The following is a 72089-nucleotide window of genomic DNA, read 5'->3' on the forward strand; positions in this document are numbered from 1 at the left end:
AAAAACTAATACCAAGGCAAATTCAGGTGCTTATGCTAGCTGTGTTAAAAATATGTTCTAGATAAATGTACGTGTCCATCTCCTCATGGAATGCTAATTTACTAACTGACATAGTGTGGATGTTGCACAACTTCCTCAAACTTCATCTTTAAAAAACTGAGCTTGTTATATTCCCCCCAATTCCCCCCAGTCTCCCAACTTTATCATTGAGATCAAAATGCCAGGGCACTAGATATAATCCTAGTCTCTGACCTTTACTTTTGGTAGAGAACCAGCGAAGAGTACAGTCACGGAGACCAAAGGTGTGGAGTTTTTTGAGGAGGAGTGGGTGGTCAACCATATCGAAGGCTGCAGAGAGGTCCAGGAGTAGGAGCACAGAATAGTGTCCCTTTACATGCCCAAATACACCAATTCATGATGCATATTTAGGGCCAGATTCACGTAGAAATGGGCTACGCTGCGGCGGCGTAACGTATCCCATTTACGTTACACCACCGCAAGTTTACAGCGTAAGTGCCTGATTCACAAAGCACTTACCTGTAAACTTGCGGCGGCATAGGGTAAATCTGCTCGGCGCAAGCCCGCCTAATTCAAATGGGGCGGGGACCATTTAAATTAGGCGCGTTCCCGCGCCGAACGTACTGCGCATGCTCCGTCCCTAAAATTTGCCGACGTGCATTGCGCTAAATGACGTCGCAAGGACGTCATTGGTTTCGACGTAAATGGCGTCCAGCGCCATTCACGGACGACTTACGCAAACGACGTGAAATTAAAAAATTTGACGCGGGAACGACGGCCGTACTTAACATTGGTTAGACCACCTAGAGGGCATGCTTAGTTTTACGCAACGTAACTCTACGGAAACAGCGTAAATTTAGAGCGGCGGGCAAAGCGGACATTCGTGAATCGGCGTAACTAGTCATTTGCATATTCTACGCCGACCGCAATGGAATCGCCACCTAGCGGCCAGCCTAGAATTGCAGCCTAAGATCCGACGGTGTAAGTCACTTACGCCTGTCGGATCTTAGGGCTATCTATGCGTAACCTGATTCTATGAACCAGGCGCATAGATACGACAATCGTATCTCAGAGATATGACGGCGTATCAGGAGATATGCCATTGTATCTCTTTTGTGAATCTGGCCCTTAGTACTTAAAATATATGTCAATCTAAATTTTTTATTTTTTTTCGTTTTAGATAGCATAGGGGAGAATTAGAACTACTGCTGGGTTTTTACTGCTATTTGGAGCTTTGTTAGGGAGACTTACCTTCATTTTGTGTCCTACTGAAAACAGTTTTGCCAGCCAGGAAGTTAGAGACAATCTGCAGTAGAGACACAGACAGAACTAAAATTCTGACATGGCTTCTAGCCTTTTCCTATGACACACAAAAAAAAAATTGGTTGTGTTGCTGTTGGAGATTTCTCCTCATTTTCTGTCTGGTTAATTGGACCACAGTAAAAATGAAATAAAAATAAATTAAGTATAAAAAAACATATTTTCACGTAATGCCTAATGCCTACCTATTCAGCTATTCCTTGATTATTAGCATAATGAATGCCATATGGATACTTATGTCTGAGGAGTTAAAACTGCAGGGTATATTTATAAAGCAGGTGAAAGATACATGTACCAAAAATGTACTGTACTGTAAGTAAATCTTCCTGGTGCATGTATGTGTTTAAAATTGAAGTGAATGTGACATTTGCTACTTTAGAAAAACATGCCCCAAATCTTTAGAGTTTCACTGCTATGAAACTACTTCACACAGAAAGAGATTGCAGCCTAGAATTGATATTATTTATATATGATATAAATAAGTGTGCAATTATGTTGATATAAAAAGTATAAAAATGTAAAGTTTTAACAGTTTAAAAATAAACATAACATCTTTTCGCTAAATATAGAAGCAAATTGTGTTATTTTGTGTTTTCCTGCAGATCCTTCCTTAAGGAGGACTTCTTTGTTTTGGAGGACTGTGAACTAAGTGATTTTCATTAGGATCCTGGGTGAGCTTTCCTTTCAAAATTCTTCCGGCAGGAAACAATCTAATGCTGCATTACCAGACAGGAAACAGTAATCCAAAAGGGATTTTAGGACACCGACATCATGGAACTCTTTACTGCTCCTTAGCACCCATACACTGATGACAACAACCAATTTCTGACTTTGTCATACTAGAAGTGATATTTTTGGTGTATTTGGGAATCATAACATATCCCAGACTTTACTAGGACTTGAAAATAACACATGTGTGAATACAGTATACTAACTACAGAATAATAAAGCAAATTATTACATTGCGTTCCTGAACAATTCTAATAAGTTTCCGTATAAAATGCATACAACTGTATCTTATTGTAAAAAAAAAAAAAGTCATCAATCCCATCAATCAAAGATTTGTAAGGTTATTATTAAAATAAAGAAAATTGCTCATTCAATTATGTCTAAATCTGACCATAAACATGAGATCAACATGTATGCCTGATATGGCCATTTTCATCCAGGGAGGGACATGTTTTCCTATCTACCTGCTCCAGACAAGTTTAGGATAAGTTTCACAATAATTATAATGTAATAATGTTGGGAAAAAAACAATATAATGAGGATGGTTTACTAAAGAAGTATGTACACACACACACACACACACACACACACACACACAAACACAATCATGTACAGATGAAATACATGATAATTTTCTTTTAACATGATTGCATAACTGAAGTGAATTCTAACTTTTTTGCGTGAATATTCTCAACTCTTTTAGTAAATCAGCTGCATAGTGTTCAAACAACTTCACTGTCTTATTAGGTCTAATGAAAAATGTCCTATTTATTAGGGTTTTGATACATTATTACCCAGCTTTTATGATAACACTGGATCCTATGTAAACCAACACTTCTTTTGTATAATGTATACATTTTTTTTTGCAACTTGTATTACCAGGTTTACTGACAGCTTCATCCCTCACACAGCCCCTAAACGATAGAGCTTTCTTTTAGTGGTATTTGATCATCTCTGTGGTTTTTATTTTTTGCGCTATAAACAAAAAAAGAGACAGTTTATTTTGAATGTGCTCAAATCCCACGGCAAAGTTATCGGTTTGAGCATTGGAGCATTTGCACGAGTACAAGTGCTTGTACAATTAATTAGTATCGGCACCAATACCAGTATCGGTAAAACCCTAGTAAGAACCATTCAGTGCATTGGCATTAGCACTGGAATCCCAGGCCAGCGTGATGACACTACCCCCCATAAAAAGTGAGTTGAATGATGGTGGCCATCATTCAATGTTAAAGTCTGTGTCTGTGGGGGACAGCACTGCAGAGAATATGTCCCAGAAGAAGTCCATTTGTGACGAAATTGGTTGGGCGATTGTTTTTATCGATACCTAATGCTGCTATTTCAACTGTTGTCTGTACACTTTGGATATGGATATTTATGCCCTTTATTCTTCGCAGATCTACACCAGATGATTATTCATATACTCTTGTGACCTTCCATAATCAGAGGGTCCACACTCTGGGATAAGAGTACGACCTGATCTTTATGTTTGATATCACAAGATGGAGGATTACGGTCTGGATCTACTTCTCTCAACCACTTTTATGGATGTTTTCTGTTTGTCATAGTCCTATCCAGAGCCATCTTTAACACATAGGGCAGCTTCCCAAGGCCCTGTCACTGTTTTGGGGCTCAAAGCTGTTGCCCCATAAGCCCACGCTGCCCGCAAATCGTGAGCCCCATTGGAGCTGCAAAATCCAATCATTCAGTGATAGTCCATCCACTGTGCACACAGGGACATCCGGTATTGGCACGCTGTGATGCAGAATTCTCAAGCAAGGAAGGAGGATCAGGCGGGGCCATCAGCTCCTCTGAAGCTCTGAGCCTGCCCCTTGCCATGCATGCTGCCAGACTGTACATTGGAGGCCTCAGGGTAGGACGGTGCAGTGGAGCTGATGTCAGAATGCTAGTGGCAGCAACAGCACAGATGTGAGCCCGGAAGCCCATAGATGGTGATCGAAGCTCAGCTGGCCAGGACCACATAGGTCTTTCTCCTCCCCTGACTCCCCACATTATGCAGCAAGTTTTAAAACTCTGACATGGCTGTGGCTGTATTTATTAGAAAGCAGAGCATGCAGCATGAGTCACCAGACCAGTGGCACTGCACTGTGCTGATATCTTACACACTCAGACAGTGCTGTGTTTCACTGCTGCTTGATAGGCTTATTTTAGGCCTAGTTCACATATATGTGGGTTGGCGCTGGGCTGCCATGCCAGCGTTTTCCGGCATAAAAAGGTGCATGCAACATTTTAAAACTGCAGTGGCCTTGAAATCACATCCTGAACATTTTGAAAAATAAATGTGTTTTTTTTGTTTCTGTTATAACATTTTGCAAATAAATAATCTTTCTTCATAATTTTATGCCAAAATGTGTTCTCCAAAACTATGGTATATACCAGGGATCACTAAATGATGGACAGAGTGACAATTCTGTCCGAACCACGGTTGTGCCACTTAGCAGTTATGTGTCCACTCCGCTACACAACCAGGCTAATAAGGGCCCTGGTAGGACAAATAATAAAAGGAGGCAGTGATATATAGGGTGAAAGTGAGGGGGAGGGAATGACTGCAAGGGGCACTGTAAAGTTCAATAGGGCATTTCGATAAGGGGTACTGTAATGTGTAAAGGGGCTTTAATACAAGGTGTACTGTGATTCTGCCCGTGCCCCCCATACACCGCAAATTGAAGGATGCCCTTCCAGCGGCACCCCAACTGTGGCACGATTTTGCCGTGATTGTCGTCTGACAAATCCCAGGAAAATTGCGCAAACAGAATCACGATGCTTCTGTCACCCAAAAGAAAATCTGCCCAAAACAGTGCTGCAATCAGGGTGCCATTGGAAGTGATGGGGATTGCAAGGAAGTCCCACAATTTGCAGAGATCCAGTATCACAGGCAGAATTGCAGCAATTCTGCCCACAATCCAGGGATGTCTAGATGCCAACAGAGCCTAAAGAAACAGTGTGATGTGTAATTGAGCACTGATAAGGGGCACCATGATGTGATAAAGGTGCACTGGCGACAAAGAGGATTTTGGGGTGGAAAGCAAAATTGCATGGGGGGCTCGGGGGCAGGAAAATGCTTGTCCAGGGTTCAATCCATATTAAAGCGGAGGTTCACCCAAATAACATTCATATCAGACCAACTTCTTCATACTTCTAACATGTACAGTCCGCAATTTTTTTTTTTAGGCTGTACATACCTTCTAATCTATATTTGCAATCCTGCTTCCGGGTACTTCTCCCCGCGGGAGTAGGTGTTTCTATGCTGAGGAGGCATGTCATCTGGGAGGTATGAAAAGAAAAAGGACACACGGGGGTAAGGAAAGTGCTGCTCACCCCTAAAAATTGTGTATATGGAATAGCTCCCCAGTGGGGTTTTTAGGCAGCAGGGAAAAAAAAAAGAATATAACAGATTGCAAATATGTAAAAAAGTAGAAACATATTTAATTGGTAGGAAAATATAAAACAATGAGCTCTGGTATAGTTTACACTAAAAACATTTACACAAGAGGTGTTGCACCAAAATACATGACATCAATTAACATGAGTGGCTAATATGTAAGTCAAGTGATTCCTGACGCGTTTCAACCCGTATTGGGGTCTTCTTCGGAGGAAAATAAGGTGCAAACTGTAACAGAAAATAAATATATAACAGTAAAACAGTCTAAACACATAATGGTAAGTGCTGTTAAACACAGTATACTTTGAATATATAGTTACCCACTCACAGCGTGTAGTTTTCATCTGGGAGGTCGCCCAGATAATTGATGTCCTTTCAGAAAAAGTTCTCCCCGGCGGATAAGGCCCTGCCCCCCGTATTGCGTAGGCGCGTCACGAGTCACGGCGTTTCAGAAAGAAGCCGAACATGCAGAGCTGTGAGTCGGCTCTATACGGCGCCTGCGCACCGACTAGGAGCCGTGTAGAGCTGACTGCGCAGGCGCCGTATAGAGCTTCTTCATGTTCGGCTTCTTTCGGAAACGCCGTGACTTGTGACACGCCTACGCAATACGGGGGGAGGGGCCTTATCCGCCGGGGAGAACTTTTTCTGAAAGGATAGAATAGAAACGCCTACTCCGGCGGGGAGAAGTACCCGGAAGCCGGATTGCAAATATAGATTAGAAGGTATGTACAGCCTAAAAAAAAAAAAAATTGCGGACTGTACATGTTAGGCCGAGTACTCACGAGCAGACATGTTCGATGAAACCGGTCCGCGGACCGTTTTCATCGGACATGTCTGCCCGGGGACTGCCCGGGGACTTCTGTTCGATGGCCGTACACACCATCGAACAGAGGTCCGCGGGTAAACAATACGCGGGGCGTGTCCGCAGTGTCGCCGCGTCGATGACACGGTGTTGCCGCGACAATGACGCGGCGACGTGGGCGGCCTGCCTTTAAAATGCTTCCACGCATGCGTCGAAGTCATTCGACGCATGCGAGGGATGGCTGGCGGCAGGACATGTACGGTAGGTCTGTACAGACGACCGTACATGTCCGGGCGGACAGGTTTCCAGCGGACTGTTTTAAAGCAAGTCCAGGAAACAGTTGTCCGCTGGAAACCTGTCCGATCCGCCCGAAAATGGTCCGCTCGGGCCTACACACGTCCAAACATGTCTGCTGAAACTGGTCCGCGGACCAGTTTCAGCAGACATGTTTGGTCGTGAGTACGGGGCCTTAGAAGTATAAAGAAATTGGTCTGCTATAAATGTTATTTGGGTGAACCTCCGCTTTAAAGACAGCCCTGGTTCTATCTGGCTTTAATTCAGCGAATTTGCTGGTTGGATTTATATTATTTTGAACTGTTTTTGTTTTACTAAGTTTTTGGGAGCGCAACTTATTTTACTTTCTGTCTTTTATTGTTTATATCTCACAGTGTTTGTTGCAGTTATGTAACTATATTTTTTTATTTACATAAGCGCAATGTTGTTCTTGTTGTTTTCTACTGCAGAGAATATGAGTATTGAAATAGGAGCTATGTTTTATTTTTATTTGTGCCAGGGATTTTTTTTTATCTAAGTAGAAACTGAAGCTCCGCTTTAACAAAAAAAAAATCACATAAATGCTCATCAAAAAGATGTATAAACACATAATAAAATATACATATTTCTGCTTGAACATAAAGTGAAAGAGCCCTAAAGCATCTCTTCAAAACATAGTATATAATACAGAATTGTGTGATCTAATAAAAAGTGTCAGGCTGCTCTCTTTAATTATTTATAACAAAAACTTTATCTATTCAAATGGGAATATCTATCCTCTACTGGTTTATTCTTTGTAAATAGCTGATAACTGACTTCCAAGAAAATGTAAAAATACCTATCAGGGGGTCCTGCTTTTTACATAGGTATCATGAAACCTTGACTCACATTTCCAAGTGATTTACACATATGTATCATACAAGAAGCGTGGGAAGAGTAATGATAGTGTATAAGGAAAAAACATTATGGTACATTCCACTATATTATACAGCTCCCATATATCACCTCAATTTCAGCAAGTCCAGGGAAAGTGTCTGAAAACATTTGATTGTAGATGGACAAATGGGAATTTCTATGTCATCAGCATAAGTAGGTAACCAATGCATCACTCCCTACAGTGCAACACTAGATAAAAATACTTGTGACATCTATAATAAATCAAGGCTGTCCCTTGGATCTGCTGTATTGCTTCATACTTGGAATTTTAAAGGTCACTGAGGCTTCTCAGGCTGTGCTGACATAGGTCAGTGGGGCAAGAATAAGTCAATATGAAGTTACTTAATGTATTTCTAAACAACAATAGGACATCTTGAAGAGATGATGTAAAGCAAAAGATGATTAGATGCATAACATTTCCATTTGATATACATACAACTATTTAAAATGCAAAGGAAATATTAAATATATATATTAATGACGACAGACGTCTTCTGTTACACAATTTTTTATCTTTCCCACTAATCATAGATGATGTTTAAAATAAAAGGGTTTCTGACACATAAACAACATTATAGTTAAAGAGATAAAATAAATCAATATAATCTGCAATAGAAAAAAAATCCAAGACATTTATTTCTGGAATTATTTATAGCACCAAGCAATGTTCACATTTGATTTGAACATTAATTAAGCTATAAAACTTCAAAAATAATTACAAGGGATAACATAACTCTTGGTTTCTTAACATTTTTTTTATTTATATAGCCATCTACCTAAAGTTATTAAAACATTATACAGATTTATTGATTACTCATACAAAATAACCAAGGTCTGAGAGAAAACATATATTAATAGATTAAAAGGAGTATGGTAAATGTATCTCAATCAACTAAGTAAAGTCACAGGATACAATGCTAAAAACCATTCATTGTAATCAAATTTCAACAATATATCCAAATAACCTTCATATAAAAGGATTATGTATTATGTGCAAATTGTGTCTGTGAATATGTTATGAGATATTGTTATAATGTCTTAAAAGCTTTAATATCTCCGCATAATCCAATTGTAACATTGGAAATTGATTATTGTAGTTCCCTAATAATAAAGTAAATCCCTTAATTTTAAAGTGCCAATCCAGCCACTGATTCAATATAATAATAATGTGATGCTAGTTGCTCCTTGACGTTCGTGACTCTTTCATACCTTTTATCTGTAAACTTTACCCATCGCCACCTCAGCAGCCAGTTTAATATCCGAGGTTACTGTTTGTTTCATTATTTTAGTTCCTTATTGCATTTCTAATGCTCCAAATGTTGCTTCCGCTCCTCCAAGCACTAGGTTTCGTACTGTCACATCCTCCTGCTACTGTAACATTGTTATACAGGTACTCACTGTACTATTGGTTTAATTGTGCTTTTATTTCTATTTTATATTCGTATTCTTATTTTTGTTTTTGTTGTTGTTTTTATTTTTTCTTGTACATGACTGTATATGAATCGAAATAATTTACCTTACTCCAATATACTGTAAAAATTCCAATAAAAATGTATTTAAAAAAAAATAATGTGTACAATACAGGATAAGACAAATAAATGATAAAATGCAAATGGGTGCTGTTGGAACGCTTAAAGGTTTATAGCCTGAAATGTTATAAACTGATAATGGTATGTTTGAAACAAAGTCCCTGGATTGCATGGGAACAAATATTGTATCCCATAGGTTTGGTGGTTAAATGACTACTCATGTGCAAACGTTGTATTTTGAAACTACAGAAAACAACTGTTTCTGAAACAAATCGGTGATAATAAATACAATGGTGTGCAACTGAATGAAGCAAACCTAATTTGTAGCCAGAAAAGTGTAAGAAAAGTTCCAACAAATGGTTTCAGTACCAGGGATATAAATAGGCAGATCCAATATATGTAATACACTACCAACAGCTTAATTGCAGCAGGCAAAAATATAGTCAAACGAGAGTGTCATGCATTCTAGCCACATAATTCAACTAAATGCAATTCAGGTAGACATATGTACCATGAGACCCAGCAAGATAACTAATACAATTATATGGCGTGTATTAAAAAGGTGATTAACTCCAGAGATAAAATGATAATTCTCCCACTCTACAAGACACTGGTCCGGTCTCACCTGGGTATGCTGTCCAGTTCTGGGCATCAGTCCTCAGGAAGGATGTGCTAGAACTGGAGAGAGTTCAGAGAAGGGCAATAAAATGAATAAAGGGACTGGAGGACCTTAGTTATGAGGAAAGGTTACGAGCACTGAACTTATTCTCTCTAGAGAAGAGATGCTTCAGAGGGGATATGATTTCAATGTACAAATACCATACTGGTGACCCCACAATAGGAATAAAACTTTGCAGTGAAATGGAATTTAATAAGACACACGGCCATTTGCTAAAAAAGTTATGAAGGTCCAATAATGCATCACCCTACTCACAGAAATAAGGCATCTGATAAAGGTATTATATATCCTAGTTTCTTGGTCCTAGCTCAAATATTTATAATTTTGTTGTATGTAGTTTCTGCCCATTGCTTACGGTAATTGATAAGCTTGCTAATGAGCTTTCACATGACTTGTATTTTCTATGCACAGTATTTCGATGTTTTCTAGCCAGTTCCATTGTGCTGCATTAACCAACCTAAGTGTACACAGCAGGTGCAATGTGCAAAATTGTAAAGAAGAAATACTATAAATACATCTGTCCATAAAAAATGATTGCACATGTATTACTAGCAGACTGAGATTGATTTACTAAAAGAATTAGGTGTCTCCACTCAATAAATGTAGTGAATATTCACTTAATTTATCCAATCATGTAACAAACTAATTGATGGCCCAATAATGTGCAGATTAAATAAATAATATATAATATTTTAGGGCAATTTATTTATTTATTACAAGTACTTATATAGAGCTGTCAATTTACGCAACACTTATAATATATATATATATTATACATTCACATCAGTCCCTGCCCTTTAGGAGCTTACTATCTAAGGTCCCTACTTCACCTTGTACTTGAATACTGTATATCCCACAAAAATGTGGAGATTTAGCGCAAAACCAATTTAAACATCTAAGGGTTTAAAGCCTCCGTATAAATTCATTAATTCAGGACAGGCAGCTAAGAAGCAATATGTTTTGCTAGTTTAACTTGAAAAGGTGTGAAACACAAATGAGATAAAAGTGCTTGCTCATGTAGCAATGTGTAGGAATCTAATTGGTGTCATAAATTGTAAATGGGAAGTGTGAGACATATGCAATCAATGCAGTTATGTTTTTTTTTTCTTATAAGTCATTTTTCTATTCAAGATGACACAGTACTTCCCTATCCAAAACATACCTTTAAAGGTAAGTGAATCTGTAGAGTAGTAAACAAAATCATCCCATGCATTACTTGTATTTCTTTTCAGTCTGTGTGCAACTAATAACTCATCTCTGGACTCTAAAAGGAATGAATGATTTTAGAGACATGATGGTATAATTCAAACCTTGTCAAGCTCAATATGAAATAATGTTACAGTGCCTGGAAGACTAATGGCTCATTGCATATTTTCACAAATGTGCATTTATACAGCAATGTTCTGTTTGAAAGTGCCTGTGATCCCAGGTTTTGTCTAGAGGTATCTCATTAAGTATTTGCATATTAGACTTGTGTTTTTCTATGTGTCTTATTTCACATATGTATTTGCAACTTTATATCCTTCCGTACATCTTCTCTAGATTGTACGTTTTTATGTTTGTTTTTTTGCCACAGGCTTTGTCCCTTGTACCTGAGCTGTACTACCTCTTGTTGAGCTTTAAGGGATAAGTTCCCCCTTTTTTTTTAGGCAGAATTTCACTTTTCATAATAAATAGAAGTGTTTTCCAATGCCATTTCAGACCCAGCCATCCCATTTTGTAATCTCTTAATTACCTTATCCACGGGAGGTTTAAAATCGTGTCAGTGTATTCAATTTTTTTATTGATTTTCAGATTCCATCAATTCCTGTATATTGTCTCTCAGCATTCACTTGATGTAGGCCAGAAGCCTTTACTTATTTTTTATATCACACAAGAGGATGTAATAGGGTGTGTTCACCACTCTGGACCACACTAACCTCATTACAATACTACCTTCCACCCACTGCCTATACAATCTGATTATACAATCTCCTTTAGATATCCCATCAGCTATGTAGTACAAAGGCCTATCTGATTTGATACCAATTGAATAGATTATTCAGGTGTATACTTTTATTTCATAGTTCTGGTAAATGTCATGGAAATTGTACAGAGATTGTACTATCAGATTGCATAGTGTATGGTCATATTAATACAAGTACATAGGAGGGAGTGGATGGAGACACTCAGTTGTCATTCCTCATTCACATTCCTGCATGCATTTGTTTTGGGTGTTTTGGAGAGTTTTTACTCGTCACGCATAGGGCAGCCGATTCACTTGTATGGGGTTCCCTATATGAAACAAACACCCCAGAGAAGCTCCAGAACTGTTTTTGGGGTGGAGCATGGTGTGTTACTGCTGTTTTTGGTGAATTTGCAGCACTTGGGGTGACTTTAAAAGGTAATGACAACTCAAGCACCATGTACATTCATCTCTGAAACACATGGCAAGGCACGCATTTTCTGTGCACTTTGCCATGCATTGGAAACACACAGTGAATGGAGCCTCATTATTATTAAGTGTAAATGCACCAATTTCACTCTCAGGCCCCATTTACACCTAGAGTAGTGGAAGCGCCAGTTTTTTGGCAAGTTTTTCCATTGACACATATAAGGCAACCTGTTGATTTCAATGGGCTGCGCTACACATGGTAAAGTAGCTCATGGGACATTTTGGAGTGGTGCAAGTTTTTCACGTGGCATAATATGTATTTGCTTCTGTGTTTGGTGTGCCATTACCAATTGATGACATTGAAAGCGCAATTAGGTATTTTTAGGTGTATATATATATATATATATATATATATATATATATATATATATAGCCATACACAACACAATCTGATTGTACAATCTCTGTGCAATCTCCTTTATATTTATCAAAACTATATAATAGGAGTACACCCCATCTATCCAATCACTCTGTATCTAATTAGACAAGCCCTTGCACTACATCAGCAGTGTCCCAGCCCCAGGGAGTTTAGCATGCAGCCTGAAGGTACGCTGGGGAAGCCAGGCAAATGCACACATAGAGAGATTCCGGGATGCTGTGAAAACTTAGTTGATGGGTGAAGGGTGTGTGCTAATGGGGTCAGCTTGGCTTGCTGGGTGTTACTGTTTTCTCTGTATCAAATCTATACCAGGGAATCTCTGAGGTTTTCTAAGAAATACAGCAAGGCTAAGATAAGGCCCTGTTCTCAAAATAATTGTTTTAAATGTATTTGTTTGCAACCCAGATACATTAATGGCACATTGGTACATTTAGGGAGCTGGATTTTAGAAACAAAGTGAACTTAGCCTTTAAGTTATTTAGGTCTACTGTAACTGCCCAGGCTCTTAGCCATTTAGATCTAAAAAAAATGAATGCAACTTGCACCTAGTCTGCTTTGAAGTGTCAGTGCACATGTCTGCTTTGGATATGTGATTAGCCAATATTAGTGGTATTGCATTAGGTCCAATGGCTCAAAACAGACCTATGGCTGAGTTTTAGTGTACTCACTTGAAAATCAGTAATATTTTGGAGTTCCTACAGTGAAAATGCAAGGCACAATACATATTGACAATCACCAGTCCTCTGCAGACTAAAGACTGAGTGCTAAGCTGCAGCAATCTAGGTAAGTATGATTGTTTATTTTTTTCTAATCCCATACTTCTCTCTAAAATATTGAAGAGAGATATTAATGAATATGAGTCACCCAACCAAAGAGTATGTCCGGGATTCAGAGAGATCGGCGCATCTTTAAAAAGGCGTAGCGCATCTCATATGCGCTACGCCGTCGTAACATTGAGAGGCAAGTACTGTATTCACAAAGCACATGCTCCCATATGTACGCCGGCGTAACATAAATGGGCTGGCGTAAGCCCGCCTAATTCAAAGTAGCTAGGCAGTGGGCGTGTTGTATTATAATTAACCGTGACCCCATGTAAATGCACGGCCGAACAAACGGCGCATGCGCACGCATGCTCAGAATCACGTCGCTAATACTCCCTAAGATACGTCGGCTCAATGCTTTCGACGTGAACGTAACCTATGCCCAGCCCCATTCACGTACGACTTACGCAAATGACGTAAAATACGACGCTGTTCCCGCGCCTATACCTTAACATGACTTACCCCTGCTTTATGAGGGGTAAAGTTACACCGGACGTACGCCTTACGTAAACGGCGTAGCTTAATGCGACGGGCGCAAGTACGTTTGTGAATCGGCGTATCTAGCTCATTTACATATTTGACACGTAATTCCACTGAAGCGCCCCTAGCGGCCAGCGTAAATATGAACCCAAGATACGACGGCATAGGAGATTTATGTCGGTCATATCTTGCCAAAATTCTGGCGTATCTGCTTTCCTGAATACGGCGCATAGATACGACGGCACACATTTGGACTTACGACGGCGTATCTGGACATACGTCGTCGTAAGTCCTTTCTGAATCCAGGCCTATGTGTTTAGTTGAAACAGTCAAATGAGGAAGTACAAATTATACCCATTGATTTTACATGTAATTAAAATCTTGCCAACTTTGTGATTGGGAATGTCACTGTTCTCAGTAATTATTATACAGGATTTATATAGTGCCATCAGTTTGCGCAGCGTTTTACATCAGGAATGCATCTAACCAATTTTATCTTAATGTTGCATACATAATCTTGTTGAATAAAAAAATAATACAAGGAGTTAATAGTTACTCACATACTGTTCTGTGGTAAAACACGGGAATAAAAATGCTGTGATGTAATAGTAACTGGTCTACAGTGGCTAAATTATACTAATTTGGTTCCTAAACAGCAGTGACCTGGCAAAAGGTTGGCAAAAAATGGCAATCCTGACAATACATGGGAAATAAATAGAAGATTGTATACTGTACAATATACAGGCAGTGAATGGACACACACTACATTCTGCAAGCAGCAAATGGGCAATTGCATGCCTATGGGGGGAACAAAAGTGCAATTGTGACAATTTGGGGGCAACAAATAATCAATTGTGACAATATGCAAGAAAAAAAAAGTAACTGTGACAATAAGAGAGCAATCAAAGGTCAATTGAGAAAGTATGGGAGCAACAAATTAGCAACTGTGAAAATATATGAGTAACAAATGGACAATAAAAAATTGTGAGAGCAACTAATTAGAAATAATGACAAAATGGGGGCCACAAATGGCCAATATAACCTTATGCAGACAGCACACAGCAATTCCGATGTGGTGCAACAAATGGACAATTGTGAAAATACACGGACAACTAACTGGTAATTGTGACTATTTGCAGGCAAAAAAGTGGTGATTGTATCAACATAAGGTGAACAAACAGACAATTGTGACAATACTGGATCAACAAATGGACAACCATGACAATACATGGGCAACAAAATGGCAATTGTGACTAAGGAAGAGCCAAACTCCCCTGGGTTTAGTTTGAACAGGGTTTAATTTGAATGTTGAACCCAAACCCTGTATAAATTATTGAGAGTATCAAAATATAGCATTGGGGGGGGGGGATGTGTATCAATGCAAACAAATCTACATTTCCATGTTGGCCAGGAGCAGTGACTTTTTAACCACTTGACCACTGGGCACGAAAACCCCCTTAATCACCAGACCAATTTTCAGCTTTCGGTGCTCTCACAATTTGAATGACAATTACTCAGTCATACAACATTGTACCCATCTGAAATTTTTGTCCTTTTTTTCCCACAAATAGAGCTTTCTTTTGGTGGTATTTGATCACCTCTGCGGTTTTTATTTTTTGCGCTATAAAAGAAAAAAGACTGAAAATTCTGTAAAAAAAAAAAAAAAAATCTAGTTTCTGTCATATTAGCAGGTTATTTCTCACACACAGCATATGCATACTACAAATTACACCCCAAAACACATTCTGCTATTCCTCCCGAGTATAGCGATACCACATGTGTGCGACTTTTACACAGCGTGGCCACATAGAGAGGCCCAACATGCAGGGAGCACCATCAGGCTTTCCTGGAGCACTCAGGCCAATTCTGACATTTCTCTCCTACATGTAAAAATCATCATTTATTTGCTAAAAAAATTACATAGAAACCCAAAACATTATATATGCTTTTTTTTCAAAGACCCTAGAGAATACAATGGCGGTTGTTGCAACTTTTTATCTTGCACGGTATTTTCGCAGCAATTTTTTGAACGCGTGTTTTTAAAAAAAAAACAGTTTTGTGCTTAAAAAAAAAAAAAAAACAGTAAAGTTAGCCCAATGTTTTTGCATAATATGAAAGATGAAGTTACGCCGAGTAAATAGATACCCAACATGTCACCCTTCAAAATTGCACACGCTCGTGAAATTGCGCCAAACGTTGCTACTTAAAAATCCCCATAGGCGACGTATTGCAAGGTATTGGAGTATTGAGGGTATTGCGGAGTATTGGGGGGGTATTGCAGAGTATGGGGGGGTATTGCAGAGTATGGGGGGGGGTATTGCAGAGTATGGGGGGGGGTATTGCAGAGTATGGGGGGGTATTGCAGAGTATGGGGGGGGTATTGCAGAGTATGGGGGGGGTATTGCAGAGTATGGGGGGGGGTATTGCAGAGTATGGGGGGGGTATTGCAGAGTATGGGGGGGTATTGCAGAGTATGGGTGGGTATTGCAGAGTATGGGGGGGTGGGTATTGCAGAGTATGGGTGGGTGGGTATTGCAGAGTATGGGGGGGTGGGTATTGCAGAGTAAAATAAAAAAAATGATGAGTGCAATACTCTGCAATACCCCACCCCATACTCTGCAATACCCCACCCCATACTCTGCAATACCCCACCCCATACTCTGCAATACCCACCCCCCCAGGGTGGGTATTGCAGAGTATGGGGTGGGGTATTGCAGAGTATGGGGTGGGGTATTGCAGAGTATGGGGTGGGGTATTGCAGAGTATTGCACTCATCATTATTTTTATTTTGCAGAGTATTGCGCAGGGATGGCTGGATCTGTGACTGCAATTGTCACAGATCCAGCCCACAGTGCGGCGGCTGCTGCTGCCGCCCGATCCCCCCCCCCCCTCCCTCTCCTCTCACACTGTACCGAACGGTACAGAGAGGAGAGGGAGGAACCGGCGTCATTACATGACGCCGGTTTGTTTACAAGTGATCGCGCCGTCATTGGACGGCGCGATCACGTGGTAAGGAGCCGCTTCCATTGGCTCCTTACCGCGAGTGCTGTTGCTGCGGGTCCCGTAGACCCGGCGAGCACCGGCGATCGCGTGTGCGCGCCCGCTCGGGCGCGCACAATGCAGTCTCTGGGAGGACGTACATTGACGCCCTCCTAGAGTACAGGAACCGCTCTGTAGCCGTATTTTGGCTATAGGGCGGTTACCAACTGGTTAAATGCTTAAAATTAAATATAAATAATTCCCAATTCCTTTAAATAACACTCCTGGGGGGTGCCCTAACCCTGCCTGTAAATGGAGGCATCTCTGTGATACACAGAAAATGTTGCAGCAGCACAGACATGTACAAAGGAAAACGTGTTTAAAGTTTCCTACGAATAAAATGCCATTGACAGCGTCTTTCAAAAAAGTATGCTATTTTTGGGGGGTGATTTGTGCTGTTTGCTATGAATGTCATTTGCCAGCAATTTAAACTGTGTTGGCCAGATTCACGTACGGCGGCTTAAAGATGTGCGGTCATAGCGTATGTAATTTACGTTACGCCGCCGCAAGTTAGAGAGGCACTTGCGTCCTAAGTTACGGTCGGCGTAGCGTAAATGTGACGGCGTAAGCGTAAATGTGAAGAGGTGGGCATGTTTTATGTAAATAAAGCATGACCCATGTAAATGACGTTTTAAGCGAACGGCGCAAATAGTCAATGCTTTCGACGTGAACGTAACCTGCGCCCAGCCCTATTCTGAATCAACTTACGCAAACAACGTGAAATTTGACGGCGGTTCTGACGTCCAAACTTAACATTGGCTGCGCCATCTTTTTGGTGGTTTATCTTTACGCCTGAAAACGCCTTAGGTAAACAGCGTATCTTTACTGCGACGGGCGAGCGTACGTTCGTGAATAGGCGTATCTCGCTGATTTACATATTCTAGGAGTAAATCAGAGTACACGCCCCTAGCGGCCAGTGTAAATAGACAGCTAAGATACGACGGCGTAGGAAGACTTACGCCGCTCGTATCTTAGCAACATTTAAGCGTATCTCAGTTTGAGCATACGCTTAAATGTAGGACGGCGCGGATTCAGAGTTACGACGGCGTATCTACTGATACGCCGGCGTAACTATACCTGAATCTGGCTATGTATTTTTTTTTTGTAAATATAGCTTTTTCTGTAGCACATCCTACAACAAGAATGAAAAAAAATTCTATACCAGAACCTACAGTTTTGGTGCAAATTTTAATGAAAATTATACGCAACAAAAGCAAACAAAGAAAATGTCCCCTACAAATCTATACCAGACCCTTAATCTGAGCATGCAACCAGACTGGCCATGTAAAAGGGGAAGTGACAAGCGGTTTTGCCCCCTCCTCCTGAACTATTCCAGGGCACATGCAAGTCTACAACTATACTATTTAGTGCATTTCAGGCAATTTTAGAATTATTCCCAATAGGAAATACAATGCCACCCTGTTTCATTGCTAACCACCACAGTTCGGAAATTCCGACAAGAAAACAGTTTTTTTTCAGACGGAATGTTGGCTCAAACTTGTCACACGGTCACACAAATCTTGTTGGAAATTCCGACCATCAATAACGCGTGACGTACAAGACGTACCATGAGCCGAGATCAATGAAGTTCAATAAGCAGTTCAGCTCTTCTGCTTGATTCTGAGCATGCATGTTTTTTTGCGCTTCGGAATTGCATACAGACAAGCGGATTTTCTGATAGGAACTTTTTTCGCCGGAGAAATATAGAACCTGCTCTCAATCTCTCTACACATGGTCGGAATTTCAGACCAAAAGCTCACATCTGACTTTTCTTGTTGGAATTTCCGATCGTGTGTACGCGGCATTACAGTAGCTAAAATGAGGAGTGAATGTTGGTTGTGATTCTTAATATCCTGTACACAAAAAGATTGTCATACCATTTCCCTAAAATCAGTTGTATTAGATGTTTTTTTTACTTTTTATTTTAAGAATTTCCTCTTTTAACCACCAGCCCCATAAGAATTTACCCCCTTCCTGACCAGAGCTCTTTTTGCGATTCAAAACTGTGTCACTTTAACTGACAAATGCGCGGTCATGCAACGTTGCACCTAAACAAAATTGAAGTCCACAAATAGAGCTTTCTTTTGGTGGTATTTGATCACCTCTGCGATTTGTATTTTTTGCACTATGAACAAAAAAAGAGTGTAACTTTTGAAAAAGAAGCAATACTTTTAACTTTTTGCTATAATAAATATCCCCAAAAAAATATATATAAAAAAAAAACTTTTCTTCAGTTTAGGTCGATATATATTCTTCTACATATTTTTGGTAAAAAAATCGCAATAAGCGTATATTGATCGGTTTGCACAGAAGTTATAGCATCTAAAAAATAGGGGATAGTTTTATGCCATCTTTATTCTATTTTTTTTACTAGCAACGGCGGCGATCTGTGATTTTTATCGTGACTGCGACATTATGGTGGACACATTGTACACTTTTGATGCTATTTTGGGACCATTGTCATTTATACAGCGATCAGTGCTATAAAAATGCACTGATTACTGTGTAAATTAAACTGGCAGGGAAGGGGTTAACCACCAGGAGGCGAGGAAGGGGGGGTAAGTGTGTCCTAAGGAGTGATGAGTGATTCTAACTGTGGGGGGCTAGGCTACAAGAGGCACAACAGTGATCACTGCTCCCGATGACAGGGAGCAGTAGATCACTGTCCTGTCACTAGGCAGAACGGGGAAATGCCTTGTTTACATAGGCCTCTCCCTGTTCTGCCTCTCCGTGACACGATCGCACCCGCCACACGGCTTCTTAAAGGGGACGTACAGGTACGCCCATTTGCCCATCGCTGCCATTCTGCCGACATATATTGGCGTGCAGCGGTCAGCAAGTGGTTAAGCAAACACATCTTGGCATAGCTTTCAAAGTGAGTACCTGCATTGAATTTATCGGCCAGATCCAGAGAGAGAGTATGCCGGCGTATCTACTGATACGCCGGCGTACTTTCAAATTACCCGCGTCGTATCTTTAGTTTGAATCCTCAAACCAAGATACAACGGCATCTGGGTTCGATCCGACAGGCGTACGGCTTTGTACGCCTTCGGATCATAGATGCAATACTTCGGCGTCCGCTGGGTATGCAAATTAGCTTTTTCCGACGATCCACAATTGTACGCGCGGCCGTCGCATTCTCTTACGTCGTCTCTAGTCGGCTTTTTCCGGCGTATAGTTAAAGCTGCTATTTTGCGGCGTATAGGTAGACTTGCCATATTAAGTATGGCCGTCGTTCCCGCGTCGAAATTAGATTTTTTTTATTTTTTGCGTAAGTCGTCCGTGAATAGGGATGGACGTAAGTCACGTCTAAGTTCAAAAAATGACGTCGTTGCGACGTCATTTTGCGCAAAGCACGGCGGGAAATTTTGAAACGGAGCATGCACAGTTCAATCGGCACAGGGACGCGCTTCATTTAAATGAATCATGCCCCCTAATCGCCGATTTGAATTTCGCCGCCAGAAATACTCTACGCCGCCGTAACTTTCGGCGTGCAATCTTTCAGGATTAGAACCAAAGCCGGAAAAGTTACGGCGGTGTAGCGTATCTCTGATACGCTGCGCCGATCCATTTCTATGTGGATCTGGCCCTATGTTTTTCTTTATATAAAATGGTTTGTTATCTGCAATCAAAGTGTGAGAGTGAACTAAAGTCTTAAAGTGGTAACAGAAGGAAGAAATATGAAAAAAAAAAAATATTCTTAAGAAAATGTAATGGACCAGCAAGATATATTATCAGTTCAGAAATATGGTGCCTACCACAGAAATGTCAGCTATGATAGCAATGCAAAGTAAATAAAGTATGTAGTATATAATTAAAACAAGACAGGTTTCATAATTTTTTCTTTAACAATTCAAAGTTCACTTAAACCTCTGCAATCAAGATATCTGGCAACTACTGGTAAGTCTTGATAAAGCACAACATTTTTTCCCCAAAAAACTTTAAGGCTCGGTTTACACTGGGGCAACTTGTCAGACGACTTAGGCCTCGTACACACGATAGGTTAACCAGCAGACAACGGTCTGATGGACCGTTTTCATCGGTCAAAACCAATTGTGTGTGGGCCCCATAGGTTATTAAACCATTGGTTAAAAAAAGCCAACTTGCTTTAAATTTAACCGATGGATTCCTAACTGATGGGAAAAAAATGATCGTTTGTAGGCACAACCATCGGTTAAAAATCCAAGCATGCTCAGAATCAAGTCAACGCATGCTTGGAAGCATTGAACTTCGTTTTTTTCAGCATGTCGTGTTTTACGTCACCGCGTTCTGACACGATCGTTTTTTTTAACCGATGGTGTATAGGTGCGATGAACCATCAGTCAGCTTCATTGGTTAACTGATGACAGAGGTCCATCAGACCATTCTCATCGGATTGGACTGATCGTGTGTACGAGGCTTTAGTCGCCTGACAAGTTGTGCACCATTCTGTGCAATGGAACTGTTCTAATCAGAGCGACTTAAGTCACTCTGACATGGAAAGAGGTTCCTGCCCTACTTGGGGTGAATTCAGAGTGGCTTGCATTGACTTCTATAAAATAAGTTGTTTTCAAGCCGTGCTAAAGTCACGCAAGGGTGGCATCAGAGCTGGGCAACTTTGAAGACAGCCCAGTGTGAACCAAGCCTTAGGGGATGTTTTTTATGTTTGTTGACCAAACAAAGTTGTGTTTTCTTAAGGTGTATTATCACTACAAAGTGATAAACAAGATAAAGATGTTTTTCATTGATGCTTTACCTTTTACATGCATACAGTAAGAGTTCTTGACATATCAAGGGCTAAGTCTTATGCCGCGTACACACAATCATTTTTCGGCATGAAAAAAAAATGAAGTTTTTCGGCATATAGAAAAAACAACGTTTTTCCAACTTCATCATTAAAACGACGTTGCCCACACACCATCGTTTAAAAAATGCTCCAGCAAAGCGCTGTGACGTACAACATGTACAACGGCACTATAAAGGGGAAGTTCCAATGCGGATGACGCCACCCTTGGGGTTGCTTTAGCTAATTCCATGTTAGTAAAAGACGATTTGCGCTTTTCTGTCTGTTACATCGTGATGAATGTGCTTACTTTATTACGAATGGTAGTTTTACCAGAACGAGCGCTCCCGTCTCATAACTTGCTTCTGAGCATGCGCAGGTTTTTAACGTTGTTTTAGCCCACACATTTTTTACAACCCGAAAAAAACGACAAAAGCGTTGTTAAAAAATGCAGCATGTTTGGAAAAAAATAGTAGTTTTTCAGAAGCTGAAAAATTATGTGAAGCCCACACATGATCATTTTAAATTACATTTTTTTTAAACAAAGTTTTTTCATGCCGAAAAATGATCGTGTGTATGCGGCATTAGTCCTTGTCTGAGTAACAGTTCATATGAAGGTAACTGTGGTATATTAATAAAATGGCAGATGTTGACACTTACAGTTCCATCATAGCGCCACACCCATCTGTGCTAGCATTTTGGCACTAGTAGTCTTCCAAAAAGTAGCTTCTATACCCCCTTCATGAGGAGGAGGATGAAGATGGAGCAATACTAACACTATAAAAGAAAAGGGTTGCTATGCACCCTTGAAAAGTAGTAGTGCATGCCCTTTGCTTCTGATTTGTCTCATTGAGGTGCTGCTCCCACCAAGCTCTGACTGGTACTTTTCCAAGGCTGATACACTGCAAACAGAGCATGGAGATCACCTGTCAGATACATTAAAACATTCTAAGTTGCAGAACTCTTTCTTTCTGCCCATCCAAGTGCTCATGTATTGTCCTGATGCTAGACAATTTCTGACAAACACATTACCTGAACATATACCTGAAGTCTCTATTCTATGTTTTTGTTTACTCTGTGTGCTCTCAAATGAAACTGTTAAACTGTAGTGCCACTTTAGTGCCAATTTGTACAAAGTAGAGGGTGTTTTAGCTTTGTTTTTTTCTATAGTTTTTAGATCTGTTGTGGTTGCTACATCCGAAGTTCAATTCAGGCCTATAAGTGCTGGATAAAGAAATCAGGTATTTCAGCCAAAGCAACTTAAAAAAAATAAAATAATATTTCAAGTTGTAATGATTCTGATTGAATGCTGCAGCTGTATTTAAGCCCAACAACAATAAAGCATTAAAAAATCAATTACACATGTAAAATATGTGATGCCAGAAAATGGTATCACTGACACTGTCTGTGATAATCGTTAGAATTGTACTGTTCCATAACCACATATAGTTTAAAGGCATTTCCCAAGAATGTACTGTATCTGAAATGATTGCTCTCAAAGTCACATAAATAATGGGACCCTCTCCACACTATTCAGTATTTTTAAAAATACAATTTGCCTTGGCACATCTCACATGGCAGTTCTTAGCTCACTTTCCTATTAGCCTAAGAAATTACCAGAGCACATTTTCAAGATGATTCCTTCCATAGAGTTTGTTTATGTGTTCATAATTTTCCAGAATGGAAAATAATTTTCCAATTTGAAGAACGCCCATCAATCTAAACCCAGATCCATTTTTATTCTTTTGAAGCAAACATGTTAAAATATAAAAAATATATTGAAAAATATTTAAGACATTTTGGTAAACTATCCTTACTCATTGTAGCATAGAGATTTCTGTTTTTGTTCAGAATTATATACACCTGATTGGATAATTTAACACAAACATTTTATATTGGAGGGACAGTGTCAAATCAATTAGGACAGAACCCATTAAAGTATGTTTATGAAGCAGGCGTAAGTTGTATCTTAACCAATTAGGAACTGGGTCTATTTTTCATACTTGGTGTTTACAAGTTAAAATCTTTTTTGTTTTTGCAAGAAAATTATTTAGAACCCCAAAACATTTTATATATATATATATATATATATATATATATATATATATATATATATATATATATATATATATATATATATATATATATATATATTTAGACACCCTAGAAAATAAAATGGCGGTCATTGCAATACTTTATGTCACACCGTAATTGTGCAGCGGTTTTACAAGCACAATATTTTTGGAAAAAATACACTTTTTTTACTTAAAAAGACAACAGTAAACGTAAACCATTTTTTTTATATTGCGAAAGATAATGTTATGCCGAGTAAATTGATACCCAACATGTCATGCTTCAAAATTGGGCCCACTCGTGGAATGGCGACAAACTTTTACCCTTAAAAATCTCCATAGGCGACGTTTAAAAATGTATACAGGTTACCAGTTTTAAGTTACAGAGGAGTTATTTTGCTGGAAGTAATGTTCTCGCTCTAAAAAACACAGCGATACCTCACATGTGTGGTTTAAACACTGTTCTCATATGCGGGCACGACTTACGTAAGAGTTTGCTCGATTTAAAAAAAAAAAAACAAGCAGGGCCATCTTTCCCTTCCTCGGCATCCAGCCTTCTAGGGGATAGGACCCAATCGTCTCCGCCGCTACCGACGCGTCCGGTAAGCGGCGGAGATGTTTGGAGTGCAACGGGGGCCCTCTCCCACCCCCACGATAAATGTGATCTTGCGGTGAATCTGCCACAGAGACCACTTTTATCTAAAAGAGGATCATCCACTCTTGAAAAAGATACCAGGGTAATGGCAGCTAGCTGCTGCCATAATAACGGTATTCCTCTTCAAACAGCCGAAGAACAACAATAGTGGGCGGTCCTTAAGTAGTTCATCTAAAAGTGCATAGTGGCTGAAATGGTTAATGAATTATGATACAGTAGGTGTTTGTGATATTGTGCTTTTAGCAGGACAGCGTCGCGCTGATACTCGGCGACAGGGTGCCGAGATCTCGCCGACATCTCACACTCACTGGAATAGTGACAGCACATCCCAGCAAGCGCGTCATAGAAGCGACGGGAGATCCGACTTGGATTCCCGCCAATTCTACACGTGTGCGGCGTTTGTTATGAATCCTGAGGGGGAAGTCCCCGCCGGATTTTAAATAAAAATCCGGCATGGGTCCCCCCCTCAGGAGCATACCGGGCCCTTAGGTCTGTTATGGGTTGTAAGGAGAGCCCCCCTACGCCGAAAAAAACGGCGTAGGGGGTCCCCCTACAATCCATACCAGACCCGTATCCAAAGCACGCTACCCGGCCAGCCAGGAAGGGAGTGGGGACGAGCGAGCGCCCCCCCCTCCTGAGCCGTACCAGGCTGCATGCCCTCAACATGGGGGGGTTGGGTGCTATGGGGCAGGGGGGCGCACTGCGGCCCCCCACCTCAGAGCACCCTGTCCCCATGTTGATGAGGACAGGGCCCCTTCCCGACAACCCTGGCTGTTGGTTGTCGGGGTATGCGGGCGGGAGGCTTATCGGAATCTGGGAGCCCCCTTTAATAAGGGGGCCCCCAGATACCGGCCCCCCCACCCTAAGTGAATGAGTATGGGGTACATCGTACCCCTACCCATTCACCTGCAAGAAAAGTGGTAAAAACACAAATAAACCACACAGTGTATTAAAATATTTTATTTTTCTGCTCCGGAGGCCGCCCCCTGTCTTCTTTATTAGCTCTTTTACCAGGGGGGGCTTCTTCTTTGACGTCTTCGGGTGGGTGGGGGCCGCCGTCTGGTTCTCTTCCACCGCCGGGGGGGGTGGCTTTTAAAAAAGCCCCCACCCCCCCGGCGGGTTTCCTCCGGCGTCTTCGGCGGGGCTCTTCTTCTTCCGCTATCCCGACGGGTCTTCTCCGCTATCCGGGGGTCTCGCCGCTCTCCGCTGTTGACTCGTCGCACCCCGGTTCTTCGTCTCGCAGTCCGGTCCCTTCTTCCGTGCTGTACGTCTTCTTCCGCGCTGTGACGTCATGTTCTTCACTTCTCTTCTTCTCCCGATGTTGACTCGCCGGTCCTCCTCGCTGAAATGACGGATGCGCGCCTTGCATCGGACCTATATAGGCCTCACAGTCCCATCATGCTCTGTACCTACCCATGTGATACCTACCACGTGGTAGGTATCACATGGGTAGGTACAGAGCATGATGGGACTGTGAGGCCTATATAGGTCCGATGCAAGGCGCGCATCCGTCATTTCAGCGAGGAGGACCGGCGAGTCAACATCGGGAGAAGAAGAGAAGTGAAGAACATGACGTCACAGCGCGGAAGAAGACGTACAGCACGGAAGAAGGGACCGGACTGCGAGACGAAGAACCGGGGTGCGACGAGTCAACAGCGGAGAGCGGCGAGACCCCCCGGATAGCGGAGAAGACCCGTCGGGATAGCGGAAGAAGAAGAGCCCCGCCGAAGACGCCGGAGGAAACCCGCCGGGGGGGTGGGGGCTTTTTTAAAAGCCACCCCCCCCGGCGGTGGAAGAGAACCAGACGGCGGCCCCCACCCACCCGAAGACGTCAAAGAAGAAGCCCCCCCTGGTAAAAGAGCTAATAAAGAAGACAGGGGGCGGCCTCCGGAGCAGAAAAATAAAATATTTTAATACACTGTGTGGTTTATTTGTGTTTTTACCACTTTTCTTGCAGGTGAATGGGTAGGGGTACGATGTACCCCATACTCATTCACTTAGGGTGGGGGGGCCGGTATCTGGGGGCCCCCTTATTAAAGGGGGCTCCCAGATTCCGATAAGCCTCCCGCACGCATACCCCGACAACCAACGGCCAGGGTTGTCGGGAAGGGGCCCTGTCCTCATCAACATGGGGACAGGGTGCTCTGAGGTGGGGGGCCGCAGTGCGCCCCCCTGCCCCAGAGCACCCAACCCCCCATGTTGAGGGCATGCAGCCTGGTACGGCTCAGGAGGGGGGGGGGCGCTCGCTCGTCCCCACTCCCTTCCTGGCTGGCCGGGTAGCGTGCTTTGGATACGGGTCTGGTATGGATTGTAGGGGGACCCCCTACGCCGTTTTTTTCGGCGTAGGGGGGCTCTCCTTACAACCCATAACAGACCTAAGGGCCCGGTATGCTCCTGAGGGGGGGACCCATGCCGGATTTTTATTTAAAATCCGGCGGGGACTTCCCCCTCAGGATTCATAACAAACGCCGCACGCGTGTAGAATTGGCGGGAATCCAAGTCGGATCTCCCGTCGCTTCTATGACGGCTCTGTCTCCATCGCGGCAAGCCAGCTCGGCGCTGGCTCCCGCGATGGGGCTCGTAGGTGCTCAATCTCGCCGAGAAAGAGAGCGAGATTGACACAAAATCGGGTTCACCTACTGTATGCTAATAGCCATATACTCTACTTAGATGTAGTCTAACCAGTCAAACCTATGCAGGCGATCCTTAGTGCTGGGTGATAGACCCTTCTAAATGTAAGCAGCCATTTACTGTTTGACTTTTTATGTTTAATAAATGGTAATTACGCTATTGGTGCCCCTCTTTTCTTGCATTGATGTAGTGCTATAGTGGAGAGGAGGAGAGTTATGAAAAGACAGGTGCCAGAAGGAGTAAAAGAGACTATAGCTCAGAGTGGCCCTGTACCTTCTGTTCTGGATTCTCTAGCCTTTACTCTTCACTGCACCTCTTATCCAAGTGCCACCATAGGAAGCCGATTCTTTTGGGAGTACATCTGTGGGCACTCTCCCAGGCCTGGCTGTGTGCATTCATAGACATATACAGAACATCTCGACCCCCCCCTCTGCTTCCTCCTCACAGGATTTGACTGACAGCAGCAAAAGCCAATGGCTCCCTCAAGTCCCAACCAAGCCTGTGAGAGATGGAAGAGGGGAGAGAAGACCTGCAGATGGGCACAAGGCTGGATCAAGACAGGACTCAGGTAAGTATTTAGGGAGGGGGGTAGAACAGCAACTAAAGTTTTTTTTTTTAACCTTATCGCCTACAATGCATCAAGGTATAAAAATATTTTGATTTTTTTTAACCACTTGAATGCCCTTTTTAAACTCACAGGCCTAATCCCTAGTGAATGTAGTCTATGAAGATACAACATACCTGCATAAACCTACTAGTTTTTACAATATTTTATATCTTAATTAATGTAATCAGTTTGGATATGTATCTCATAGCACTTTTTCTTAGCTGGACATTTCTTCACGATTGTAACCAAAGATCTGACAACTGTCTGATTCTTGAAGGATCTCAGACTGTCACATAAGACAGATGACCCATTAGGTAATCTTCTAAAATCTGTTGCTATTGTTCTATTAGACTTGACATATATAAATACTTGAACTGAGTGAATCCAGAACTTTTCTTGAACATACAAATTCATGACAATCTGAAATTCACTAAAATTCATTGCCCACTTTTTACCAAAACTCTCCTAGCAAAATGTGTATATATATATATATTATATGAGTGTTTTAGCAAAAATGCAGTTCAGTAAAACTTCATCTTTTATTTACAGGTATGATATTGTTGTTCATTTTTTTCCCATTTAGTTAATATGAGTACAAAACCCCCTTTTGAAAGACCATCTGCTTTATGGTATGGAAAACCAAATCCTTCATGATCTCATAAATTGCAAATAAAATAGATCTATGAATAAATGTCCCTAATTACATGATTTGTAGCAAAAGTCATACAATACAATGAGAAAATCCTCCACTGACCCAATCCTGTTCTATATAGTAGGCAGTTATGCCGTGTACACACGATCGGATTTTCCGTTGGAAAAACCTTGGATGGTTTTTCCGACAGAATTCCGCTCAAGCTTGGCTTGCATACGCACGGTCACACAAAAGTTCTCTGAACTTTCGACCGTCAAGAACGCGGTGACGTACAACACTACAACAAGCTGAGAAAATGAAGTTCAATGCTTCCAAACATGTGTCAAATTGTTTCATCATGCATCAGAATTTTGCGCGTCGGAATTGCTACAGACGATCGGATCTTTTGTCCGATGGAGCATACCCACGGTCTAAATTTCAGTTCAAAAGCTCACATCGGACTTTTGCTGTCGGAATTTCAGATCGTGTGTACAGGGCACAACACAGCAATTTGTGACATCTCACTCTTTTAGGCCAGTCTAGGTCAGTGATTCAGAAAGGACTGAAACTAGACAGTCAACATACCAAACTAGGCATCTATAATTGAAACAAAAAAAAATTCAAAATGGCAGCCTGATACCTCTGTTCGGAAAAAGTTTACTGTAATAAATGTCTTGCTATTGGCAATATAAAAATGCACATTGTAGAACATGGTTCCTATAGTGATGGTGAGATGGGCCAAGAGGAATTGAACAAGTCAGAAAATACTGAGAACACTGCAATGAATTTTTACAAATCAAAGTAATAAGGGGTGTAGCCCTCATTTAGGGGCAATGGATAAGCACATAAAAGCAATTCCCTTCCCTCCTATGGCCATGTGTGTATCCAAAACCACTGGTTTATAGCACACGTACAGCCCACATACTGAGACATTTATCCAAATTGAATACAACTTCATCAAGTTAAGTAGCTCTCACAGTGCAGGTTATGGAAATCATAGCTTTTATAGTATAAAGGATGAAAAGCAACAAACATTGAAGAGTGACACGGTTAATGTTCTGGTGAGGCTGAAGTGCTATCAGCTCAAGTCTCATGCCGCATACACACCATCACTTTATGTGATGAAAAAAAAACGACACTTTCTGTGAAGTAAAAAATGACGTTTTTGAAACTTCAATTTTCAAAGACGAAGTTGCCTACACACCATCGTTTTTCTCACAATGTTCTTGCAAAGTGAGGTTACGTTCCACCATGTTTTACCATTGAAGCTTGCTTCATAAGTAGCTTCTGGGCATGCGTGGATGAAAAAACGTCTTAGAAAACAATGTTTTTTGCTACACACGGTCAATTTCTGTGAAGTAAAAAGTGCACTTTTGAAAAACGACACATAAAATTGAAGCATAAAACAAGACATAAAACAACGTTTTCCCCCACACACAGTCAATTAAAGTGACGTTTTTAAAAACGTCATTTTTTTTCATCACATAAAGTGATGGTGTGTACGCGGCATCATAGTAAACAACACAATATTGTAATAGGGGACTTTAATTTACACTCTAAAGCAAAACAAAATTACACCAGATTCACATAAAACATTTTTATTGATAAAAAACATACATACAATTAATTTAAATATGAAAAAAAAACTCTTGATGCAACACATACATCATACATGGTCCTGACCACTAAGCACTTACAAGATTCACATCTTTATTTTATTCCAATCACACTTTGCTAACCACTTACATTCTTTGTTTTTTTGTAAAAAAACTAACTTCATCAGCACCTTTAGCAAAATGGATGGCATAGTGTGCAAAAAGTCACAGGCATTGTAGTGATCTAATGCTTTATCTAAAATAGTAATACAAACAGACAGATCTCAATATGCGATCTTTGGTTCCACATAGAGACAATTGGGGTTATTTACGAAAGGAAAATCCACTTTGCACTACAAGTGCACTGAAAGTGCAGTCGCTGTAGATCTGAGGGGGACATGCAAGGGAAAATAAAAAAAAAAACAGCATTTTTGCTTGCACATGATTGGATGATAAAATCAGCAGAGCTTTGCCTAATTTCAGACCTTCCACTCAGATTTACAGCAATCTACATCAAATGCACTTACAAGCGCACTTTCAAGTGTAGTACAGAGTGGATTTCCCTTTAGTAAATCAACCCCTATGTTTTATGCCCAATCCCTTGTTCAGTTAAAATGATTTGCACATTTACTTAAGACATCAAGCACATTGTATATTTATTGTGACAATTAAGCGTTCAAATATTTTATTTTTAAATCTGGTGTCATTTTGATTTACTTTAGAGAGCTATAATGTATGTGTTTATTTATTTGCAATTGTTTTTTTATTAGGTTTTAATATATTACAATAATATAGAGCAGGTACAGGGTGTGGTATAACAGCAAGAACAACAATTACACTTAACATGGTTGAACAAGTGTTCTGAGTAAAAGTACTTTTGGTGGGAAAACAGAGCAGAAACAACAATAACAGTTAACAAACAGCGTCAAACACAGGCAAGCTAATGACAGGGACAGTGAGCAAGTCCATATTGATCCTGTGCGGTTTATAACGAGCAGTAGACATACCATCAGGGTAATTGTATTTAATATAACAGATGATAGAGTCTTTGCTGGGGTGTCATGTGTGAGGATGGCAGTATGATGTATGTTTGTGCATGGAATTAATTGTCTGTTCATCCTGCCACTGCCCTCCTCTTTCATTCTGCTGTTGCAGCTAATGTGCTTAGCCTTGTCTCTCTGTGCTGGCCTACCTTAGCTCCACTACTGTTTATCCTGCTATATGCATATACATGCTGCTAGTGTAATGCTTTAGACACAGTACTTGCTGCCAAAGCTTTTTCTCCAGTTAATTGATGCAAAAGTATCCAGTATGGAGGGGTTCTAAAAACTGGTGGTCAGTTGTTCCTAGGGTGTACTTTGGGGATGGACTTTGGCAAAAGTTTATGCACAGCAAGTATTTCCTTTTTCCTATTGGCCACTACTTTGTGGGTATCCCCGATTATCTCCTCCAGCTTATAATATGACCCTTTGGCTTGTTCTTTCTTCCTATTATGGCAGGTACCATTATTAAGGGTTTTATGGGAATGTCCAAGACTAACTCAGGCTATTTGTGAATTTCCATGGGTATAGCTAGATGCTTGATTGAGGTAGTCTGTGTGAATGAGCTATTTGGTCCGGACATTATATCAGTATGACAATGTTGTCATGTTTTTAAATGGGTGAATGGTGTAAGTGGTTTTCAAACACAAATTATTTGATACTATTTTATTCAATCAGTAAAAAATAAATATTCTGGGATACAACCTGTGGTCTTCATTCTGTAGAGGCTCTTTAAGACTTTGATTTTTGTCTGGAGATAATCGCCCTGCAAAGTGCAATTCCCATGCAAAGTGAAAAGTATATTTGTCTTTAGTAAATCACCCCCTTTGAGCAAAAATTGTTTAGGTAAAAAATGCATATCCCTTATATGTGTTCTGCATATAATCCATACCGAGTTTCAACAGCCAGAGGAAATATGTATTATTCTGGCATTTTAGAAACATGTTTATTACAAAGAAAAATAAAAGCTCTTTCAACTCTTATCATTGTAATTCCACTATTTGGTTTTATTACTAATGGGGGGAACATAATTTAGGATAGCTAATAAATATTTGAGTGTTTTAAAACAAAGATTTGTTTACAATCTCCTTATTTATGTAGCTTATTCCAGCTTGGATAACCACAAAGTTCATTGAAAAATGGACATGTCCATATTTTGCTCATTTAATTTAAATCAAGAGTTTATTTAATAGGTTCCAGCTGGTTGACTTCATATGCAACAGATCAAATAAAAAAATAAATTAAATACAGTTATATGTAAATACATTTTGGATATCATACCAAAGAATGCAAACCAGTAAAGAAAGTTATAATAAATCCTACAAAACATTTATATAATTATGTGAATACAACTCTGTTAAAAAAAAATGCTTTCTTCTCTTTTTTTATATAGAAATAAACAAATCAATTTAGTTATTGTCAACTTTGCACAGGGTTAGTCTAAGGATAAGCACAGTTTAAATGTGCTTTACTTTAAACTTATAGAACGGTCCAAGCTATGACCTCTTACGTTAGCATATTTTCCACCAAAGTCAGTTATCTCACGTTTTATTAACTAATGTACTTTTTTCTTTTTCTATAGTAATTAAATAACCTACCTATCGGTAGTTTACTGTTGGACCTAAGGCCCCGTACACACGACCAGTTTCCTCGGCAGAATTCAGCTTCCGACCGAGTTTCTGGCTGAATTCTGCCGAGAAACCCGGCCGTGTGTACACTTTCGGCCGAGGAAGCCGACGAGGAGCTCGACGAGGAAATAGAGAACATGTTCTCTATTTCCTCGTTGTTCTATGGGAGCTCTCGGCCCGCCGAGCTCCTCGGCGGCTTCAGGGCTGAACTGGCCGAGGAACTCGATGTGTTTGGCACGTCGAATTCCTCGGCCGTGTGTACGGGGCCTTAGAGTTTTACCATTTCTGTTAAACACGTATGGCATTATATTAATTACAACTGTATTGTAATTTACTTGCTTATTCAATCAATTAAATACTTTGACAAGGAAACTTATAGAACATCATCTGGGCACTGAGGCAAGGGTATCATGAATCTTCATCTCATCACCAACTAGGCCCCTACTGCTGGCACTCCTCCATTGCACTAAACTTAACTTATCTTAATTTCTTTTGCAGCTCATACTCTACCATCAGTTATTAACCAAAGAGAAAATAATAGCACATGTGTAAAAATAGAGAACACATCTATAAACTTTTGGGATCAAACTTTACAAAACGTAATAAAGTAAAACGTTTGGTTTGTTGGCCCTATTGTCAGCTATATGAATGAGAGCAAGCATGAAGAATCTATACAGGCTGTAGTGCTTGTTTAATTGTTGCTAACATGAAAGATTATTCATTTAAAGTGATACTGATAACACAAGCATAATGAACAGGTACTTAAATAGCCTTCTGCTGTGCCAGAATCCTTGGGGGTTCTGATGGGGCTACACCTCAGAGGCTTCCCCTGGAATCCACTATCACTGAGTATATATCAAGCTCAAGATTGGTAAATCTGCACCAAAGGGTCAGCATTTCATTTTTTTACATTTTTTTTATTCAATAATTTTTATTAATAATATATGAAAATTATACATTAGTAGATATAAAAAATACATATATAAATATAAAAAAATACATCTGTGAGTACAGAGACAAATATCCTAGGCGGATAAAATGAATGTAGTAAACACGCCTATTTATGGTAAGTGTCTAGATAATTCATAGAGTAAGGTCAAAATGTAACTGTAACAGTAGTCTTGGAGAATAACACCTTCCCAGACACCCCTTAGGGGACTCACAGTGTCTGGGAAGTATCCCCCACTGCTTGAGGGTCAACTATTCTAAAAATAAATAAACTTAAGAGATTCATGCCAAATTATCATACCAGAAATTCCAGGGAGCCCAGTGTTTAGTGTATGTGTGCAAGGAACCCAGGGATGATGCTAAAATCCGCTCATATGTGTTGTGGAGATTGGTCAGGTCTATAGCATCACTGGCAGTCAGTGGACTAGAGTCTTTCCATTTTCGTGTGATCGACAGTCTAGCTGGCAAGAGTAAATGAGTGATAGTACTTCGTAGGTTGGGAGGAAATTTGCCAATCACCAGAGATAGTAGCACTAATGCTGGGTCAAGTGGTACTTGTGTCTGCGTCAGATCAGTAATGATATTGAATATTTTGGTCCAATAGGTGGTGAGTTTGGGACAGCTCCACAATATGTGTATCATGTCCCCTTTGGCACTACATAGTCTCCAACATGTATTAGAGGTATGGGAATCGAATTTGGATAGCACCACTGGCGTAAGATACCAACGTAGGGTAATTTTAACCGATAGTTCCCATAGGGAGGTACATTTAGAAGCTGATTGATTGGCCTTGCAAGAAATGTGCCATTGATCAAGTGCAAAGGAATGCTGTAGATCTGTTTTCCAAATTAGATGGGAAGAGGATTTAGTGAAAGTTCGCTTTTGTTGTAACAGATTGTAAAATAGGGAGATGCCTTTTTTCTGGTGAAGTCAAGAAGGTCCTGGCCAATGTGTGAATGTGCTGACAAAAATTACCCAAACTTTGTAAGCAATGCCCTATTTGAGCATATTGGAAATAGCTTGAATGAGGTAAGTCAAATTCAGATTTTACAGACTGGAAGGATCTGAGGCTACCATTCGTGTATAAGTCGTGTATGAATTGTATGCCCTTTCTACTCCAAGAATCTATTGGAACGTGATCAATTATAAGGTGTAACACTTGAAAGGGGATCTTTACACTAACGTTTGGATCTGTAAGGTCCGTGGATGCCAAAAGTTTAAGCCATGTTTTAATGGAGACTACCATCGTGGGAGGCAAATGCGTCGGGATTTTAACCCCCAAAAGGGTGCCAAGTAACCATAGATTAGCTGGGCCATGTTTTCAGTAATTGGATTCAATGTGTCCCCACGGTGTAGTAGGAGTAGAGTTAAACCATTCCCTAACTTGCGTTAAAATAGATGCGGAGAAATAATCCTGGAAGTCAACGTATCCTACACCGCCATAGAGCCTATGTTTAATCAATTTATGATGAGCACATCTTGATTTTATTCCCATTCCAAACAAATCTGGACAAAAGTGTTTGCATGGATTTAAAGAAAGTAGCAGGAACTGGTGCTAAAGTAGATTACAGGTAACAGCTTAAATTCCAATATCTAGGATGGATGATTTGGAGGCATTCGCCTTGTAGTATGAAACTTCTCCAAACCATGTCAGCACTGTTTGAACTTCCTGTAGGGAAGAGAAGGGGCTAGATAACATTAAGATTACATCATCTGCAAATAAGCTAATCTTATGGACTTGGTTACCTATAGAAATGCCATATATTTTGGGATTAGACCTGATATGTTCAGCAAGGGGTTCCATCATCATATTAAAAATCAAGGGGGATAAGGGGCAGCCCTGTCGGGTACAGTTGGATATGTGAAATGGTTTAGAAAGAAGATTAGAAGTGAAGACTTTTGCCGTGGGAGTAGTGTAAAGGGCTAATATGGCGTTAAGAATAGGTCCCGCAAAGCCAAATTTTTGGAGTGTCAGTTTCAGATAGTTCCAGTTAACCCTGTGGAACGCCTTCTCTGTGTCTAAAGAGAGAAGCAGAGAAGGCGATCCTGTCAAATTCATACTATGTATGACTAGGGTTGAGCGAACCCGAACTGTAAAGTTCGGGTTCGGTACGGACTTTGGCTTTTTCCCGAACCCAGACCCGAATCCGAATAATTGGAAAAAGTTTGGGTCCGGGATAGGAGTTCGGGAAAAAAAATGTGCGGAGGTCCCCGCTAATTCAATAACCAGACCCTTTAGGTCTGGTATGGATATTAAGGGGAACCCCGTCGTCAATTTACAAAAAAATTACGTGCTGTTCCACCTAAATATCCATAACCAGACCCTTCAGGTCTGGTATGGATATTAAGGGGAACCCCGCCGTCAATTTAAAACAAAAATTACGTGCGGTTCCCCCTAAATATCCATAACCAGACCCGTTATCCGAGCACGTTGACCTGGCCGGCCGCAGAAAAGAGGGGGGACAGAGTGCGGCCCCCCTCTCTCCTGAACCACACCAGGCCACATGCCCTCAACATGGGGAGGATGTCCCCATGTTGATGGGGACAAGGGTCTCATCCCCACAACCCTTGCCCAGTGGTTGTGGGGGTATGCGGGCAGGAGGCTTATCAGAATCTGGAAGACCCCTTTAACAAAGGGGACCCCCAGATTCTGACCCCCCCCCTGTGTGAAATGGTAATGAGGTACACTGTACCCCTACCATTTCATGAAGGAAGTGAAAATAGTTGTCTGAAAAAAAAACCACACACACCGTTGAACAAAATACTTTATTAATTGAACCAAATACAAATCCAGCGGTGAAAATAGACGATCCATGCTGCTCCCTGATCCATCGTTGTCTTGTATCCGGCGGCGGATGAGTTCTCCAGCGACGGGTGTACGGGTGTTTTCGCCCACGATTGGTCCAGCGATGAGAAGGTCCGTCCATTCAGAGCACAGCTCCGTGAATGACGCGCCGGAGCTTGACGTTTCTTTTATAGGGGAGGCAGGCCACGTGTCACGTGACCCCGTCCCCCTTTGACGCACACTGTGGTACGTCACTGGGACAGCCCTATTCCTTAGTAAGGAATAGGGCTTTCCCAGTGACGTAGCACAGTGTGCGTCAGAGGGGGCGGGATCACGTGACGCACACTGTGCTACATCACTGGGACCATTTCACACAGGGGGGGTCAGGATCTGGGGGTCCCCTTTGTTAAAGGGGTCCTCCAGATTCTGATAAGCCTCCCGCCCGCATACCCCCACAACCACCGGGCAAGGGTTGTGGGGATGAGACCCTTGTCCCCATGAACATGGGGACATCCTCCCCATGTTGAGGGCATGTGGCCTGGTGCGGTTCGGACCCGAACCCGAACATCCAGGTGTCCGCTCAACTCTATGTATGACATTTATCAGTCTTCTTGTAGCATCGGAAGTTTGACGGCCTTTGGTCAAACCAGTTTGGTCTCCATGGATCAGCTCGGGGAGAATGTCAATAAGCCTATTCGTTATCAGTTTAGCATACAATTTAAGATCTATGTTAAGTAATGATATGGGTCGGAAGTTGGAAGGAAAAGTGGGCTCTTTACCAGGTTTGGGCAATGTAATTATTAGGGCAGACAGCATTTCACTTGGGAAGGAAAAGGAGGAGACATAGTTGTTGTACAATGTAGTCAAGTGGGGAACTAGCAATTCTTTGAACATTTTAAAATATTCTCCTGTGTACCCATCCGGGCCAGGAGCTTTTGATGAAGGCAGATTATCTATGGTTTTTAGTATTTCGGATTCTGTAAAGGGGGCATTTAACTGCTCAAGATGTTCCACTGATAATTTAGGAAGTTTAACATGATCGAGGAAAGTTTGAATTTCCTCATGTGTTGGTTGGTGGGTTTCATTGTCCAATTTGAAATTATACAAGTCATAATGATATAAACTAAAGGCGTCAGCGATGGCCTGGGGGTTAATTAGTTTTCCAGGGAAGGTGGATGATATAGATGGGCAATTCTAGTCCTAAGTCTATGACCTTTTAGGTCACAATTAGCCATATTTTTCCCCGCTTTGTTGTTGGTTGCATATGAGTTGGCTTTTAGCTTCCTCAGATTGAGTTCGTATGACTCTAGGAGCAGAGAGCGTAGATCGTGTCTCAGCTTAAACAGTTGGGATTGGAAAGTAGGTGAAGGGTTGGCCTTATTTTTAAAGTCTATGTCTGCAATTTTGTTAGTCAGTTCTTCTAGTTTCTGAATTCGCTTTTTCTTAGGGTGTACTGTGAAATATCTGCGTACATATGAATCTCCTTGTACGGTGCAGGAAGTTCCAGTTGGAATCTGGCTTTTGCCATTAGTTTTTCCCTTGTGGGGAAAAAATGGATCTTCATGAGGACATCTCTGGGTATAGATGCTTCCAAATGTTTGGGCTTAGGGATGCGGTGGATGCGGTCAATCATTCGTTCAATCGGAGATACCTCCGGTAGCAATTTCCCTCAATGCTGTAGGATACCAAAGCCAAAAATGAAAATTGGGACCTACTATGATAAGGTAAAAATATGAGGAAATAGGAAAGGAAAATAGCGGCCAATAGGAGGAGAAGGCTCCAGAACGCTGAGCGGCGCCAATCACCTCGTGGAGGATGCCAGATTGATATCAAACAGCGTCAGCGCACTGATGTCACTAGTGGTGACCCAGCACAAACGGTGCAGGAAGCGTGATGTCGATCACGGGGGGAGGGGAGGAAAGGGGAGGGCCACAGGAGCGCATCGCAGTGCATCGCAGCGCCTGGGAATTGAGCAAAACCGTCCGGATTTTACCATGTCTCAAACACGCCCAGTACATCTGATCAGCATAACCAAGCAAATACACTGTAGATAACAATGACAATGTTAAATGATGATGAAGGATAACTAAACTCCTATAAACCAATGTAACATAAGACTCTAAATAATCGGTAAAAATTATATATTAGTGTTTTTAAATACACACCTAAATGGTATTGACAATGGAGGGTACCAACATAATATTAATCTATATGGGTAAGGGTGCATGCTTCTATCCCTGTAATCTGAATGAATTATTAAAAACAAAGGTTGGGACTTTATATGAGAGCACAAGGCATATACAGCCAAATGCCTCAACCCCCGATACTTGGACAAAGGAGAGAAGGGTGGGACTTTATATGAGGAATGCATCCAAGGAGATAGCACAATTAAAATTATCTCTGGTCGGTTCCAGCCCTTCACACCTGTGCCCAGTTTCATTGGCCTCTATGTAAGTAATTTTGGGACATAGTCCTTCCCCCCTCCTCTCCTTTCAGAAAGACCTACCATTCTATGTTCTACAAATTAATTATGTTTTAAATTATAGACACCTATTTCATACCTGCTCCTGAAGTGTGGCAGTCACCACGAAACGCGTTGCGCCAATACAGTAGATGCCCTGTGTATATACTTTATACTATTATCATCAACTACCATACAGGCATACCCCACTTTTACCACATCGCGGCTCTCAGGTGACGGGTGGACGTCCCTGGACATGCTGTTGTTTACATTCCCCGCGCGCGCCGCACAGCGGGAAACACTGTGCCCGGCGCATCGCTGGGAAGCCGATGCTCATGCCTGGCGGCTGCGATGTGCACCAAGTACCAACGATCGGCGGTGACAGCAGGGACGTGGAGCTCTGTGTGTAAACACAGAGCTCCACGTCCTGTCAGGGAGAGAGGAGACTGATCTGTGTCCCTTGTACATAGGGACACAGCATCGGTCACCTCCCCCAGTCAGTCCCCCTCCACACACAGTTAGAACACACCCAGGGAATACATTAAACCCTTCCTCACCCCTTCCCTGCCAGTCACATTTATACAGTAATTAGTGCATTTTTATAGCACTGATCGCTGTATAAATGTGAATGGTCCCAAAATGGTGTCAAAAGTGTCCGATATGTCCGCCGCAATATCACAAGAAAAATCGCAGATCGCCGCCATTACTAGTAAAAAATAAAAAATAAATCATAAATCTATCCCCTATTTTGTAGGCGCTATAACTTTTGCGCAAACCAATCAATATACGCTTATTGCGATTTTTTAACAAAAATATGTAGAAGAATACGTTTTGGCCTAAACCAAGGAAAAAAATATAAAAAAAAAAAATTGGGATATTATTATAACAAAAAGTAAAACATGTTGTTTTTTTTTCAAAATGTTCTGTCTTTTTTTGTATATAGCGCAAAAAATAAAAACCGTAGAGGTGATCAAATACCACCAAAAGAAAGCTCTATTTGTGGGAAAAAAACAATAAAAATATAATTTGGGTACAGTGTTGTATGACCGCGCAATTGTCATTCAAAATGCGTCAGGGCTGAAAGCTGAAAATTGGTCTGGGCACGAAGGGGGTTTAAGTGCCCAGTAATGAAGTGGTTAAGTACACAATGGAGTTTATTTACTAAAGCTGGAAAGCGCAAAATCAGGCTCACTTCTGCATAGAAACCAATGAGCTTCTAACCCCAGCTTGTTCAATTAAACCTGGTAATAAAACCTGGAAGCTCATTGTTTTTTATGCAGAAGTGAGCCTGATTTTGCGTATTTCAGCTTTAGTAAATAAACCCTATTGTGTACTTAAAGTGGGGTATGCCTGTATATACCAAATAACTTGGGAACAGGGGCCTTAGTCAAGGTAGAGGGAATTATAAACAGTTCCAAATATCAGTCAATATTGACACAAAACCTTCAGGCTTCTGCTATAAAGCTGAACATGAAGGGGGAACTTCAACTTTCAGCATTAGAACAACCCAAAACATACATCAAAATCAACAAAGGCATGGCTTCAACAGAAGAAGATTCAAGTTTTGGAATGGCCCAGCCAGAGCCCAGACCTGAATCAGATTAAAAATCAGTGGGGTGATCTGAAAAGGACGGTGCAGAGGAGATGCCCTAGCAATCTGACAGGTTTGGAATGTTTTTGCAAAGAAGAGTGGAAAAATATTGCCAAGTCAAGACGTGCTATGAAAAGACTGAATGCTGTAATAAAATCAAAAGGTGCTTCAACACAGTTTTAGTGTAAGGGTGTGCACACTTATGCAAACATATTATTTTAATTTTATTTTTTACTTCCATACACCTAAAAGATTTCAGTTTGTTGTTCAATTGAGTTGTACAGTTTATAGGTCACATTAAAGGTGGAAAAAATCTTAAATGATTTATCTTTGTCTCATTTTTTTTATATCACAGAAACCTGACATTTTAACATCCACTGTTTTTACATCCACTGTAGTACAAACCCATATCGACAGCATCCTCTACTGACTTGTTTGCTCTATAGACTTAGGCCCCGTACACACGGGAGGATTTATCCGCGGATACGGTCCAGCGGACCGTTTCCACGGATAAATCCTCTCAAGGATTTGCGCGGATTTTGATGCGATGGAGTGTACTCACCATCGAATCGAAATCCGCGCCGAAATCCTCTGGCGATGACGTGTCGCGCCGTCGCCGCGATGATGACGCGGCGACGTGCGCGACGCAGTCATATAAGGAATTCCACGCATGCGTCGAATCATTACGACGCATGCGGGGGATCCCTTTGGACGGATTGATCCGGTGAGTCTGTACAGACCAGCGGATCAATCCGTTGGGATGGATTCCAGCGGATAGATTTGAAGACATGTCTTCAAATATTTATCTGCTGGAAATCCATCGCATGGGAGAAAAATCCGCGGAAACAGATCCGCTGGATTGTACATACCATAGAATCTATCCGCTAAAACCGATCCGCTGAGATTTTTCAGCGGATGGATTCTATGGTGTGTACGGGGCCTAACAGAGGTGGATCCAAAGGGGGGCCGTGATTTTCTTCAGATGGGTCAACACTAATGTTTCAAAGTACTTAATGAAGTCTACAGGACAACATATCTACTAGTCCTGTGTTGGTGGGTTTCTTAGGGACAAAAATTATTGTCAGGTGCTTGAAACAAGAAGGGACTTCACACTGCTTCAGTTAAGATCTGTGTGAAGATGGTTGCCAGCTTATCAGCACAGATCTTTCAATGGGACTTTATTATTCCATGTGGGCCTGTGCCTCAGTTATCTTTTGTCTTTGGAAGATCTGACAACATCCTCTTCACAGACCATAAATTGAGGGGAGACAGGAAGGAAGAGGGAGTTTCTATGTGAATGGTTAGCGATGTGATGTCTGAGCTCGATTTGGTGTTGGTGGGAGATATAAATGTAAAGTAAAACACATTCAACTCCTTAGCCAGTTGATGGTTGTGTGTGTGTGGTTCTGGTAGTTCCTAATGTTCTGAAGGCCTCACCATATTTGCACAGGGTCCATTGATAGAGAACATAGTTTGTCAGAGTAGCTCCTTTTTGCTGCTCTAATCTACTTTGTTGGCAGGTTTTTGGCCCAATTGTAGAGGATTATGTCCTCATGTATGTAGATTGCCTGCTTAGCCTGGCTGAGCCATTTTAATTTTGTTGTAAACCAGTTGAATGTCCAAAAAGACTTGGTAGACACACAAATCATCTCAAAAGCTGATAAATATATGATGTCACAGTGTCAGTGACTTCCCAGCAGACTGCATGGAGGGAGGATCCATGTCACCTGAATCTCTGACCTGCCCTCTCCCTCCTCTCACCCTGACAAGAAGAATTTCTAACCAGGAAGTTCACTGCCCTCTTCCCCTTCTGCTTTCATAGGCAGCTTCTGCTTGTTGTATTTTGTTTTTCAGTCATCGTCTTGGAAGTGCTGTCCTTCCTTCCTTCCAGGGAGCTGGTTTGAAAGAATGAATTCCCAGGAAAGTGTTTATTTCTCAGTTTAGGAACGCCAAGACGCACCTGGAGAGCAGATCTTACGCAACAAAGAACTTTACACCTTGCTGGGCCACCTGAGAAGTACAGTAAGTACTACAACCGCCATTCTACCCACCATTGGGGATTTACACCTGGGACTCCGGAGTGGACCAAAACATACAACTGGGACTGACGAACTTGGCGTTCTTGGATTGATTCCCATAACCCTCCTCCACAGAGTGAGTGCATAACTGTATGATTAGTCATTGTTCCACCAGGGACTCCCACAGAGTTATGCGATTAACTTTTTTCTTTTTTTTTGTATATCCCTTTTTTCATGTTACCGTGCATTTGCCACTGAGAACATACCAGCTATCACAAGGAGACTTCAATATGGTCGCAATCACCTCCTTCAATGTCTATGTTGTTATACTGACAGCAGTGAGGTGAGCTGCTTAAAAGCACAGAGGTGTCTCACACTGCAGGCTCTGCTTAGCACTGTATGGTGATGGGATTTATTAGACACCCAATTATTCTCAGACGTTTATTCAGATGTTTGCTGGATCATATTGATTTATGCACTTTTTGGATTTTATTCACTCAGTCTGGGACTACTTATCACTGGATTCACAAGACTTCCATAATTTTATTATTTTCTATTGGATGCAATATATATGCTTTCATTGTTTTTTTGTTACACATATAGTATTGTTTATCACTGGATGCACAAGAAGAGTTCACTTTGTGACACATTATAATAGTATGTACATTGCTCGATGGCATCAACTTTTGTATGTTTAATAGTACTTCCCTGGTGTATTTAATCCAAATATAACAGCTGAAAAATGGACCTACATACAAAAACAAAACAACAAATAAAACAAGAAAGCACAACACTGGTTCAGCCATTTGTGGCACTTGTCAGATGGAGATTATATCTGCCCATAAAACACTCTTGCATATATCAGCCATTCCAGTAGCATTTTGACTTATTTTATGCCTTGATCATTTTGTGTGATAGATTTTAGAGTAATTGAAGATAATGGCAAGCATGTAAGTTTATTCTGAGTTTAACTTCAAAATCAAAACTCACCCTTAAGCATAAACCTTTAACCTTTTGCCGACCGCGCCATAGCAGAAATACTGCTACAGCGCGGTCGAGTTATTGTGACAGGACGTCCCTGGGACGTCCTCGTGCACCTCCGTGTCTCGCGCGCGCGTCCTGCGGCGCGCTCGCGGGAGTGTGTGTGCTTGCCGGGTCCAGGAGACCCGGCGCAACACAGATCGCGGTGAAGAGCCAATGAAAGCGGCTCTTCACCACCTGATCGCTCCCTCCAATGAGGGAGCGATCAAAATGTAAACAAAAACAGGTCACTCAAAGGTCTCCTTCTCTTCTCTCCTCACCCTGTTACAGAGTGTGAGGAGAGAAGACATTTTAAAGTGAGTGTCGTTTTTTCTTGTGCCCAACAGTGACCAGCAGTGCCTAGCAGTGCTCATCTGTGCCACACAGTACCCATCTGTGCCACACAGTACCCATCTGTGCCCTTACAGTACCCATCTGTGCCCCTACAGTGCCACTTCAGTCCCCACCAGTGCCAATACAGTCCCCACCAGTGCCAATACAGTCCCCACCAGTGCCACCTCTGCCACTTCAGTGCCACCTCTGCCACTTCAGTGCCACCTCTGCCACTTCAGTGCCCATTGGTGCTGCTAGTGTCCATAAGTGCCACACCAGTGCCACTACAGTGCCGCCAGTGTCCGTCAGTGCCACTACCGTGCCCAGTGCCACTACAGTGCTTATCGGTGCTGCCAGTGTCCATCAGTGCCACACCAGTGCCCAGTGCCACTACAGTACTCATCAGTGCCAATCAGTGCACCACCAGTGCCACTACAGTGCTCAGTGCCGTCAGTGCTCCATCAGTGCCACTACAGTGCTCATCTGTGCCGCCAGTGTCTGTCAGTGCTCATCAGTGCTACACCAGTGCTCATCTGTGCCACCAGTGTCCGTCAGTGCACCATCAGTGCCACTACAGTGCCCATTTGTGCCACCAGTGCTCCATCAGTGCCACCAGTGTTCCGTCAGTGCCACTACCGTGCCCAGTGTCACTACAGTGCCCATCGGTGCCATCAGTGCCCAGTGCCACATTAGTGCCATCAGTACCACATCAGCGCCACTATAGTGCTCATCTGCACCACTACAGCGCTCATCAGTGCCACTAGAGTGCCCAATAGTGCCCATAAGTGAGTGCTCATCAGTGGATCCTCATCACCGCCGCCTTATCAGTGCATATCAGTGGCAGATAATCAGTGCACCCTCATCAGTTCCCATCAGTGCACCCTCAGTACCCATCAGTGCACACTCATTAGACCAGCCTCATCTCATCAGCACCCATCAGTGCAGCCATATCTGTTCCAGTTTCCCTACCATAGTTTGTCACCACAGCCCACAGTCACCAGTATGGCAAAAAGGTTTTTTACCACTCAGCAGGCATACGAACATATGTGCTTGACCGACGAGAGCAGCGGGGAGCTCTCTGATTCTGATTCAGAATATGAACCGGTTGGAAGCACTGGGTCTTCTACAGATTCAGAGGAAGAGCAAAGTGTGCCCATGAAACGAAGGCGTTCTGACATGGGGCAGCAGGCTACCACAAGTAGCGCTGTGGCATCAACCAGCAGCTCGCAGCCATCCACCAGAAATACAGTGGCATCAACTAGCAGCTCAGTACCATCCAGGAGAAATGAAGTACCACTGCAGCAAAGGCCAATAACCAGCAGAGTGTCATCTCAGCCCCAAAGGGTTAGGACCCATGCCAGCCTTCCCTATGCCCTTGAAAACCCTACGTGGCTTCCCCCCAATTCCGGAGCAGCAAACATCCCCCCTTTCACCGCCCAGCCAGGTGTTCAGGTGAACACAGAGAACTTTGCCCCTATTGATTTTTTTAATTTAGTTTTTACCCCAGACCTATTATCCTCCATCGTGGCCCAGTGCAACCTCTATGCACAGCAATTCATAAGAGACAACCCTGATTCAAGTTACGCCCGTCCCTATCAATGGAAAGCATTGACAGTGGAGGAATTTAAATTATTTTTAGGCCTAACGTTCAACATGGGGCTCTCAAAAAAAAATGAATCATACTCATATTGGCCCAAAAAACCCATCCACCACATGCCAGTCTTTTCATCCATTATGTCAAGAACCAGATACCACAGGATAATGCGTTTCCTCCATTACAATGACAACGACCAGTGCCCTCCCCGAAATGACCCATCACAGGACAAATTATTTAAAATTCGGCCACTTCTAAACTTTTTCTCAGAGAAATTTCCCCAGTTATTTGTCCCCGACCAAAATATTTCCGTGGATGAGTCATTGGTCCACTTCACAGGCAGGCTTGGCATCAAGCAGTTTATCCCAAACAAAAGGGCCCGATATGGGGTTAAGCTCTACAAGCTATGTGACCGGGTCACGGGGTATGTCTACGCCTTCCGGGTGTACGAAGGGAAGGACACCCAACTGCAGCCCCCTGAATGTCCAGAATATATCGGAGCCAGCGGAAAGATTGTTTGGGAGCTAGTATATCCACTCCTTGGAAAGGGTTACCACCTTTATGTGGATAACTTCTATACTAGCTTGCCCCTCTTCCGCAACCTTCACCGGATGGGCACTCCAGCGTGTGGTACAGTGCGACCCAATAGGAAGGGTTTCCTGCAAAGGCTCATTATGGAAAGACTGCAAAAAGGGGAGACGGCGTCTTTGCGGAATGAAGAAGTATTGGCTATCCGGTGGAGGGACAAACGAAACGTCCACATGCTCTCAACGATACATAATGACACCTACGTGGAAATCCCCAAAAGAAACGGCCCTGTCCAAAAACCGGCATGTGTTCATGACTATAATCTGTTCATGGGGGGAGTCGATTTCAATGATCAGATGCTCGAACCATACCTTCCCACAAGAAAAAGCCGCTATTGGTACAAAAAGGTCTCCATATATCTTTTCAGTTTGGCCATTTACAACACTTATGTCGTTTACCGTAAATCTACAAGTAACCCCTTATCTTATCTTTATTACCAAGAAGAAATTGTCTCCTCCCTTTTGTACCCTGAAGACTCACCAGATGGCATTCGCTCTGATTGCGTGAGCAGACTCCATGAACGACACTATATTGAGAAAATCCCCCCCCCATGAATCAGGCCGAAAACGTCAGAAGAGATGCCGTGTGTGCACCAAAGCAGGAACTAGAAGAGACACTACATATTATTGCCCTGACTGTCCTTCCCAACCAGGCCTTTGTTTCAATCAATGTTTCTGCCGTTACCATTCTTTTCTAAATTATTAGGAAAGTATGGTAAACGTAATTGTCATTTACCGCCACACCTCTTATGCCACTGTACATACCGCTGCCTGCTCCAGAACTGACCCTGGCTTTTTATACGACTACTCTTCTGCCTAACGATAAACTGTACCTACCTCTGCCTGCTCCGGAACCGACCCTGGCTTGTTATACGAATACTCTTCTGTCCAACGCTAAACTGTACCTACCTCTGCCTGCTCTGGAACTGACCCTGGCCTGTTATACGACTATGCTTCTGCCTAACACTAAACTGTACCTACTTCTGCCCGCTCTGGAACTGACCCTGGACTGTTTGACCACGCTTTTTGCCTGCCCCTTCGATTGATCTTTTACCCTGCTATGCTAGTGGGAACACAGGGGTCTCACATATGTGAGGGGCTCCAGAATTGTTTTTCTGGATGAAAAAACTAGTTTTTTAGTTTTCTCATTCCCGGATTAGGGTCTGGTTGCCCGGAGGCTTCAAAGAGATTTGGGTGGGAGAAGCCTCTACCCCTGTCCCCCTTCTTTCCTGGCCTGCTACTTGGACCATGTTCCTGCTTACTACCAGGACCAATATTTTGGCACTGCTGGCAATGTCTCTACTTGCACTGACCCTGGACTGTAACCCTGCCAGTACTGACTATGGACAATATTTCTGCCTGGACAATTCCATTCACCGACGCTGACCACGTCCCTGCCTGCTGCCTGGATCAGGGCTCTCCTCCTGTGGACAACTGGACTACTAAAACCACAGGTAATATTTTGTTTACCCATTACTCAGCAAAATGTATTTTAGGGTGTAATTTTTGGTATGTATATGCTAGAAATATGAAGGGCCTTCAAAAATGGGATAGATTGTAAGGAAATTAAATGCGTAATTTATGTCCCTAGAACACTTGATGGTTCTTCTTGGATGTTGGGCCTCTATGTGGCCAGGCTGTGTAAAATTCTCACACATGTGGTATCGTCATACTCGGGAGGAGCAGGAGAATATATTTTGGGGTGTCATTTTGGCTATGTACATGCTATGTGTTGGAAATATCTTATAAATGGACAACTTTGTGTAAAAAAAATGCGTTTTCATTTTTTTTCCACATTTTCCCCAAACTTCTGGAAAAAGATGAACTTTTCAAAAGACTCATTATGCCTCATAGATTATACGTTGGGGTGTTATCTTTCCAAAATGGGGTCACTTTGTGGGGGTTTCCATTGTCTTGGTGCTCCAGGGCCTTCAAAAGTGTAATAGGTGGTTGAGAGATTAGATGTGTAATTTATGCTCCTAGAATGCTTGAAGTTGCTACTTCGGTGTTGGGCCTCTGTATGTGGCCACGCTGTGTAAAAGTCTCACACATGTGGTATCGCCATACTCAGGAGGAGCAGCAGAATATATTTTGGGGTGTAATTTTTTCTATGTACATGCTATGTGTTGGAAATATCCTATAAATGGACAACTTTCTGTAAAAAAAAATGCGTTTTTATTTTTTTCCACATTTTCCAAAAACATCTGGAAAAAAATGAACTGTTCAAAAGATTCATTATGCCTCATAGATTATACGTTGGGGTGTTATCTTTCCAAAATGGGGTCACTTTGTGGGCGTTTCCATTGTCCTGGTGCTCCAGGGCCTTCAAAAGTGTAATAGGTGGTTGAGAGATTAGATGTGTAATTTATGCTCCTAGAATGCTTGAAGTTGCTACTTCGGTGTTGGGCCTCTGTATGTGGCCACGCTGTGTAAAAGTCTCACACATGTGGTATCGCCATACTCAGGAGGAGCAGCAGAATATATTTTGGGGTGTAATTTTTTCTATGTACATGCTATGTGTTGGAAATATCCTATAAATGGACAACTTTCTGTAAAAAAAAAAGTGTTTTTATTTTTTTCCACATTTTCCAAAAACATCTGGAAAAAAATGAACTGTTCAAAAGACTCATTATGCCTCATAGATTATACGTTGGGGTGTTAGCTTTCCAAAATGGGGTCACTTTGTGGGCGTTTCCATTGTCCTGGTGCTCCAGGGTCTTCAAAAGTGTAATAGGTGGTTGAGAGATTAGATGTGTAATTTATGCTCCTAGAATGCTTGAAGTTGCTACTTCGGTGTTGGGCCTCTGTATGTGGTCATGCTGTGTAAAAGTCTCACACATGTGGTATCGCCATACTTAGGAGGAGTAGGAGAATATATTTTGGGGTGTCATTTGTGGAATGTACATGCCATGTGAGAGAAATAACCTGTTATAATGACAATTTGGTGTGAAAAAAATAAAAATAAAAAAAAATCTTAATTTTGCAAAGAATTGTGGGAAAAAATGACAACTTCAAAAAACTAACTATGCCTCTTACTAACTACCTTGGGATGTCTACATTCTAAAAAGGGGTCATTTGGGGGGTATTTGTACTTTGCTGGCTTGTTAGGGTCTCAAGAAATGAGATAGGCTGTCAGCACATCAGGTGTGATCAAATTGATCAATTTTCAGTGATTGGCACCATAGCTTGTAGATCCTATAACTTTCACCCAGACTAAATAATATCCACTAATTTGGGTTATTTTTACTAACGATATGTAGCAGTATACATTTTTGCCAAAATTTATGAAGAAAAATTACTTATTTGCAATATTTTATAATAGAAATGAAGAAAAATTCATTTTTTTTACCAAATTTTCAGTCTTTTTTCATTTATATCACAAAAAATAAAAAACCCACAGGTGATCAAATACCACCAAAAGAAAGCTCTATTTGTGGGAAAAAAAGGACGGAAATTTCATATTGGTACAATGTTGCATGACTGAGTAATTGTCATTCAAAATGTGAGAGCACCGAAAGCTGAAAATTCGTCTGGTTAGGAAGGGTGTTTAAGTGCCCAGTGGTCAAGAGGTTAAGCTAAACCCAGGAATCACTAGCCACCCCCATTTTCCCCCTTTTCCCATATGAAAAACACCACAGAATTAATTAAAGAAAAAATACATATTCCAGGTATATTTATTTCTGTCCCGTGACATTACAAGTTTTCGGAGTCCAGCATCACATGTAACACTTGTGCATGTTAGCTGGAAAATAATTATTCAATTTCCCAATTGTGGTAAAATAAAATAATGATAATACAGATTTCCATGTGTGATGATGTTTGTTATCTAGCACATTATATATAATTCAGCTGCCCCATCTGGATATGACCAGCATAAAGTTAAAGCCCAATTACAGCCAAAACATAATTGTCTTGGGTAGTCTTGTAAAAAAGTGAGAACGTTATAATTTTTTTTGCCTTTTGTGTCCCTTTGGAAATATTTTCTTGGCTTTCTGTCTCTTTGACAAAGCAGCAATAGTGTCACTTTTTGTAGGTAATGTAAGTGTTAAACCATTTTATGTACAGAGGTCACAGGGATATTACATGTTGGAAATGTCCCCAACGTAGTTACAGAAAGCAATAAAAGTATGAGAAGGGTTCTACACATTCCCCACTAGATTTAAAACAGTATTTTACTAGAGTTTTGCATTAACATTGAGATATTAACAGAGTACAGTGTACCCTGCGCCAATTTGTTTTTACACATTTAATAGCCAAGATGTATTGACTACTTTTAATCAGTACTTAACAAAGATTACAAGATATATTTTATTAAAAAACAGCAAACAAAAAAAGATTATATTCCAGAATAAATCGATTCTATTCCTGCAATTAGATAGATCATTGTGCTAAAGAGAAGAAAAAGTAAAAGGATAAAGATCAGCAAGTGTGTGCATGGGGGGTTAAGCTGTATAATTAAACCTTTAAAGTAAAGGACAAGGTGAAATAATTATAGGAGATTTGTACCAAGATGAAAAATGAATTCAAATCAATTGAAGATTAGATGATTCACCTATGATATGCTGGGCTGCATTATTAAAAATTGGCCCCGTGCCCAGAAAAGCTCGAAGAAGGAATTTGAGAACTTGTTGATTAAAGTAAGATCACCATGAGCACCTCAATAATGCAAGAAAAACATATGTCTGAGCTGTGCCATTCTATTGAAATATTAGAGACCACACTCATGCATTAATGTTTTGTGAACTCCGAGCAGTTAGAAAGTGGCTAAGGGCTAAATCTACTTTTGTAATTTGATATCAATCAAGATTATCATAGTAGAGACTGACAGACAACGGAGGATGTTAAAATGTATTTATACAAATAAAAGGATATTTGAACTCATTACAGCATATTTTCATCTGTCAAGTATAGACCAGAAACCTTGTACAAACAGAAACTGTAGAATGCGTACCGTGCAATGTTTAAAAGCAATCTATCATCACAATACTGCATATTCATATTTATGTACAATTAAATGTAGCCCTGGGTAATGCGCAGTCTGCTTTGTGTACATTTGGATATTATTGTATGGAGTTTATTCAGATTGTGTTTGCTGGATCATATTGATTTATGCACTTTTTTGGATTTTATTTCACTCGGTCTGGGACTACTTATCACTGGATTCACAGGACTTCCATCATTTTCTGCTTTTATATTGGATGCAATATATATGCTTTCATTGTTTTTTTGTTACACATATAGGGGCAGATCCTCAAAGAAATTACGCCGGCGTATCTATTGATACGCCACATCATTTCAAATTTTGCGCGTCGTATCTTTGTTTTGGTATCCACCAAACAAGATACGACAGCATCTGTGTTAGATCTGACAGGTGTACGCCTTAATACACGGTCGGATCTAAGATGCAATTTTCCGGCGGCCGCTGGGTGGCGTTCACAGCGTAATCCACGTCGAGTATGCAAATTAGCTTTTTCCGATGATCCACGTACGAGTGGCCGTCGCATTCTTTTACGTCGTTTCCGTTCGGCTTTTTCCGGCGTATAGTTAAAGCTGCTATCTGGTGGCGTACTCAATGTTAAGTATGGCCGTCGTTCCCATGTATAATTTTGAAAATTTTACATCGTTTGCGTAAGTCGTCCGTGAATGGGGCTGGACGCCATTTACATTCACGACGAAAACAATGACGTCCTTGCGACGTCATTTGGAGCAATGCACCCTGGGAGTTTTGACGGACGGTGCACGCGCAGTTCGTTCGGCGCGGGGACGCGCTTCATTTAAATGAAACACGCCCCCTACTTGCCGCATTTGAATTCCGCGCCCTTACGCCGCGTCAAAAATACACTACGCGGCCGTAACTTATGGCGCGAATCCTTTTTTGGATTCAAACCAAAGCCAAGTTAGTTAGAGATGCGTAGCGTATCCCAGATACGCTGTGCCGGTGCAGATCGTTGAGGATCTGCCCCATAGTATTGTTTATCACTAGATGCACAAGAAGAGTTCACTTTGTGACACATTATAATATTATGTACATTGCTTGATGGCATCCCTGTATACACTATAGTTGTATTGGTTACTTATTTATTTACTGTCCATTTAGGGGGATAGGTATTTAGATTCCTAACCCTGTCTCTCTTTGTCTCACAGCGCAGTCCTCATTATTTTCTCACAGTGTCAGTGAGTTTGTCCAGGTCCTTGACGTTAGTCTCAAAAACACTCCAGTCTGTATAGTCAAAGCTCCAGCTTTGCATCCTTGGTCCATATCTTCACAGTCTCTAATCACAGACTTTCCAGTTTTTAATTTTGCCTACAGGTTGGAAGGAGATGAATCATACAGTGACTGCAGAGACCCAAGGCTGCATGGGGGACAAAGCGATAAGCATTCTTTAGTATTTAGTGTAGCAAAGGTCCAATATGTTTTATGTCCACAAAATAATTTACATTATTATGTAAAAACAGGAACAAAAGTTTGTGGTATGAACTGTTGTATGTTTAATAGTACTTCCCTGGTGTATTTAATCCAAATATAACAGCTGAAAAATGGACCTACATACAAAAACAAAACAAAAAATAAAACAAGAAAGCACAACACTGGTTCAGCCATTTGTGGCACTTGTCAAATGGAGATTATATCTGCCCATAAAACACTCTTGCATATGTAAGCCATTCCAGTAGCATTTTGACTTATTTTATGCCTTGATCATTTTGTGTGATAGATTTTAGAGTAATTGAAGATAATGGCAAGCATGTAAGCTTATTCTGAGTTTAACCTCAAAATATAAACTAACCCTTAAGCATAAACCTTTAAGCTAAACCCAGGAATCACTAGCCACTCCCATTTGCCCCATTTACCCATATGGAAAACGCCACAGAATTAATTAAAGAAAAAAAACATACTCCAGGTATATTTATTTCTGTTCCTTGACATTACAAGTTTTCGGAGTCCAGCATCACATGTAACACTTGTGCATGTTAGCTGGAAAATAATTATTCAATTTCCCATGAGGAAAAATTAAACAGTCTCAATTGTGGTAAAAAAATAAATAATGATAATACAGATTTCCATGTGTGATGATGTTTGTTATTTAGCACATTATATATAATTGGAAATAGAGAGAACAATTGTTTTCCTTGTGCCCCTGCAGAATTCATGCAGAAAAACCCACATCTCTGCACATGGTGTGAACAACCCTATGCAAGTCAAATCTGCACACTTTTTCCATCAATTTTTATTCAAGTATGGTGTGAACGAGGCCTGTTATTATCACCAGACTAGGAAACTTATGCTTATTTAGACCAGCTCTGAGCTGGCATACAGAGGTATGCAAATACGCAAAGCAGAGCTATCTGTGCTAAGAAACTGTCATAAGGGTGACAGCTTCCTGCGCAGGACTCTACAACCAGCCACATTTAGCTGTCAGCCAGGACTTTCCCCAGCCCAAAGCCAAATGTAAACAAAGGGTCCTGGTGATGTCATTACTAGTGTTGAGCGGAATACGCCATATTCAATTTCGCGATATATAGACGAATATTCGTGAAATATTCGCTAAAATCGAATATTCGTGATATTTTATCAAAAAAACATTTTGCAAAATTTCGCTAATGCGAATGCGAAATTGATTGCGAAATTTTGACAACTGTGGTAGGAGAACTCTGATTGGCTCTGATGCAAAAGAAGGGCGGAGAAAGTATTCGCGAATATTCGTGATATTTTATCGAAATTTCGCTAATGCGAATGCGAAATTGATTGCGAAATTTTGACAACTGTGGTAGGAGAACTCTGATTGGCTCTGATGCAAAAGAAGGGCGGAGAAAGTATTCGCAAATATTCGTGATATTTTATCGAAATTTCGCTAATGCGAATGCGAAATTGATTGCGAAATTTTGACAACTGTGGTAGGAGAACTCTGATTGGCTCTGATGCAAAAGAAGGGCGGAGAAAATATTCGGAATCGCGAATATTCGATTTCCGAATATTCGCGATTCCGAATATTCGGCAACATAAAAGGATCGCCTCAGGTTAGCTACTCGGCCCAGGGTCTCTAATCATACCAGCAATGCTTTTAGACGTCGATAGGATGTGATCTGTTTAAAAAATAAATTTGAAAAAATACGAATATTCGGAATAGCGAATTTTGGCCGCGAAATTCGAGTTATTCGCGAATATTCGAATATGCCATATTCGTAATGAATATTTGCAATGCGAATATTCGTGAGCAACACTAGTCATTACCCAATTATGGTAATGCCTATAGTTAAAAAAATTACTTAAATCGGGGGGAGGCTGATGTAATGGAGTCCCCACAGCAACAGTGCCTGTTGGGTAGGCAACTGAAATTCTAGTTCCTCATTAAGTCCACCTTACTTTTGATTAATGGCAGATCCTAATAAGCCTTGCAAACCATGGTAAATTGTGGGTGTATTTGTCAGAAACCATGAATCAGACCGAGACAGAAGTACAGTTAAATCACACTTGTTTAATAATAAAAAATAAAAAAGTAAACAGAGTAAGCATAGTCAAAACATAGCCAGAGTTCAGTAACCGGATCAGGTTGTCGGCCAAGCCAATGTCCAAGAGCCAGTGATAAAGGTAGACATACAGCAAGCAGGATCTGTAGCCAGAGGGAACATCAGTCAGGCAGGTATTCAACAGGAACACAGGAGAATGTCTCTTGTGATGTTAACACAGGCGAAGGCAAAGAGCAAATGAACTGGAAGGCTTTAAGTAGGCAGAGCTGATCATTAACAGGTGGATCACTGTGGAGAGACGGGAGCTGGCAATTAGGTGACAGCTGAGCTGCCAGCAAAGAGAAGGAAGGGCTGAGCCCAGCCCTGACAGTATTCAAATTGATGTGTAACGTTAATCGATAATACATAGTAAAAAAAAGCATTATCATATAGCACTCAGCCAGCTGGATACACCCTCTACTAAATGCACATATATTATACTTTTCATTATTGGCCACAAACAGCCTTCACAACGTGTCTCTAACATGCACTGGACTAATGAGTACCTTCCATCACAGAAAAAAGCCTGATACACTTTGTAACGGCTGTTACACAAGGCATTTAATAGAGTTCATTGGCAATATCTTAATGCAGTGTCACATACCTTTGGTTTTATGGGTTTTATTTGTTTGGCTATTGGTGTGATTTACATCATTCCTAGTACTAGAGTCTTCTTTCTACATGATATAATATTTCCAATAGTATGAAACACGTTTACATCTTGTCTCATATAGCTTTTGCTTTGGTCATAGAACCACTTGCCCAGACTCAGATCAGATTATATCCCAATGTGATAGGCATTCAAATAGGAGATACTGAACAAACTCAAGGATTGTACGTGGATGATATTATCTTATCTTTTTTTCCTTACCCAGTAGAGTCCCTTCATACAGTTTCTAATATCCTAAAGGAATTCAATTTTCTATATATAAAGTTACCAATTGCACTCCCTAATAAACTCAAGAATCAAATTGCGGTGCCTTTCGGCTTCTTCTTGGCGCCACAATCATCTATTAAGTATCCGGGTATTAAACATTCTACCCCTAGCAAATCTATACCTAAGACTACTCATGGGGACTTATTACTTACACCAACAAAATCAAGCTCCTACCAACATTCACATTTCCTGAGCTGGAAGAATGGCTATAGTAAATATAACATGGTATTATTATTATCAACGGTATTATACTACTTCTGAAACCTCTCAGTCCCCATCCCAACCTCTCTTCTTTGACAATTACAAGCATCCATTAATCAATACAATACATCTGGGGTAAGAAATGGCCCAGGTTAAAAAATAACCTGTTGTATAGATCGACAGGTATGGGTGTACACAACCTTACAACTTATTATCATGCAGCGATTCTACACCAACTTCAGTCCTGGTGGACGTCACTGTGAAAGCCATGGGCATACATTGAGTAGTCCATGTGCGACCATCCTCTTAAAAGGTATAATGGGAGCAATTCTAATTGGATTACCTCCTCTGTCATTTCTATATCTCACTATTAAAGCAACTTTCTCTACTTATATTGATACATTTATAAACTCTACTCTGACAAAGGATATTTATTCATTATCATTGTTCTCGCTCAGACCATTTATTGAGGACATATCAGTTTCCAAATAGATGGAAGCAGGGATCCACACCATAAGGCAGCATTTTGATGATTTTATCCTCCTTTCACCTCCTTTCACTTTCACCTTTCTTAAAAGGACTTTTACAAAAATGTCCGCCTTTTGACACACTTTATGCCGCGTACACACGATCATTTTTCGGCATGAAAAAAACTACATTTTTAAAAATGTCATTTAAAATTCGGCTTCTGACATTTTTTCATGTCGTTTTTTTAAAATGTCGTTTTTCATGTTGTGAAAAATGATTGTGTGTGGGCAAAAATTACGTTTTAAACCCGCGCATGCCCAGAAGCAAGTTATGAGATGGGAGCGCTTGTTCCGGTAAAACTACCGTTCATAATGGAGTAAGCACATTCATCACGCTGTAACAGACAAAAAAGGGCGAATCGTCTTTTACTAACAAGGAATCAGCTAAAAGCAGCCCAAAGGCGAAAAAACCTTCCCCTTTAGAGTGCCGTCGTACGTGTTGTAGGTCACCGCGATTTGTTCATAATTTTTCAAAAACGATGGTGTGTGGGCAATGTTGTTTTTAATGATGAAGTTGAAAAAACTTTGTTTTTTGAACATGCTGAAAAATGACATTTTATTTTCATGCTGAAAAATGACATTTTATTTTCATGCCGAAAAGTGATCGTGTGTACGCGGCATTAATCTCAGGATCCCACAAGAAAATCATTATTTCCACTGATATTATTGATTTTTTTTCAATCTGCCTCAAAATTAACAAAGGGATCACATACTTCTAACGTACTCTTTCTAAACCTTCTCAACATGGCTAAAGACCAGTTCTATAACCATTTTGTCCTGTACACAAGATAGGATTTTCTGTCAAAAAAAGTTGTATGTGAGCCTTTGGTTGCATATTCTGACCGTGTATTCTCCATCCAACATTTTCTGTCAGAATTTCCGCCAGCAAAACATTGAGAGCAGGTTCTCAATTTTTTTTAAATCCACCCGTCTGTATGCAATTTCGACGCTCAAAAAAACATGCATGCTCAAAATCAAGCAGAAGAGAACTGCCTATTGAACATCATTGATCTCGGCTCGTCGTATGTATTGTACATCACCGCGTTCTTGACGGTCGAAATTTCAGACAAGATTTGTGTGACCATGTGTATGCAACACAAGTTTAAGCCAACATTCCATCAGAAAAAATCCACTGATTTCTTGTCGGAATTTTCTATTGTGTGTACGTGGCATTTGGGAAAAAGAAGTCGAACAAAATGTCAGAAAACTCAAGCTCTACCTGTAAGCTTCTCAAGGCTTCCCATTGCACTTAGCACTGGGAATCTCATCCTAAATGTGTACATTTGTTGGTATCAGTCTGGTGAGTCTAACCACAAAGGGGGTGGGGGGGGGGGGGGGTTGGTTTGGATCACATTCACACCTGTGTGAATATCAATCATTTGGGCACTTTATGAATTGTAAGCACAGCAGAACTTGGGAAAGAAATTTTTCAATTGGAATTGTATATACATTTTTGCACATGTATTTGAACTTTCACTGGCTACATGCTGGTTTATGAATTTTCACTTTTTTTTACACATTTAGTTTAAGCACAACACTTTCAAAATAAATATTGCAATTGGAATTGTATATATTTTTTTTCATTTATTTGAACTTTCACTGGTTACATGCTTGTTTATGAATCTCATTTTTTTATGTTATTTTTTTGGCACATTTAGTTCAAGCCTAGCACTTGGTAAAGCAATTCTGAAGTTGTATATATGCATTTTTGCACATTTTTAAATTTTCACTGGCTACATGCTTGTTTATGAAATTTCACAAATTTATTGTGTTTTTTGCACATTTATATTACCACTAGCACTTTACTATTGCCCATTTAAGCATGTTTGCACTGTGTTATTTCCATTTTCTTTCAGCCTTCCCAGAAGAGTTAAAGCTGTTATAGCTGCAAAGGGTTGTCCAACTCAATATTGAACCCTATGGACTAAAGGCCCGTACACACGGTCGGACTTTTTGCCAACAAACTTCAAAATCAGCAAGTTTTCAAATTAGTCGGATCGTGTGTACGCTCCATCGGACAAACTTTTTTGGGGTTTCATCGGACAAAAAGTTCGGTCTGCAGACGGAAAAACTTTACGTCAACAAGAGTCCGATGGTGCCTAGTCCGACCGTGTGTACAGCAAGCAATCGGACTTTTGTAGTACTACAACAGGCTGTTATTCTTGTCATACCAGACTGAACCACGCACAACACTCTCCACACTTCTATCCACATCAACTGAGGCCATTTTGTTTCTTGGGCATTCCCAACATAAATAAAATCCAACAAATAATATAAATATTTTCTGTCATCAAACTGAGAATTTTTAAATCCAAACTGCAAATTATCCACCAAAAACTATAACCAAGAAAAGATAAATAAAAGACATAAACGTCAATCAAAAATTTGTAGCCCCTAAAATCCTGGGTCTGAGTTCGCCACTGACCCCCATGCTGCTGGGGTGGGTTAGCTTGCTGGGGTGGGTGGGCTTGCTGGGGTGGGTAGGTTGGCTGGTGTGGGTAGGTTGTCTGGGGTGAGTAGGTTGGCTGGTGTGGGTGGCCAAAACCTTCAGCACTATTGGGTGCTGTGGTGATGACCAGGGGTGGACTGACAACTCATGGGGCCCCCGGGCAATAGAAGATTATGGGGCCCCCGGGCTTACAGATGGCCACCAAGCCAGGAGGCAGTACAGAGGCGGGGCAGCTAAAATCTCGAGATTTTCACATCAAAAGCATGTCGGTTTTGGACATATCAGGGACAGATGTAAAAAAAACACAGATTTTTACATACTGTCCCTGGTTTTACTGAGCCTGGCAACCCTGATGGGGCCCCCCTAGTGGCATAAAAGATTTATTATTCCATAACAACACACAGTGGGTGTTTTTTTCTAGACATCATTCAAAATGTGCACTACAAGTGCACTGCAAGTACAATGAAAGTGCACTTGGAAGTGCAGGCGCTGAACATTATTTAGCCAAAATGAGGGGAAGCTCTGCTGATTGTAACATCCAATCATGGGCATGATTCAAAAATGTTTGTTTGTTATCCTATTTGCCCCCCTCAGATATACAGCGAATGCACCTCCAAATGCACTTGCAGTGCAAAGTGGATTTAACAATCGTAAAGAAAAATGTTGTTTATAGTAATTATGGTTTTGAAGGTACACACATTTTAGACAGGGTATCATAAGGGAAATTTTAGATTTAGGCCTCTTCTACATTTGACAAGGAAAGTGGTGAGCTCATACCACCTGAGGAAGGCAAGATATTCCCAAGTTGAGAATAATCTTGAATAATGTCTCATATGGCGTTTTAAGGTAAAAAAAAATGCGATTTATGGTTTTAAAGAATTGGCGATGTGTATTGCTCTGTTTTAAAAGATGCATGTTTTGCCAGAAAATAAGAGAAAATAAAGAAAATCTAAATGTTCATACACAAATAACAATGTTTTTTTTTCTAAAAGAAGAAAAAACGCACATTTGATTGTGCTGGAAGTAAAAATATTTATATGATCACTACTACCAGTATATTTGCTAATTTGGTGTAGTTACATTGACAGTGTATTGGAAAAGGTGTGTAGCAGAGCCAGAACACATAATAATACTCTACATAGCTCAATGCAAGATTTGAAAGGGAAATTTGCACATCTGCTTGGTTAGCAAAAGTTGATAAAATGACAAATATGATTAGAATGACATTTGATAAAAGAATAATAAACACAGACAACAGTAGGTCCAGAAATCTACCCACAAAGTACTCCATATACTGCTCACGCACAAGACGGGCATTCTGGGAGGAGACAGCAGGTCGTGCAATTTGCAGGGTTGGCATCACTGCCTCTTCAGCTGGCCGTCCACCTGAGGGGTCATCAGTATGCCCGGAGCCGATGTAGTTGGCAGCATTCTTCCGTAAATAATTGTGGAGGATGGAGCAGCACAACACCACATGGTTCAGTTTGTATTCAGCCAAGTTAATGGCAGTAAGAAAAAGGAGAAAACAACTAGATAAAATGCCAAAGGCGTTTTCGACCACCCTTCTGGCACGTGAGAGTCTGTAATTAAAGATATGTTGTTCAAGGGTAAGGTTCCTCATCGGAAAGGGCTACAACAGATGTTCCCCAAGAGCAAAGGCCTCATCTGCCACAAAGACGAAGTTGAGGCCCTCCACGTTGTCCTGCGCAGGTGGCAAACGTAAGGTGCCATTCGTGAGACATCGGTAGAACTCGGTATGTGTCATGACACCTCCATAAGAATGGCAACCATTCATACTGACATCCACATACAGAAAATCATAGTTCGCTGAAACTATAGCAAGCAGAACTATGCTGCAAAAGCCCTTGTATTAAAATAATAAGAGCCAGAGTCCGGTGGAGGAACAATCCTGACATGTTTGCCATCAATGGCACCCCCACAGTTGGGGAAATTCCACTGATTGGCAAACTGACAAACTGGGCGGCAACATCCTACCATTGCTCAGGGTTGGAAGGAAACTGTGGAGTCAAGCAAAGAAAAATGAGTTACTACTTTAGCACAATATAACATTTAAAGCTGTATGTTGACCAAACATTTTTAATTTTCTACTTATATGCTTCCTCACTCCCTCTGGTGGCACATTACAATAATTTTAGGGAGATGAGGTTGAATGGGTAAAGTTTGGGGAGTGGTAATAACCCTCTCCACTTCCATGTGACCAATATGGGGAACAAATGAAGGTTCATTTTGCAAGCCACTCCGTTTTTTTTTGATTGGCAGCCCAGTGGGCAGATAAGAAGTGACATAATATATACAAAAAAAACTAACATTTAAACATGCATAATTTAACATTTCCAAACATGGCAGAAATATAACAACAACAAAAGGGGTATACTGCGTATATGTTTTGCTAAGTCAGCAAATAGAGTAGTTGTATCAGGTGATTAAGCATTTTGGGAAGGGGAGGGTTACTAAAGAGTTTGTGCACCCCAAAAAAGGATCTCTTGCACTCTGCATGAATTTGAGGACAACAGTACAAATGTGACACAGTTTATAAGGGAAGTGAAAAAACAAAAAAACAAGAAAATATGTTTTATTATGCTAGGTGTGGATGTGCCCAGGGTAGCATGCTGGGGCGTTAAGTGATGGTAAATATGCATGTAGGCCAAGAAAAATATTCAGCATGCAAAAAAAAAAACATTCACAGCAAATTACAATAATGGGAATTATAAAACATGAAGTGGATAGAATGTGATATTAAACAAAATAACTTACCCGAACATAGTCCTTCTGCAGGACTTGAATAATGGCACAGCAAGTGTCACGAATCCCAGTCGTAAACTTCTCCCTGTCGCCAAGTATCGCAAAGTGGCTATGAGCCTTTGCTCTGCAGGAATAGCAGGCCTCATACAGGTGTCCTGCTTGCTAATATAAGGGGACAGCAAGTTTAAAAGATGCTGGAAGCAGGAATCCGTCATCCGCAGATAGTTACAAAAATCATTCAAATTATTCTCCTGCAGCTCCCTGAGCAATGGCATATGGGAAAATTGGTCCCGATGAAGCAACCAATTCTTGGTCCAAACAGTCCTCCTCCTACTCCTGGACCTGGACCGGGCTTGAGCTATAGCCATAACTCCCAGCCCATAAACAGCACGCTCTCTCGCAGGATTGCGCAACATGTCTGTTTGACGAACGGACACTCAGAAACTAACACAATTGCACAAAACTGAAAATCGCGAATGCACACAGACGAAACCTCTACTAACTCTCGATTAGCAGAAGGAGCCCAAAGGGTAACGCCGGAGAATTGAACTTCCTCTTTTAAACTCTCGTCAGTACGTTGAAATGTCACTACGTTCGTGTTTGTTGTCGAAAAAGTCAGAGCGTGTGTATGCTATGGGTGAGACCGGACAACTCCTTTCGGACAAAAATCCAAGGGAAAGTTTCTTTGATGTCTAACCGTGTTCATGTGTGTGTAAACGCAGGCATCCAAATACTTTTGATAAGTGCAAATGTGCACCGGCGTATGTGTGCGCCAGAGTCACAAACCAATATACGCCTAAAAACTGGCCATCCTACGCCGATGTATCTTGCACACGCCGGCATAGCGTGGGCACAAATATGGGCTGGACGCATGTTGCTTCTCCCATTGATTAGGCATTCAAATATGCAAATGAGGGAAATACGGCGATTCATGAAGTGCGTGCGCCTGGCGCATGATAGGCGGGGCACACGTAAGTTGTACGTCTGGTGCAAAGTTATTCCCCATAAAGGAGGTGCAACCCGGCAACAGACATGCACAGGTCAGCTGGAGAGAAGCAGCACCGTTACAGACGAGCTGAGCAACCACACTTGCAGGACCACATCTGTATGCCAACATGCCAGGGGCAGCCATGGTCATAGCACTACTGCGTCCACGGGCACAGAGGAGGGCACAGGAGAGGATATACCGAACGCGCATGAACGTCCTTGGCATAGGGGAATCGGAGGTGTATCGCATCTTCAGATTCAGCCCTGATGCCATCCTGGAATTAGCCACAGCCCTGCATGATGAAATCACCAGCCAGACAGAACGCTCACATGCAGTGCAGCCACTGGTCAAGGTACTGGCAACACTCCATTTCCTCGCCAGTGGATCTTTCCAACGTACAAGTGGAGTCGTGTCTGGGATGTCAGAATCCACCATGAGCAGATGTGCGCACCAGGTTGTCCCCACAATCCTCACATGCATGTCCCACCACATCATCAAACCCACCCATGAGCACCTGCGGCAGAAGGCAATGCAGGATTTTTACAGAATTTCCGGATTCCCACGCACCGTCGGGGCCATTGATTGCACACATGTGGCACTACGCCCCCCCGTGCCACAGAGCACATATACCGTAATCGTAAGCAGTGGCATTTCATCAACGTACAGGTGATAGCAGATGCCCAATGCCTCATATGGCACGTCCGTGCCAAACCCCCCCACCCGGGGCCAGCCACGACAGCTACATATACCGTCAAAGCAACATCCCAACAGGATTCGAACAGAACGTGTACAGGGACAGCTGGCTGGTTGGTGAGTGACATGGGTGTCCGACCCCATGATGCAGACATCACGAGGGGCACATGCACAACTAACATCCTCCTGTCTTTTCCCTTCCAGGTCACTCGGCATATGCACTTGGGCCCCATCTTCTGACTCCATACCAAAATCCCCAAACCAGAGGCCAGAGAAGATACAATGCTGCACACATACGCACCCGTGCAGTGGTGGAGTGCACATGTGGCATCCTGAAGTCCCATTTCCGATGCCTGGATAAGTCCGGGGGCCCTGTTGTATTCCCCAAACTTTGTGTGCCAGATCATCGGTGCATGTTGCGTGCTGCACAACTATGCCATGAGAAAGGGCCTGGAGATTGACATATGTGATGACCTGACCCCTGAGCCACACAGTCCCCCCCTGCCCAAGGCTACCCCGTCTGCTGAGGGAACAGCAGTCAGGAGTTGCCTCGTGGAACGCATCTTTGCATGTTAAACACACACATTCATCATGGCACACGGACAATGCACGCATGCACACTGTGGTCCCTAGCTCACACACACACCACCTTGGTTTAGCCCAAGTCCACTGCGCGAAACTTGGGAGCAGCAATGCCACACCAAGGCCCCAATGATGTTGCTGTCCATTCATACCACATTCACACGGTCGTGGGGATAACCTCTCCCTGACGATCCAAGGTGACATGCCTTGCTGGCAGGAATGTCACACACACATACTCACACACCAGTCACACTGTAGCATCACCGGGCAAATCCTGCCCCTGCAAACTGGTGTCCAGTCACCACTTCTGCACTCCTGACCGTGTGCATTGACTAAAAAAAAAAAATAGGGATCATGCCCACGGCACATACATCTGTGCATGTCAAAAATAAAAATAATAAAGCTCATACTCTGAGCTGCACTCGTCCAGAGGAGAGTCATTTGCCCTCTCGTGGGCCAGGCCTCGTGCCAAAGTTTTGGCTTCTCAATTGTCTTGGCGACGACTCGGGTGGGGGGGGGGGTGTTGCATCATGAGGAGGTTCATCCCCTGGCCTGTCGCTCCGGGAGCTGATGGCAGATGTTGCCTGCATCCCCTCCAAGGCAACGGCAATGCGTGTTAGGACGCTATTGGTCTCTGTCTGCATCTGCAGCTACTAGGCGTTGGTCTGGCGCTGTAGGCGCCTGTTCTGGCGACCCTTCATCTGGAAGGCGGTAGTGTTGGCCTGCACAATCTCCCCCAGGCTCTTCACCTACGCCAGGATCCCTGTTGCTGTGGCCTGCAGCTCCACAATAGCCGCGGTGTGCCGGTCCTGGGTGGCCTGCACGTCTCCAGATCCCTGGTCCACAGATGTCGAGGGACTCCCTGCTACCATGTGGTGATGCATTGCATCGAGGGTCTGGGTTTGGTCACAGAGGCTTGTGGCCATGGCTGCACAGTTCGCGTTCACATCCTGCAGGCAGTGCGATATGGCCAGGGTATGTGCAGCCTGTTGGGTGCGGCACTGCTGCATAGCGGCTGCGGTGCCCTGCACAGCCACTGTGCACTCAGCCTGGGTCTTTGCTGAGGACCCAACAAAGGAGGCCAGGCTGTCAGCCACTCGGTGCAGGTCACAGGCAATATCTGCCATGTGGCACGTCTGGCGGGCCTGTTCCCTCTCAAGCCCTTCTTGGTGGGATCCTGCTACACCCCTAGTCTTGCCCAGAGCCTTCCTAGGATAAGTAGCCGGTTGTGTCTGTCTGGACGGGGTAGCCCTTGAGGGGGTTCCCCTGGACGGGGTAGCCCTTGAGGGGCTTCCCCTGGATGGGGTAGCCCTTGAGGGGGTTCCCCTGTCAAGGCAGTCATAGCTATTGTGGGATTTTTTCCCTAAATGGCAACAGTTCTGAAATGAGTGTCCTGCTGAACTAATGCCTCATACACACGATCGGAATTTCCGATGAAAAAAGTCAGACAGAATTTTTTCATCTGTGTTTCTCATCCCTGCAAATTAGTGTTAGATTGTCAGCCGCAGTATGCAGTCCCATTATAAGTCGTTGATCCCCCCATTAGTAGTATTAAAACAAATTAAATACCAGTATATATATATATATATCAAAGTTTGTAGGCACTACAACAGTCAACGTTTCAGATCTTCCCCTCAGATTTACAGCGACTGCACTTCCAAGTTAACTCTGAGTGCAATTTCAAGTGCACTTTGCGCTTGTAGTGCAAAGTGGATTTGCCTTTCGTAAATAACCCCCTATGTGTTTACAAACACACACTGGACAAAGGCTGCTGGGATCTCTGAATTTTTATAGGGAGAAATATGGCACGTAAGTAAACAACTGTGATTTGCTGTTCTAAACCACCTGACCACAGCATGGGAGCCAGAAAATACATTGTTGTTGGTAATTGGTTGCATTTGTTTGTCAATTTCTGAAACTGTGAATGATCTAGGTTTGGGTAAACCCAAACATGAAGCTCATTCCTATTTATAACCAATAAAACTCATTCCCCATAATCACTTTACTTAATCCATAGCCAATGGTCAGCTCCATGAATGTTATTTTTTGTTTTTCATTTTCATTTTTATTGTCCTTTGGATTCTCTGTGAAAATTGTTAAATGCATATTTAAAATGTTGTTAAAATACCACACACTTTAAAAAAACAGCATAGTTGCATGACATATACTAACATTTTCCTGCATACTTATGTGTTTAGAGAACATCATATAATTGTGCACTCTCCTCTTTAATCAACAGTCTATTCATTCTTTTGATTCATCTTCATAATTGTAGAAGTGGTTTCCTGTGAATCTTTAATTCAAGAGCCATGGTTAAGATGATGAGATGCTTGGCTCAAGGTATAGGCAATTTTATCTGCTAGGTGCTGTTAAATTTTAGAGTAAAACTGGTAAATAAATATAACATATGTACTAGTATGTACAGTACTAGAATGCATGAGAGAAAAATATAAAGCTGCTTACTCAAATTACTGTATCATCAGAACAAGCACAAATAACGGGGGTCTATTAACAAAGCACAATATTCTGTTTCAACTGAAAAACAGTTGTTAAAGGAAGCTGATTAAAAGAAAAAATGATGAATCATACCATATGATAAAAAAAAGTGTGTTTTTGTTACTAGTAGAAAAAGTAAAGCCTCGTACACACGATAGGTTAACCATAGGACAACGGTCTGAAGGACCGTTGTCATAGGTTAACCGATGAAGCTGACTGATGATCCATTACGCCTACACACCATAGGTTAACTAACCGATCGTGTCAGAATGCGGTGACGTAAAACACGACGTGCTGAAAAAAAATAATTTTAATGCTTCCAAGCATGTGTCGACTTGATTCTGAGCATGCGTGGATTTTTAACCGATTGTTGTGCATACTAACAATCGGTTTTGACCTATTGGTTAGCAATCCATCGGTTAAATTTTAAAGCAAGTTGGCTTTTTTAACCGAAGGTTAAATAACCTATGGTGCCCACACACGATCGGTTTTGACCGATGAAAACGGTCCATCAGACCGTTATCCTCTGGTTAACCGATCGTGTGTACTAGGCCTAATACTAGAAGTAAAAAAATTACTTTAAAGCTCAGAGTTAAAGATTTATAAAATTGTAGCAGTAAGAACAAGTCATTTATTTTTTTCTTATCTATTTTCCTTTATTTTATTTTTTACACTGTTCTTTTTTTTTTTAATGTGTCATTTTTATTCCTATTGCAAGGCATGTAAACATCCCTCGTAATAGAAAACAAGCATGACAGGACCTCCTAAATATGAGATCTAGGGTCAAAAAGTCCTCAGATCTCAAATTTACACAAAAATGCAATAAAAAGAAGAAATATGTGATTTAAAAAAAGTTCCTTTAAGAGCTATGGACGGAAGTAACGTTTTGACGTCACTTCTGCCCTGCAATGGTATGGAGCTGGGTAGGGGCCATCTTCCCCTCACTCAGCTCCATATCACAGAGGGGACAAGACCGGATCGCCTCCGCCGCTGCTGGTGGCTCCGGGAAAGCGGCAGAGGGCACCGGAGAGTGGTGGGAGGGGGCCCTCTCCCGCTACAGATAAAAGTGATCTTGCTGCAAATCCACCACAGAAGACCACCTTTATCTGAAACCGGACCGCTCACTGAAGAAGAGAATACCAGGATTATGGCAGCTTACTTCTTCCATAACAATGATATTCCTCTTCAAAGTGCTGACGTATATCATGGTGAGCCGGTCCAGAGTGGTTAAGTGGGATAATCTTCTGGGGCTGAAGTGGTTACACTACAGTATCAATGCCTACAATCCCCTGGGTAAACCACTAAGGAAAAGGGGTGCAAGTTCTGTCAAGGTAGAGGTCCAAGAAGCAAGGTGATATGCTTCAAGGGTAGCCCCCTTTGTAAAGCACTGTCATTGTCACTTCAGTCCATGGTTTATGTCCATTATTGCAGCTTATGGATCAAGCATATCTCCTCCAGCTTGTCAACAGCCTGTTATGTTATACACATTTACAATGCATTACTCTATTTCTACCTTTATTATTTTTTGTGTTGGATTGATCTCATTGGGTACTATCGTACTATCGCACTTTGTAATAAACTAACTACCACCGCCCCCCCACATTTTTACCCAATTTCTTAAACATTGGAAAATACATTGTATCTCATACACTACAAATTTGTTTGAGGGCAATTCAAGGCCTAGGGTTTTGAGCACTATTCTATGAAGTCCTCTCTCATATAATGAAGTAACATTAATATACTTCTTGTCAGTCTCTATGGAACCCTATGTCTGTACCCCATTAGGGCTAACAACCTGGCTTCCACAAGGAAAGAGAGAAATTACAAGAAACCCTTTACTGAGTCACTCACTTCAAGTGTGGGACCTGGCAGAATGTAATGTAATTCACTTCCAAACCCTTGCTCTCAATTACAGGCAATTCCCTGTTGTTGGCATAATTAATCTCATTCAATCTCAGTCAAGTTCCTCCATCCCAAACTTGCTCATCCATGTCTTTTTGGACCTTTCTTTGGGCACTGGTGCACAGTCATTTTGGAACAGCAAGGGGCCATCCCCAAACTGTTCCCAAAAAGTTGGGATCATGAACTTGTCTTGGTATGCTGATGCCTTAAGAGTTCCCTTCACTGCAACTAAGGGGCCAAGCCAAACCCCTGAAAAACAAGCCCACGCCATAATTTCCCCTCCACCAAATGATTTGGACCAGTGCACAAAGCAAGGCCCATGACCTCAACCCAATAGAACACATTTGCGATGAATTAGAGCAGAGACTGCGACCCAGATCTTCTCATGCAACATCATTGCCTGACCTCACAGATGTGCTTCTGACAGAACAGTCAAACATTCCAATAGACACACTCCTAAACCTTGTGGACAGCCTTCCCAGAAGAGTTGAAGCTGTTATTGCTGGGATGCCATTAAAGTTCATGTGTGTGTAAAGTCAATACTTTTGACAATATAGTGTAGTTTAATATTGCTCATTCCCAGTTGTGTATTTTGGTTTTGTGCTGCCAAGACTAAAATTGGGCATCCATCTAAATGTGTCCCACTCCTTCCTGTTTAAGATCCATCCCTTCATCTGTAAATACCACCCCTTCCTATTTAGGACCTACCTCTTCATATTCAAGCTCCAACCATTTGGTGTCGTCAACTGTGAGGACTCTCAGGTGGCTATGTGGGGTCTCTGGTGGCCATGGCCATATAACCAAAAACATAAATGCATTTTATTGGGATTTTATGTGATAGACCAACACAAAGTGGCACATAATTGTGAAGTGGAAGGAAAATGATTAATGGTTTTGAACATTTTTTGCAAATAAATATCTGAAAAGTGTGCTGTGCATTTGTATTCAGCCCCCTTTTCTCTAATACCCCTAATGAAAACCTAGTGGAACTAATTGCCTCCAGAAGTCACCTAATTAGTAAATAGAGTCCACCTGTGTGTATTTTAATCTCAGTATAAATACAGCAGTTCTGCGAAGCCCTTAGGCTGCGTACACACGGTTGGTCCAAACTGATGAAAACGGACTGAAGGACCTTTTCATCGGTCCAAACCGATCGTGTGTGGGCCCCCATCGATCAGTTATACTTTGGTCAAAAATGTTAGAACTTGCTTTAAAATTGAACCGATGGATATCTAACCGATAGGTCAAAACCGATGGTTAGTACGCAAAAGCATCGGTTAAAAAACCCACGCATGCTCAGAATCAAGTCCACGCATGCTTGGAAGCATTGAACTTTATTTTCTCTGCACATTGTTGTGTTTTACGTCACCGCGTTGGACTCGATCGTTTTTTTAACTGATGGTGTGTAGGCACATCAGACCATCAGTCAGCTTCATCGGTTAACCGATGAGAACAGTCCTTTGGACCGTTTTCATCGGATGGACTGATCGTGTGTACAGGGCTTTAGAGGTTTGTTAGAGATTCTTAGTGAACAAACAGCATCATAAAGGCCAATGAACACACCAGACAGGTCAGGGATACAGTTGTGGAGAAGTGTAAAGCAGGGTTAGGTTATAAAAAAAATAGCTTTGAACATCACTCGGAGCACTGTTCAATCCATTATCAGAAAATGGATAGAGTATAGCACAAGTTTAAACCTACCAAGACATGGCCGTCCACCTAAACTGACAGACCAGGCATGGAGAGCAGCCAAGAGGCCCATGGTAACTTTGCAGGAGCTGCAGGGATCCACAGCTCAGGTGGGTGAATCTGTCCGCAGGACAACTATTAGTTGTACACTCCACAAATCTGGCCTTTATAATAGAGTGGCAGGAAAAAAGCCATTGTTGAAAGAAAGCCATAAGAAAGTCCAGTTTGCTTTTTGCGAGAAGCCATGTGGGGGACACAGCAAAGATGTGGTAGACAGTGGAAGAAAATGGATGGTTGGCACTCAGGATGACATCCAAAATAGTATAGAATTCCTTTATTAAATACATGTACGTTTTGGATGTTAGTCCTTAGTCATGACATAAATAGTATATATAAAAGTCACATGATTAACCAACAGGTGAATTAAAAAATGCAAAAGGTAAAACCCGGCACGATTCGTGCAATGGAACACATCAGAAAAAGTAGACACATGAAAAACCGGGGCATATAAAAAAATGACCCACAATAGCATGCGTAGTTTGTATTTTTTCCAAAATGGAACATCATAAAGATAGTAGGTGCTACAATCAGGCGGCTGCCGCGACGGACCAATCCCCCGCTGTTGCTGCCCAGGGACGCCGTGGCAGCTCCTAACTGCATCGAAACCTAGGTCCCGAATCTCCCTCTGCGCCATCCAATGCCGGTCCAGCTCATTGCTGTGACCTCTCATTCTAACAGTCTGTGATGCCCCCCACTCCCCCGGCTGCAGCCAAAATCCTCTCTATACCACAAAAAAGAAAAAGAGGACATATCCCCCCTGTGTACCTCTCTTTCTGGCTTTGGGATTCAAACTGTCATATTAATGTTCCGAGATGCGTGTGTGCGTAAAGGCTCTTCATTCAATCTGACAGAGCATGAGCTATTTTGCAAAGAAGAATGGGCAAAAATGTCACTCTCTAGATGTGCAAAGCTGGTAGTGCATTGAAAGGTGGTTCTACAAAGTATTCACTCAGGGGGCTGAATACAAATGCACGCAACATGTTTTTGTTTGTAACATGACAAAATTTGGAAAATTTCAAGGGGTAGAAATACTTTTTAAAGGCACTGTAACTTTATGGAATTGTAGAGGTTTGAAGTTTCCATTGCAGCCCACCCTGTGAGAACTCCCCCACCAAAAAAATATTAAAAATACTAGTGACTCTTTGCAACCTCTCCATCTGCAGCCTTTGTCTTGGGTGACACCAATAACTGACCATGTTTAAAAGAAAATAATCAAATAAAACAAAAAAGGAAATCAATATATAGATGCTCTTTTTTTTGCAAAAGTAAAGTGCAAGATATTTTACTGTACAGTCTCTATAAAACAATTTATATGTACAAATTTTGAATTCAGTGCCCTTCAAAAAGTAGAACACCCCCTTTAACCACTTTCCGCTTTCCATATAGCAATATGATGTCAGTAAAGTGGTTTAGTTGCCCTGATTGGACGTCCAGGGCTGCTGTTAGAAATCACGGGGCCCCGTACAGCCTACCTGGCAAGGCCCCCCTCAAATATATCAAAACAAGATTTTAACTTAAAATATACTAAAATAATTCTTAGCATAGACAAAGATAACAGAGAATCTGTGTGAATTAGCCCCTTTTTAAATAGTTTTTTACATTTTTGAACAAAAACAAAAATATTTAAATGTTTTGAAAAAAAATATTTTACAATTTTTACAAAATATTTGTTTTACAATTTTGTTTTCAAGAATTTTATTACATTTTACAGTGGATTAAAACAATACAGGGTTACAATTTTTTTTTAATTGGACAGGGAAGCCGGCAGCTGTGTCTGTGTCTCTCCGAACTAGGAAGTGCCGGTTAATGGCTTTCCTCAGTTTGCGCTGACAAGGAGAGCTGATAGGCAGCTCTCCCTGTCAGAGAGGGTGTTTGTGCTGATCAGCACATTGATTATCAGCGCAGCCCCATCAGATGTGCCCATCGGCTGCAAATCCCTTCCCATCAGCTGCCAGCCTGTGCCCCATAAAGAGTGCCTGTCAGTGCCTATCAGTGCCTATCAGTGCCGCCTATCAGTGCCACTAGTGCCACCTATCAGTGCCTATCAGTGCCTATCAGTGCCTAATGAGTATTTTTTGTTTGTTTAGCAAAAAATGAAAACCCCAGTGGTGATCAAATAGCACCAAAAGAATGCTTTTTGTTTGGGTACAGTGTTGCATAACCGCACAATTGCCATTCAAAGTGTGACAGTGCTGAAAGCTGAAAATTGTCCTGGACAGGAAGGGGTTAAAGTGCCTAGTATTGAAGTGGTTAAACTCCCCCGTACCATCAATTTCAAAGAGGTGGTCCCCCTGTTAGAAAGCCACTATGGCACGAGACCAGGCACCCAGGCTGGACAGTGCCTGTTTGCCACACAGGAGCCTGTTGAGGCTTTGCTCGAAGTCCGCCTGCCTGCCTATGAGTCTGGTGAAGCCCAAGCCAAAGATGCAGATGAGGTTGAAGATGTTTAACGGGGTGTTGCTGCAACGGTTTCTGAGAGTTTTTGTGGGAAGCCAGA

Source organism: Rana temporaria, chromosome 3 (genome assembly GCF_905171775.1).
Source record: "Rana temporaria chromosome 3, aRanTem1.1, whole genome shotgun sequence".
Classification (NCBI taxonomy): domain Eukaryota; kingdom Metazoa; phylum Chordata; class Amphibia; order Anura; family Ranidae; genus Rana; species Rana temporaria.